Below are 72089 nucleotides of genomic sequence, written 5' to 3'. Positions count from 1 at the left end.
ATTAATCACCAACCTTTGATGATCTTCATCAGATGACACTCATAGGTCTTCATGTTACACAATTGTCACGTTCCTGACCTGTTTTTCCTTGTTTTTGTATTTGTTTAGTATGGTCAGGGCGTGAGTTGGGTTGGGCATTCTATGTTATGTGTTTCTATGTTTAGGTTCATTGTCTATTAGCCTGATATGGTTCTTAATCAGGGACAGGTGTTTTACGTTTCCTCTGATTGAGAACCATATTTAGGTAGGTTGTTCACACTGTTTGTTTGTGGGTGATTGTCTTCCGTGTCTGTATGTATGTTCGTACCACACGGGACTGTAGCGTTTGTTTGTAGTCTGTACCTGTTCGTGCGTTCTTCGTGTATTTGTAAGTTCTCATGTTTTAGGTCAGTCTACGTCGTTTATTTGTTTTGTAGTTTGTTTAAGAGTTTTCGTGTTTCGTTGTTCTGTTAATAAATATTCATTATGTCTTCATCACCCGCTGCGCCTTGGTCCGCTCATTCACCACAAGACGACCGTTACAGAATCACCCACCAACAAAGGATCAAGCAGCGGTGTAACGGGAGAAAGCAACAGCGCACGAAGGAGGAATGGACATGGGAGGATGTTTTGGACGGCAAGGGTTGCTACACATGGGAGGAGATCCTGGCTGGAAAGGATGGCCTCCCATGGGAACAGCTGGAGGCGATTAGGAGAGCAGAGGCAACCGGAGAGAGGAACCGGCGTTATGAGGGTACGCGACTAGCACGGAAGCCTGTGAGTCAAGCCCAAAAAATTCTTGGGGGGGGGGGCTACAAGGGAGTGTGGCGAAGTCAGGTAGGAGACCTGCGCCAACTCCCCGAGCTTACCGTGGAGAGCGAGAGTACGGGCAGACACCGTGTTACGCAGTAGAGCGCATGGTGTCTCCTGTACGTGTGCATAGCCCGGTGCGGGTTATTCCACCTCCCCGCACTGGCAGGGCTAGATTGGGCATTGAGCCAGGTGCCATGAAGCCGGCTCAACGCGTCTGGTCTCCAGTGCGTCTCCTCGGGCCGGCATACATGGCACCAGCCTTACGCATGGTGTCCCCGGTTCGCCTACACAGCCCAGTGCGGGTTATTCCACCTCCCCGCACTGGTCGGGCTACGGGGAGCATACAACCAGGTAAGGTTGGGCAGGCTCAGTGCTCAAGGGACCCAGTACGCCTGCACGGTCCGGTATTTCCGGCGCCACCTCCCCGCCCCAGCCCAGTACCACCAGTGCCTACACCATGCACCAGGCTTCCTGTGCGTCTCCAGAGCCCTGTTCCTCCTCCACGCACTAGCCCTGTGGTGCGTGTCTCCAGCCCATTACCACCAGTGCCTACACCACGCACCAAGCCTCCTGTGCGCCTCCAGAGTCCTGTGCGTCCTGTTGCTGCTCCCCGCACTAGCCTGAAGGTGCGTGTCCTTAGCCCGGTACCTCCAATTCCGGCACCACGCACCAGGCCTACAGTGCGTCTCAGCCGGCCAGAGTCTGCCGTCTGCCCAGCGGCGCTTGAACTGCCCGTCTGCCCAGCGGCGCCTGAACTGTCCGTCTGCCCAACGCCGTCTGAACTGCCCGTCTGCCCAACGGCGCCTGAACTGCCCGTCTGCCCAATGCCGTCTGAACTGTCCGTCTGCCAAGCGCCGCATGAACTGCCCGTCTGTACTGAGCCTTCAAAGCCGCCCGTCTGTACTGAGCCTTCAAAGCCGCCCATCTGTACTGAGCCTGCAAAGCCGCCCGTCTGCCATGAGCCTTCAGAGCTGTCCGCCAGACAGGAGCCGCTAGAGCCGTCCGCCAGACAGGAGCCGCTAGAGCCGTCCGCCAGACAGGAGCCGCTAGAGCCTTCCGCCAGACAGGAGCAGCCAGAGCCTTCCGCCAGACAGGAGCAGCCAGAGCCTTCTGCCAGACAGGAGCAGCCAGAGCCTTCCGCCGGACAGGAGCAGCCAGAGCCTTCCGCCAGACAGGAGCAGCCAGAGCCTTCCGCCAGACAGGAGCAGCCAGAGCCGTCATCCAGCCATGACCAGCCAGAGCCGTCAGCCAGCCATGACCAGCCAGAGCCGTCAGCCAGCCATGACCAGCCAGAGCCGTCAGCCAGCCATGACCAGCCAGAGCCGTCAGCCAGCCATGACCAGCCAGAGCCGTCAGCCAGCCATGACCAGCCAGAGCCGTCAGCCAGCCATGACCACCAGAGCCGTCAGCCAGCCATGACCAGCCAGAGCCGTCAGCCAGCCATGACCAGCCAGAGCCGTCAGCCAGCCATGACCAGCCAGAGCCGTCAGCCAGCCATGACCAGCCAGAGCTGCCCCTCAGTCCGGAGCTGCCCCTCAGTCCGGTGTTGCCCCTCAGTCCGGTGTTGCCCCTCATTCCGGTGTTGCCCCTCATTCCGGTATTGCCCCTTAGTCCGGTGCTGCCCCTTAATCCAGTGGGGTTAATTTGGAGGGTGGTCATTAGGAGGAGGTTACGAAAGCGGGGATGGACTATGGTGGGGTGGGGACCACGTCCTGAGCCAGAGCCGCCACCGTGGACAGATGCCCACCCAGACCCTCCCCTAGACTTTAGGTGGTGCGCCCGGAGTCCGCTCATTCACCACAAGACGACCGTTACAACAATACATATATGTTTTGTTTGATAAAGTTAATATTTATATCCAAAAACCTCAGTTTACAATGTTCAGAAATGCCTCCAAAATATCCGGAGCCACGTCAAATAACATAAATACTCATCATAAACTTTGATGAAAGATACATGTTTTACATAGAATTAAATATCCACTTGTCCTTAATGCAACCGCTGTGTCAGATTTCAAAAAAACTTTACGGAAAAAGCAAACCATGCAATAATCTGAGACGGCGCTCAGAAAATAAATAAAAAATTCCGCCATGTTGGAGTCAACAGAAATCAGAAATTACATTATAAATATTCCCTTATCTTTGATGATCTTCATAAGAATGCACTCCCAGGAATCCTAGTTCCACAATAAATTGTTGTTTTGTTCGATAATGTCCATTATTTATGTCCAAGTAGCTACTTTTGTTAGCACGTTTAGTACACATATCCAAACGCTCGTGCAGGTCCAGGCGAACGTCGGACAAAAACTTCAAAAAGTTATATTACAGGTCGAAGAAACTTGTCACACTAAGTATAGAATCAATCTTTAGGATGTTGTTATCATAAATATTCAATAATGTTCCAACCGGAGAATTCCTTTGTCTGTAGAGATGCAATGGAACGCAGGCCGCTATCATGTGAAATGCGCATGACCAGGACCTGGCTCTCTGCCAGACCACTGACTCAAACAGCTCCCATCCGGCTCCACATCACAGTAGAAGCATCATTGAAGGTTCTACAGACTGTTGACATCTAGTGGAAACCGTAGGAAGTGCAAACAGATCCATATCCTACTGTGCATTCAATATGGACTGAGTTGAAAATCGACCAACCTCAGATATCCCACTCCCTGGTTGGATTCTTCTCAGGTTTTCGCCTGCCATATGAGTTCTGTTATACTCACAGACATCATTCAAACAGTTTTAGAAACTTCAGAGGGTTTTCTATCCAATAGTAATAATAATATGCATATATTAGCATCTGGGACAGAGTAGGAGGCAGTTCACTCTGGGCACGCTATTCATCCAAAGGTGAAAATGCTGCCCCCTATCCCAAAAAAGTTAAGTTAGCATTAGCCTAGCTAGCTAACATCCCCGACCATGAGTTCACTAAGCTACTCTCCTCCTGATAAAGAAGATGAGGACTGCTGGACAGAGAAAGAAGCTTTCGTTAAAGAGGAGGAGGAAGAGGATGCTGTTTCAATACAAAAACAAGTTGAGGTTGAGGTTGTTACCATGAAAGAAGAAGAGAAAGACGTTACAGTGAAAGAAGAGGAAGACGTGTTCAGAAAGAGGAGGATGCAGTTTTTGGAGTGAAAGAGAAGGATGCAGTTTATGGAGTGAAAGAGGAGGAGGGGGAGATGACTGTCACATCCAAAAAGGAGGAGGAAGAAGAGGAGGAAACTGGATATCTGGGCCCGGTTTCCCAAACGCATCTTAAGGCATCCAATGGTTCTAATGATGAACTTAGCCATAAGATGGTTTTGAGAAACCGGGCCCTTATTAACACTAGTAGGTACTGTCTTAAAATCAGAGGCACAAACTCTGCAGTTGTTGAACTGATGTTTGGTGTTAAAGCGGAAATCTGCAATTGCTACATCCATATTTAGACTTTTAAAATATGTATTATTTATGATTCTTGAAGAATATAACACATGCCTCATGAGCTTAGTTCAACTGTTGTACCCCATCAGAACCCCAAATAAGCTTTTTTTACTCTAATGTTTAGAAACAATGTAAACCAACACTGTATAGCCTCAACATGGTTAAATCTATCATGTTGATATCATGGATAGTCAGTCCTTGCATCCATAGGTCTGTCTATGAATTTGAGACTAGTTACATTTCTCCAGCCCCATCCATCATCTTTAAACAATGCCACTTAATATAATGTATATGTATATACTGTACTCTATATCATCTACTGCATCTTGCCATCTTTATGTAATACATGTATCACTAGCCACTTTAAACTATGCACTTTTATGTTTACATACCCTACATTACTCATCTCATATGTATATACTGTACTCGATACCATCTACTGCATCTTGCCTATGCCGTTCTGTACCATCCCTCATTCATATATCTTTATGTACATATTCTTTATCCCTTTACACTTGTGTGTATAAGGTAGTAGTTGTGGAATTGTTAGGTTAGATTACTCATTGGTTATTACTGCATTGTCGGAACTAGAAGCACAAGCATTTCGCTACACTCGTATTAACATCTGCTAACCATATGTATGTGACAAATAACATTTGATTTGATTTGATTTATTAGCAAAACAGTGGTGGAATTACAGCTTTGTTATTGTTTCAACTGCAGATTGGTTGATTGATTGTTGTGTGGCCTTTTTAAAGGGACAACCTAGGATTTAAACAGAAACAAAATGGCTGCCCAGAGACTTGGACTTGGACCCCCTGAATTGACTACACTATAAATACAAGGACTGGCATTTAGCTAAGATTGACGGTAAGGTCAAAATTATAGTTTTAAACAAGATTTCAAGGCTATACAGTGCTTGTTTACAAACAGTGGCGTTATACAAGCTTATGTTTTGGTTTCTGGTGGGGTAATACAGTTGAAACATTTGAGGCATTTATAAGTTTATATTCTTCAAGAATCAATGGTTATATAGTAAATGGGTCTTTCTATAACTGCCAGTGTAGATTTCCTGTGGGGGTCAAATTGTTAGAGCTGTTGATAAGTCATTAGCTGTGTTAGAATACTCAGACTAACCGTACTATTTGTTACGTGTATTGAGTATATAGTATGCTTATTGGTCATAGTATGATGTAGTTAGTATGCCAAAAGTTCCCGGATGTAATACTAAATTCACCAAAATATGACGTAAACACGCAGTACTTTAGGGCCCATAATGCAATTCTTCAGGAAATGGGCGTGGCTTCACAATGTTTTTCAGATTTGAAGAAAATGGCGGAAAATATTCAGCCGAAGTCCAACGAGAGCCGATACAAATTCATTACTTTATCTGATTATGACAAATGTTAAGAAAATGTTGAGCAATGTAATAAAGTAATGACTTTTCAAATAAGTTACCTTACATGTCATTTTGGCTGACAATTTGTTAGCATGTTATTACAGCAGTATGTACCGGTATGTTAACTAGCTACCTAACGTTAGTTGGCTACTTGTACATCAAACTTGCCAGTATATGAACTATATTCTATCTAACTAACTACCCAACGTTTATTGACTTGATTATTCCCGTCAATCTTAGCTAAATGGTATAGTCGTTCTCAATGGACATTCGGGTGCTTTCATAAATCCTCTCTGGCTATCTATTCCAATTTCAGAGCACTCTCGTCTGAGTACCATCAGAGCAAAATAATGAATTTACTAGCGCTCAACACCCATTGAATATGTCCAGGTGTCAGTAAACGGAGGCAAAAAAAACCCGTCATTAAATGTTTTTACAGCAGCACAGTTACAGTCACTCTGGATAACATGAAAACTGCCTAACCAGCTCTGCTAGGGCGAGTAAAATGGTAAGAGTCTCATTTGTGTCTGGAAGTAGCTAGCAAGCGGAGGTCAGAACGGTCAAATCAACCCAACTCCTCGGCCGGAGCGGCCAGTGGCTCCGAGAGAAACGGGATGAATTTACAAACGGACAATCTGACAACGCTCTGAATTTATGAAGCACTCTGGTATTCAAGATTGGATTTAAAAACACAACCTGAAGTCGTAAAATGTCTAACTAGTAATGTGTTACTAGTTAGGTTGCATAGCAACAGCATGAACTTCCGGTAGACAGGAGAAGAGCGCTCAACTGAAAGGAAAAGGTTCGGTTACAGTATACTACAATTAACTAATAGTATTGTAGCGACCCGCACAGACAGCTGTGTGTTATGTGTTAGGCTAGTAGGTGGTTGTGTTGTACTTACCAGTACCTGGTGTTCGCGGGGTCCGACATGCCAATCAACCTGCTATCTGCCAATCACGGGAATGCCTGGAATGTTCTGATGCCGGGCATCCTGGCGGTTGGCGGATTGTCGTGGAGGGGGGTTGGGCAGGGGGATGGAGCATTGGAAGTTAAGACCAGGTTTAGCCTTTGTTCTCTCTCTTATGTCTGGCCTTCACAAGAGAAGGTCACGGTTGGCTTGTGGTTATCTTTAATTTATTTGGCCTAGGCTACGGCCAAACAGTAGCCGTGTAAAGTTGGGTTAATAAACCGTCAATTCGTAAACTCAATCCTCTGTCTGGACAATTGCTCCTTTATGATCTAGTCAGGTCATTACATTGGTGTCAGAAGTAAAAACGTTGATAAAAGTTAGCCAGCTAGCTAGCTGACTTCTGTGGCTAGCTACCGTAGGTGAGAACGGGGTTGAAAATGCTTCGAGGGAATCCGAAGGTGGAGGTAGGGGACGATTATGGCCAAGGAGGTGCGTGTGCATGGACGTCGGAGGATCTGGCTGAGAAGATCGCCAGGGCGTCGGAGCCCAGAGGCCGCTTGAGGGAGGACGTTAGAGTGATGGCTGCTGAAGCGGGCATGAGTGCTTCGTCGACTGTGCTTCGCGCGGAATCTGGTGGGCGAGCCGAAGGGGTGAAGTCGACGCGGCGGGAGGAGGAATCTGGGGCTCGGGATGTAAACAAACAAGGCGGCGCCCAGTTCCCGGCTGCGTCCGTATCTGTTAAGAACCCGAAGTATTCCGGTAAGGCGGATTGGGAAGCTTTTCATGCTCAGTTTGAACTGTTAGCTCATTTTAGGGGGTGGTCGAATGAAGATAGGGCACTGCAGTTGGCTTTATGCCTCACGGATGAAGCTCTGGCCTGTTTGATATTGATTAGCCCCGAGGACAGACGTGATTATGGTGCTTTAGTGGGAGCACTGAGGAGGCGCTATGGACTGTGTGTACAGCCCGGGCTACTGCGCTCCGAACTGAGTAATAGACGCAGGCAGCCTGGAGAGCCTCTACGGGTGCTAGCTAATGACATTGAGAGCCTCTCTCGGCGGGCATATGCTCACATGCCCCCCTCCGTGCAGAGCGAGCTAGCACGGGACCAGTTCATACGGGCGCTCTCCTACGGAGCTGCGCATACAGACCCAGCTGGCTCATCCTGAGTCATTGCAGATAGCCTTGGAGAGGGAGCTGGTGTGGGCTGGCGCTTTGGTGGGGGTGCAGGGAGACAGACCCTCTGTGGGAGCCGGGGGGCAGAGCAGCCCGGAGCTGGAAAAGCCTGCATGGGTGGCTGAAATGACAGAACTCATTCGTGCTGTGTCGCTACAGGCGGCACGAAACACACGCCCTGGTCCCAGGGTCTGCTGAGGTTGTGGCCAGCCAGGCCATCTGCGCCGGGTTTGCCCCTTGTCCCCCAGAGCTCAGGGAAACGGCTCGGGGTCCACATAGACCGGGTAGTGCGGACCCCTGGTTTTCTATCCCAACCACCATCTTCTTCAGGAGGAGCCCACCGGCACAAATGGGGAAGCAAGGCTCCACTTCCCCCAGAAGCAGACGAGGGCAAGCGGATCGAGCCTGTTGTTGTGGTGGGCCGGACCTGTGTTGGGGACTTTTGTCATGTCCCTGTCACTGTGGAGGGGGTGCCCTGCTCCGCCCTGGTGGACACTGGGTCCACAGTAACCCTGGTGAGGCCAGATATTGTGCCAGGTTGGACTCAGTGTGAGCCTACAACTGTGCAGCTCCGCACAGTCACAGGTGAGCTGGCACCCATGAAAAGGAAGGGAATAATGACTCTGACAGTAGGGGGCAGGACTGTGCGTCATCCTGTGTGGGTGGCGGCTGTGCAGGACCCTTGTATCCTGGGGTTGGACTTTCTTAGGAGCACAGGCTGCCAGTTAGACCTTAATAGGGGCACACTGAGCTTCCAGGGAGGGCCGGAAGTCACCATGGCCCCCCCTAATGTCACATTCACTCAACCCAACAAGCCCTTTACTCCAACAGTTAAAGCAGCAGAGACTCATGGCTCCCCCCCCCCCCCCCCCCCCCCACATCTGCGTGTGACTTTTCCCCAGCCCCCCTGTCACCTACAGCGGCGTGTTACATTCCCCCAGCTACCTCCACAACACAGCCCTCTGTGAGCCCGGGCCGCGCCCCCCCAGCCCAGCTACCCCAGATGGGAGAGGAGAGGACACTGTCTGCAGTGAGGGAGTTATGGGGGAGGAACTGTGTTGGTCTTGACCCCGAGCAGCAGGAACGGTTGTGGCAGTTGCTGTTTGAATTCAGAGACAGCTTTGCGCTGAGTGAGGAAGAGGTGAGTCAGACTCATCTGGTGCATCATGAGATCGACACAGGTGATGCTCGACCCATCAAGATGGGTCCCCGCCGTATCCCGCTGGCACGCCAGGAGGCGGCAGACAAGGCTGTGTTGGAGATGCAGCGGGCAGACTTCATTGAGCCCTCAGACAGCCCCTGGGCGGCAGCAGTCGTCATGGTTCCGAAGAAGGGGGACTGGAGGGCTCATGACTGGAGGGCGGCTCATGACTGGAGGGCGGCTCATGACTGGAGGGCGGCTCATGACTGGCGGGCGGCTCATGACTGGCGGGCGGCTCATGACTGGCGGGCGGCTCATGACTGGCGGGTGGCTCATGACTGGCGGGCGGCTCATGACTGGCGGGCGGCTCTGGCGGCTCCTGACTGGCGGGCGGCTCTGGCGGCTCCTGACTGGCGGGCGGCTCTGGCGGCTCCTGACTGGCGGGCGGCTCCTGACTGGCGGGCGGCTCTCGCGGCTCCTGACTGGCGGGCGGCTCTGGCGGCTCCTGACTGGCGGGCGGCTCTGGCGGCTCCTGACTGGCGGGAGCGGCTCTGGCGGCTCCTGACTGGCTGGAGCGGTTCTGGCGGCTCCTGACTGGCGGGCGGCTCTGGCGGCTCTTGACTGACGGACGGCTCTAGCGGCTCGGGACAGACGGGCGGCTCTGACGGCGCTGGGCAGACGGGCGGCTCAGATGGCGCTGGGCAGACGGGCGGCTCAGACGGCGCTGGGCAGACGGGCGGCTCAGACGGCGCTGGGCAGACGGGCGGCTCAGACGGCGCTGGGCAGACGGATGGCTCAGACGGCGCTGGGCAGACGGGCGGCTCAGACGGCGCTGGGCAGACGGACGGCTCAGACGGCGCTGGGCAGGCGGACAGCTCAGACGGCGCTGGGCAGGCAGACAGCTCAGATGGCGCTGGGCAGGCAGGCAGCTCAGGCGGCGCTGGGCAGGCAGGCAGCTCAGACGGCGCTGGGCAGGCAGGCAGCTCAGGCGGCGCTGGGCAGGCAGGCAGCTCAGGCGGCGCTGGGCAGGCAGGCAGCTCAGGCGGCGCTGGGCAGGCAGGCAGCTCAGACGGCGCTGGGCAGGCAGGCAGCTCAGACGGCGCTGGGCAGGCAGGCAGCTCAGACGGCGCTGGGCAGGCAGGCAGCTCAGGCGGCGCTGGGCAGACGAGCAGTGCAGGCAGCGTTGGGCAGACGGCCGACTCTGACCTGCTGAGGCGCACAGTAGCCCTGGTGCGTGGTGCCGGAACTGGTGGTACTGGACTGGAGACACGCACCTCAAGGCTAGTGCGGGGAGCAGGAACAGGGCACACTGGACTTTTGAGGCGCACTATAGGCCTGGTGCGTGGTACCGGCACTGGTGGTACCGGGCTGAGGGCACGCACCTCAGGGCGAGTGCGGGGAGAAGGAACAGTGCGTACAGGGCTCTGGAGACGCACAGGAGGCTTGGTGCGTGGTGCCGGAACTGGAGGTACTGGGCTGGAGACACGCACCACAGGGAGAGTGCGTGGAGAAGGAACAGGGCTCTGGAGACACACAGGAAACCTGGTGCGTGGTGTAGGCACTGGTGGTACTGGACTGGGGTGGGAAGGTGGCGCCGGATATACCGGACCGTGCAGGCGTACTGGCTCCCTTGAGCACCGAGCCTGCCCAACCTTACCTGGTTGAATGCTCCCCGTAGCCCGACCAGTGCGGGGAGGTGGAATAACCCGCACTGGGCTGTGTTGGCGAACCGGGGACACCATGCGTAAGGCTGGTGCCATGTATGCCGGCCCGAGGAGACGCACTGGAGACCAGACGCGTTGAGCCGGCTTCATGGCACCTGGCTCAATGCTCAATCTAGCCCGGCCGATACGTGGAGCTGGAATGTACCGCACCGGGCTAAGCACACGTACAGGAGACACCCTGCGCTCTTCCGCATAACACGGTGTCTGCCCGTACTCCCGCTCTCCACGGTAAGCCTGTGAAGTGGGCGCAGGTTTCCTACCTGACTTCGCCACACTACCCTTTAGCCCCCCCCCCCCCAAGAAATGTTTGGGGTTTCTTCACGGGCTTCTTACCGCGTCGTCGTGCTAACCTCATTCGCCGGTATCCCTCTACACATTGCTCCATGGAATCCCAGGCGGGCTCCGGCACTCTCCCTGGGTCAACCGACCACCTGTTTGTTTATTTCCTCCCAAGTGGTGTAACCCAGATCCGGCTCCTGCTGCCGAGCTAGCTCCTCGAAACGCCGCCTCTCCGCTTTTGCTGCCTCCAGCTCTGCTTTGGGGCGGCGATACTCCTCTGGCTCTGCCCAGGGTCCTTTACCGTCCAGCTCGTCCTCCCATGTCCATTTCTCCTGGTCCCGCTGCTGCTGCTGCTGCTGCTGCTGCCCGTTGCTACGCTGCTTGGTCCGAAATTGGTGGGTGGTTCTGTACCGGCAGCCTTCCCTCTCTTCACGAGAAGAGAGAATGTAGCAGGGATCGGACCAACACGCAGCGTAACCAGTGCTCAACATGTTTAATTACGACAAATAAACGTGAACACTTACAAAACAAAATAACAAATGTGGCAAACCGATACAGTCCTTTCTGGTGCAGACAAAACACAAAGACAGGAAACAACCACCCACAAAATCCCAACACAAAACAAGCCACCTATATATGATTCTCAATCAGGGACAACGATTGACAGCTGCCTCTGATTGAGAACCATATTAGGCCGAACACAGAAACAGACAAACTAGACACACAACATAGAATGCCCACCCAGCTCACGTCCTGACCAACACTAAAACATGCAAAACACATAAGAACTATGGTCAGTACGTGACACTGGGACTACTGCATCTATCTGTTTTTCAATGTAAGTCATATCTTTAATAATACTTCCTGTATAATATAAACTGACCTTGGATCATTAACTCTGGGACTACTGCATCTATCTGTATTTCAATGTAAAGCATCTCTTTAATAATACTTCCTGTATAATATAAACTGACCATGGATCATTAACTCTGGGACTACTGCATCTATCTGTATTTCAATGTAAAGCATCTCTTTAATAATACTTCCTGTATAATATAAACTGACCTGGGATCATTAACTCTGGGACTACTGCATCTCTGTCTGTATTTCAATGTAAAGCATCTCTTTAATAATACTTCCTGTATAATATAAACTGACCTTGGATCATTAACTCTGGGACTACTGCATCTATCTGTATTTCAATGTAAAGCATCTCTTTAATAATACTTCCTGTATAATATAAACTGACCTTGGATCATTAACTCTGGGACTACTGCATCTATCTGTATTTCAATGTAAAGCATCTCTTTAATAATACTTCCTGTATAATATAAACTGACCTTGGATCATTAACTCTGGGACTACTGCATCTATCTGTATTTCAATGTAAAGCATCTCTTTAATAATACTTCCTGTATAATATAAACTGACCTGGGATCATTAACTCTGGGACTACTGCATCTCTGTCTGTATTTCAATGTAAAGCATCTCTTTAATAATACTTCCTGTATAATATAAACTGACCTTGGATCATTAACTCTGGGACTACTGCATCTCTATCTGTATTTCAATGTAAAGCATCTCTTTAATAATACTTCCTGTTGACCTGACCAAGTGACCTCTCACATCTGATCATGCTGTGCCCTCTATGTAGCCAGTCCAGATGTGGGAGGGGTTCACCAACACAGCTGATATAACCTAGAGGATTTAGGGAGAAGGGGAGAAAGGGATGAAGTGAAGGAGAGAGACTGTTATTGAGAAAATAAGGTAGTTAAAGTGACAGTGTTCAACAGGAATCTGTGTGTGGCCTCACCTGGTGTCCACACTAAGTGGCTGCAGAGTACTTTATGCTGAAAAACATTAACGGACACACAAGGACAAACAATATTGCATAGTTATAGAAATAATGAAGTGTCTTACTATTCTCCATGGTTGGCCCTCGTGCCTATTCTTTGAAGGTGGAAGAAGCCACAGTTATACACAGTTATACACCTGACCCTGCTTACTGCACAACACAAACCATCAATCAGATTGATACATGAGTGTGTAGGTTATAGGGTGTCTAATTGTTCTAACAAAATTTTAATATGGGTGATTTTAAAATAGCCTGTTTTATTTTTGTACAGACATCACACCCTTACCTAAACAGCACCCTCACCTGAGAAGTAGAAATCAAAGAGAGAGAAACTAAGAATTGAATAACTGCAGTTGACATAGCTAAGTAAATGGAAGAATACTCTTACTGCAATGTGAATGGCTCTTAAAAGAGCCTTTGGTTGTGCATAGTGTAGTATATGGTGTTGCCAGGGAACAGCACCCTCTTTGAAGAAGTAGGAGGTGAAAATCTCCTGCACACGGATTGCCTCTCTTGCTCCGTTGTTGGACCCCATCCTTGAAACATCCTGCAGAGCAGCAGACTCCTCCTCTGGCACACGGCGGCGAGCTGCAGATCCTCTCCTGGTCCTCGTGTCCATCCTCATGAAGTTACGCAGGACAGTTAGCCTTCACACACCTGAATTCCTCCAGGAGGCAGTCCCAGATGGCCCTGGTCACCCAACCTTGCAGTGCCCTACACGTTAACTGTAGGCAATCGTTTTGAAGGAATCTCCAGTTACAAGGTATCTGTAGGAATATGGAAGACAATGTAATTATTAGACTGTTACATCACCAGGTCATTGTAGATTACTAAAGTATAATATCCCTGATAACAAATCATGATAACATTGGATTGATAAATGCATGGGCACACATATGTGCATGTGACAATAACAGGATCATATCAAGGATAGCATCACAAATGAATACATAAATACCACTTGAAGCTTGATTGATGAGTTGATAATTTGAATCAGTTGTGCAGTGCTAAGGAAAAAACAAAATGTGCACCTCTTTGAGTCCCCAGGACTGAGAACCACTGCTCTTCATTGGGACCTCTTCATATGTAGACTGGCTTTCATAGCGCTCTTTATCTGAGGACAGAAAACCTCACAAGAAACAGACTTCATTGTAGTCAAATTACACCACACTGAATATTATGTTACTATTATCTCCGTCCTCACTACTAGGGACAGGAACTACACAAAAGTACCTGCCCTATCCAGAATAGCCTCCTCTCTCACTGACAGTTGGGGCTGCTATCCTTTCACCCTCCTCCATGGCTGTTAGCTAGCTACCTACAAATGCATTTGGAGTTTGTTTTTTACAGTGATAAATACATCACGATAGCTAATATGAAGTTAGGTAGTTGCTGATATTTAATTCACTTAGCTATCTATCTACCTATACAGTATTTGAAGTTGCGTCCCTTGCGTCATGCAGCCATTCCTCTGGGTAACCCCGCTGTCTGAAACGCTCATCCAGACAGTGGCTTGTTTGTCATAGTCACTCTGTGTAGTACAAATCCTGTGTATGCGACTTTATTGGCTGATGGGGAGGATATTTTTTAGGGGTGTAGGGTGGAAGTTGTCTCCGCGTGACAGGGAATTCCTGTCAATCGGCTTCCTGTATAGGTCTGTGCTAAAACCACCCTCCCTCCCTCCCTCCCTCTTAGTCAAAATGTCCAGATAACTTGTTTCATGCCATCAAAGGTGAGGGTGAATTTCAGATGTTCACTGCTTGTATTGATGAAGGAGTGGAATCGATGAAGTTCCTCTGCTGTGCCCTGGAATAGATGGAACACGTCATCAATTAAGTATTTTCAGAGCCTGATAATCACGTTCTTCTCTAACAACCCCACATACAGATAGGGATAATTAGATGCTATTTTAAAACTACAATGACCATAATGACCTGCATGTTTACTTGTCTTGTCTATTTATTTTACACCTGCTATGTAAAAGAGACAGAAGAATACATGATGGTCAATGCTATCCGGGACCCTTGGGACATCCCTACCCTAACCCCTACCATAACCATTTTAAATGTCAACTTCAATGGGCTAGGGACATCCCAAGGATGTATCTCTACCTGAAAATACATGATCTAAGTGATTGATAATTGGTATTCAGCAGTCATAAAGCCTTATTTACTTTAAAGAACTACTAAAATAGTGATTTTGTCAGACAGCATAGACAACAGCTCAACACTTTATTGACTGACTGATCCATTCATCCTTCCATCCCTCCTCAGCCTTCCTCTCCTCTGAAGACCCAGTGAGGGTGGAGCTCAGTCAGAGAGCTGTTGAGGGACTGGTTAGGAAGAACACTTCTACAGCCAGAGGTCACACAAGGTTTAGATGGTAAATATTTATATTCCCTTCGCGGTTCATCACGTCAGCAAAAGGGAATATGTTCCATAATCTATGTTTATTTACATTAGTGCAAGTTGTCCACTGATATTGGTGTAATTTCTCACCCCCTTTTGGCTGTATGAAAGTTAATTTCCCCTCAGGCACACATATTTGTTATTTGATATTATGAAGGTAATTTGTGTCAAATGTACTTTTCCCCACTCATTCACCCCATCTCTTTACATTGCTTATGCATATTCGGAGGCCTGACTGAAATTCCGAACACAGTGCCCATCCTGGCAGAGCTAAACCTAATGCAGCACTTTGTGACTTTTGTGCATCCAGACCTAATGCAGTTTGGAGTGATCAGAAGTTACATTTAGGTGCCAGGTGTAACTGAGGCCATAGATGCTCCATATCCATTCCTTTGAGTGTTTTATTTAATATGACTAAATGTGTTTCTTTCTGTGTTGCAGGGGCAGTCAAGAAATGGAACAGCAAGGCCACAGAACATGACATAATCAGAGCTGTGGGAGACCACCTCAAGCCCGTGGTAGAGCCGGACGTGGTGTTTACCACTCCACTACGCCTTCAGCAGGCTTGAAAAGTGGGGTTGATACTGTTTTTCATACTAAGATGGACCAAGAGTCTGTTGATTGATCGGTCATTGGGTTAATTTGTTTTGCAATATGTTCAAATCAAATCAAGCTTTTTTTATACAGCACATGTCAGACATGGATGCAACACAATGGCTTCACAGGAAACAAAGAATAAAAAAAAGATTACAGAAATATTTAGTACACAACACAAGACTAACAACTGAAAGACTAAGGAGCACCCTCAGGAAATGCCATTGATTAAAATATTAATTGGATGCAATATCCAACCCAAAAATTGAAGCTTGTTTTTTTAGCAGTTCTGAAAGACACTATGGGGTAGTCCACTGAAAATTGACTAGTAACAACAACTGGGACCTAAAAGACACCCACCATGAGACCCACTAAATCTGCCCAAGAAGAGGCAAACAAAAGAAAAACCCACACCAAACTTAAAGACAGGAAGTAAACCAAAAAAGGTGGCGCAACGAAAGGTGTTGACTCTCCACATCTATCAAGACAACTGGAGCACTGGGCCAGACACTCTTAAATAGAACCTGGACCAGCTCAGGTGAAACACCTTCCCACTAACGAGATGGACAAGCCAGCACAGGTGTAACACATACTGACTAACGAGGTGACACCAATCAGTGAGCCCTACGTGCTAATGAGCTATACGTGCTAAAGTCCAACCTAAAAACATAAATGGAAAAACCAAAGACAACAAATATATCCTTCCCCCCCCCCCCCACTAGCTTCTAGAATTCCCGTCTTCCTAAAACTCACTAGCTTCTAGGACTCTTGTCCCTTTGAAACGAGCCCAAACAAAACTAATCTCCAATACAGAAAAACGTGCAGTCAAACTAAATTGGGATCAATGGCAACGCACTGGCTAAACGCAAAACGTGTTGACTGCCCACCCTTGAGACAATCAGCAACCAACTCCTGCAATATCCATAGTAACGTTCCACCTCACTGCGGAGCTTCTCTCCCTTTTCAGGGTTCACTCGATAGGCATGTTGTTGGATCTGGGCCCAGTCCCCAATGTCATGCTCTAGTACATTTGGGTTGGCACATCTGAGAATGAACCCTGATATTCTAAAAGCAGGGCAACAACGTCAATATAATAGTACCCCAAAATTGTCAGTTGGTTGCATAAATAATTATGATTACTAAATGTTACATGACATGTAAATATGAAATATCAAAACCAAATGTACACCCCTTTGTTAAAATGTATTGGCAATAATTAACTTAATGGTGATGCATGGAATAATAAAACGTGTATCTTTTGTCATGCTGGATGTTTGAAATATGAGATGATTTGAGTCCTGCTTCTTCAGTAATGGAATAAAGACAATTAGCACTTGGATGTTGTAAAGAAATAATGGACTGATGTAAGATTGTTAATAAAATTGATTATAGACCAATTTATTATACTGCGTCCATGTGTATAGGCTGCAAGTACGTTGAAATGAAATCACTGATATCGATTAGGGGGGAAATCAGGTTGTACGTGCTGTTGAAACTAACACATGGAAAAGGGAGATATCTTTTACCTCACTGGTTAGAGGACAACCTGCAGAAGACAGTCAGCTACATTTTGAGTTTATGGGTCCCCAAAACTAAGAGAAACGCAACACTTATTTGTCATCACTCATATCAATTGTAACATCCTGTTAAAAGTAACAGCTCAAAAACCACACGGAATCTGGGAGTAATGTGTACATCCCTGGTTAGAAGACAATTTGTAGAAAACAGCTCGCTACATTTTGAAGTGTTGCATTTTTATTCAAGTGGGTCACCAACGTGGTAAGTGTAACAACTCTTTTTGTTTCTCACTTTGTTTAATCATATAAATAGACCTCTTTCAATTCAGAGCCTGGATTTCCCCTGAGGCTAATATCCATATCATGCTGAAATCAATAGAACAGGGGACAAACGTTTAGGGTTCTACATTGTGACATCATTAAAATACTCCTACTACAATGTTAAAACATTCTACATTGTGACATCATTAAAATACTCCTACTACAATGTTAAAACATTCTACATTGTGACATAAATTCATTGATATCATGAAATAACTCCATGTATTTTCTGATGTTTAATCAGAGATCTTTTATCAGAGTATCTCTTCCCACATTGACTACAGCTATATCGTTTCACTCCTGTGTGTGTTCTCTGGTGGAAAGTCAGAGAGCCAGATTGAACAAAACTCTTCCCACATTGAGTACAACTATAAGATTTCTCTCCTGTGTGTGTTCTCTGGTGTAGAGTCAGATTTCTAGATGCAGCAAAACATTTCCCACATTGATCACAGATATAGGGTTTCTCTCCTGTGTGTATTCTCTGGTGTAAAGTCAGAGAGCCAGATTGAACAAAACTCTTCCCACATTGAGTACAACTATAAGATTTCTCTCCTGTGTGTACTCTCTGGTGTACTATCAGGCTGCTTGACCGATTAAAACTCTTCCCACATTGACCACAGCTATAAGATTTCTCTCCTGTGTGTGTTCTCTGGTGCACTATCAAGGAGCTTGACACAGTAAAACTCTTCCCACATTGATCACAGCTATAAGGCTTCTCTCCTGTGTGTGTTCTCTGGTGTATTTTAAGTTCTGATGAATATTTGCAATGTTTCCCACAGTCAGAGCAGCAGTTAGATTTCTTCCCTGTGGGTCTCTGCTGGTGTTTCTTGAGGTGTTCTGATCTGGAGAAACTTTTCTCTGCCTGTCAGCTTCATGATGTTGTTGAGGCTCCCCAGAGGATCCACTATAGTCACGTCTCTCTCCTGTGTGAATGACAAAGTCATACAGATGGTTAAAGTCCCACAACAGCAGAAATCCACTGTTTTTTTGAGGTAAAATGTGATGTCCAGAGCGTACCCATGAAGTTGTACAACAATTGACATGTGTTAAATTATTTGTAACATAACATCAATGAAACTCTAAACAGTGTGCCAGATGACTTTTGGTCTCCAAAATAGGCCCCTTTCTATGTTTGCTAAAATTGGGCAATGCACACGCAATTTGATGGAAGAAACACCTCCCTGCTAATGAGGAAACCTCTAGTTATGGATGTAGTATATCTGCATGGAGCAAAAATGGTGAGCAAAGATTTTAGTTTTTCACAATGTATTCTGAATATTACAGCACAAGTTCGGGAGTGCTACTCAAGGAAACTCACATTAAGCTCTGTCGCTATATACACTGCTCAAAAAAATAAAGGGAACACTTAAACAACACAATGTAACTCCAAGTCAATCACACTTCTGTGAAATCAAACTGTCCACTTAGGAAGCAACACTGATTGACAATAAATTTGGCATGCTGTTGTGCAAATGGAATAGATAAAAGGTGGAAATTATAGGCAATTAGCAAGACACCCCCAATAAAGGAGTGATTCTGCAGGTGGTGACCACAGACCACTTCTCAGTTCCTATGCTTCCTGGCTGATGTTTTGGTCACTTTTGAATGCTGGCGGTGCTCTCACTCTAGTGGTAACATGAGACGGAGTCTACAACCCACACAAGTGGCTCAGGTAGTGCAGCTCATCCAGGATGGCACATCAATGCGAGCTGTGGCAAGAAGGTTTGCTGTGTCTGTCAGCATAGTGTCCAGAGCATGGAGGCGCTACCAGGAGACAGGCCAGTACATCAGGAGACGTGGAGGAGGCTGTAGGAGGGCAACAACCCAGCATCAGGACCGCTACCTCCGCCTTTGTGCAAGGAGGAGCACTGCCAGAGCCCTGCAAAATGACCTCCAGCAGGCCACAGCTGGAGCGCCTCCATGCTCTGGACACTATGCTGACAGACACAGCAAACCTTCTTGCCACAGCTCGCATTGATGTGCCATCCTGGATGAGCTGCACTACCTGAGCCACTTGTGTGGGTTGTAGACTCCGTCTCATGCTACCACTAGAGTGAGAGCACCGCCAGCATTCAAAAGTGACCAAAACATCAGCCAGGAAGCATAGGAACTGAGAAGTGGTCTGTGGTCACCACCTGCAGAATCACTCCTTTATTGGGGGTGTCTTGCTAATTGCCTATAATTTCCACCTTTTGTCTATTCCATTTGCACAACAGCATGTGAAATTTATTGTCAATCAGTGTTGCTTCCTAAGTGGACAGTTTGATTTCACAGAAGTATGATTGACTTGGAGTTACATTGTGTTGTTTAAGTGTTCCCTTTATTTTTTTGAGCAGTGTACTAATTCACCACTGTGGGGGAAAACTCGGGGGAGTTCTCATAGGCTGACAGCAAAAATAGCCTCCATTTACAGGTTGCTTATGAGTGCATTTCACACTACTTTTGGATTATAATTGTAAGGCTCGGTTGAATGTCCTGTTTGTGTTATTGTCGCAAATCAACTGCTTTATACTTATGTGGTACAAAAGTTGAACTAAGCTCATGAGGCATGTGTTATATTCTTCAAGAAACAATGGCTATAAATAAATTATTTAAAAGTCCAAATATGGATGTAGCAATTGCATATTTCCCCTTTAACTCCAAACATCAGTTCAACAACTATAGAGTTTGTGCCTCTGTTTTTAAGGCAGTACTTACTAGTGTTAATCAGGGCCCGTTCATCGTTAGAATCATTGGATGCCTTAAGATGCGTTTGGGAAACCGGGCCCAGAAATCCAGTGTCCTCCTCTTCAGCCTCCTCCTTTTTGGATGTGACAGTCACCTCCCCCTCTTTCACCCCAAAAGCTGCATCTTCCTCTTCTTTTACTGTAACATCCTCCTCTTTCACTCTGAACGCGTCTTTCTCTTCTTTCACTTTAACAGCCTCAACCTCTACTTGTTTTTGTATTGTAACAGCCTCCTCTTCCACGACTTCCTCTTCTTTAGCAGGAGGAGAGTAACTTAGTGAACTCATGGTCGGAGATGTTAGCTAGCTAGGCTAATGCTAACTTAACCAGCCCGCTAGCTGACTAATAACAACACCGTAAATATGAAATTAAATCGGATAACTAACTAGACAACAGAAGTGAGTTTAAAACAAGGTGGCTAATAAACACGAACGCGTCTAAAGAGCTTAATTGGTTCGGCTAGCAAACTACGGAGGTGTCTGACTTACTGTTGCTGCTGTTAAAGAAACGTTCCGTCACACTAGCAGCATAACCTTAAATTCCCATACCGCCTTATGTTGACTGGAGTGGGTAACGCAGTTGAGTAAAGTGTATATTATAATGTTCAGACAAAAAGTTAGACGGTAGGAACTTCCTGAATTGGAATTATCCCTCTACACACGTACTGCACTGGAATTATCCCTCTACACATGTAGTGCACTGGAATTATCCCATTGGCTGGCAGAAACGTGCAGTTTAATTTTTATTGGGCCATCAACGCTGGCTCAGTGATTTTTGTGATTGGTTACATTTCAGTCACATGTGCATACGGGGAGAGGGGTGTCTGATGTCTGCAGGTCAATGCAACTGAGAAATATGATTCTTGTAATTATTCTCTGTGAATATCAGCAGTGGGAATGATTGTGAAATATTTTGTTCATTTCATGAGAGCAACATAATAATTAATCATTTCTGAACAACCATTTTTTATTTAATGTCGATTAAGAATATCTTATCAACTTTATTTAACTTGGTGATGTTTCATTATAGAGAACATAACATGACAATACATGACATCTACAGTGGCAAGAAAAAATATGTGAACCCTTTGGAATGACCTGGATTTCTGCATAAATTGGTCATCAAATTTGATAATAAATAATAACACTCAAATTATTGTATTTTTCTTGTCTGTATTGAATACATAATTTAAACATTCACAGTGTAGGTTGGAAAAAGTATGTGAACCCCTAGGCTAATGACTTCTCCAAAAGCTAATTGGAGTCAGGAGTCAGCTAACCTGGAGACCAATGAGACGAGATTGGAGATGTTGGTTAGAGCTGCCCTGCCCTATATTAAAGACTCACAAAATGTGTGTTTGCTATTCACAAGAAGCATTGCCTGATGTGAACCATGCCTCGAACAAAATAGATCTCAGAAGACCTAAGATTAAGAATTGTTGACTTGCATAAAGCTGGAAAGGGTTACAAAAGTATCTCTAAAAGCCTTGATTTTCATCAGTCCACGGTAAGACAAATTGTCTATAAATGGAGAAAGTTCAGCACTGTTGCTACTCTCCCTAGGAGTGGCCGTCCTGCAAAGATGACAGCAAGAGCACAATGCAGAATACTCAATGAGGTTAAGAAGAATCCTAGAGTGTCAGCTAAAGACTTACAGAAATCTCTGGAACATGCTAACATCTCTGTTGACGAGTCTACAATACGTAAAACACTAAACAAGAATGGTGTTCATGGGAGGACATCATGGAAGAAGCCACTGCTGTTCCCAAAAAGCATTGCTGCACGTCTGAAGTTTGCAAAAGTGCACCTGGAAGTTCCACAGCTCTACTGGAAAAATATTTTGTGGACAGATTAAACTACAGTTGAGTTTTTGGGAAGGAACACAGAACATCATGTGTGGAGAACAAAATTCACAGTATACCAACATCAAAACCTCATCCCAACTGTAAAGTTTGGTGGAGGGAGCATCATGGTTTGGGGCTGCTTTGCTGCCTCAGGGCCTGGACAGCTTGCTATCATTGACGGAAAAAGGAATTCCCAAGTTTATCAACACATTTTGCAGGAGAATGTTAGGCTGTCTGTCTGCCAATTGAAGCTCAACAGAAGTTGTGTGATGCAACAGGATAACAACTCAAAACACAGAAGTAAATCAACAACAGAATGGATCTAGTCTATCATTGTTGGTATTGAAAAAGCCTACTGCACATTGTGGTGGAAATTCTAACCAATAAGAAGAGACTTTGACATTTCTTCAAACAATCAACCTTTATTTGATAACAATTGCAATAATGTAGCTGGTCAGCCCTACACTCTGAGGTGGAAGGCCAAGAGCTCGATGACACAAGGAGTTCAGAAGCCTTATATAGTCAAACTATCTTGTGCATATAGAAAAGATGTGATCTTGGTATGTGTACGTGTGTGTGGAGAATAAGACACAGACTAACTGTGAATTGGTCGTCTCGTTCTGTAGCAACAGCTAGTTATTCTATTCTTCTAGTGAGGTGTCAAAACAACAGGAAATCACTCTAGACACTGAAGTAGATCAATGCTTCCCTGAATTGGGCCAAGCAAGCGAGTGTCTAGAGATAAATTCGATCCAGCCTGAACTGTGTGATGTAGTAGGGAGTTGTAGTTTCTCTAGAGATAAATCAGACCCAGACTGATCTGTGTGATGTAGTAGGGAGTTGTAGTTTCTCTAGGGATAAATCAGACCCAGACTGAATTGTGTGATGTTGTAGGGAGTTGTAGTTTCTCTAGAGATAAATCAGACCCAGACTGAATTGTGTGATGTTGTAGGGAGTTGTAGTTTCTCTAGAGATAAATCAGACCCAGACTGATCTGTGTGATGTAGTAGGGAGTTGTAGTTTCTCTAGAGATAAATCAGACCCAGCCTGACCTGTGTGATGTAGTAGGGAGTTGTAGTTTCTCTAGAGATAAATCAGACCCAGACTGATCTGTGTGATGTAGTAGGGAGTTGTAGTTTCTCTAGAAATAAATCAGACCCAGACTGAACTGTGTGATGTAGTAGGGAGTTGTAGTTTCTCTAGAGATAAATCAGACCCAGACTGAACTGTGTGATGTAGTAGGGAGTTGTAGTTTCTCGAGAGATAAATCAGACCCAGACTGATCTGTGTGATGTAGTACAAGCCAATATTCTACATAGTTTAGCGCATAAAACGTTGTAATTAACTACAATGACCATAATTGACTGCGCACTTACTTGTCTTGTCTGTGTTTCTTTTACACCTGTTAAGTTCTAAATAAAGAGTAAAAACTCAAGACGATAAGTAAAGCTCAAACCAAGTTTATTCACCCACTGAGTCACAGCTGCATAAGACCAAGACATATTCACACAAGCGCTGGTATTTAACCCTTTATGCTGAGTCTCCTGTTACACCTCTGTTGCTAGGCAGAACATTAGTCACATCAGTTCTTCCTCACTTCATCTGACCTCGGCCTAAATTCCTCCCTCCTCCCTCACCTCACGGCTGTCCTGTTGACTTGTACCAGACTGTGGCCCTTCTCCTCCCATAGGATCCCTGACGTCTAACAATAACACATTCTGACAATGTAAACGTTCTACATTCCCCTCTCAAACAGTGACATGAATAAGGATATTTCATTTTCAAGTTCAGAAGTCAGAACCCATCACCTGCTATGTGAAAGAGACAGAAGAATGCACAATGGTCAATGCTATCCGGGATCCTTGGGACATCCCTACCCTAAACCCTAACCATTTTAAATGTCAACTTCAAAGGTCTTTGGACATCCCAAGGATGTATCTCTACCTGAAAATACATGATCTAAGTGATTGATAGTTGGTATTCAGCAGTCATAAAGCCTTATTTCCTTTAATGAACTACTAAAATTGTGATTTTGTCAGACAGCATAGACAGCAGCTCTACACTTTATTGACTAACTGATCCATTCATCTTTCCTCAGCCTTCCTCTCCTCTGAAGACCCAGTGAGGGTGGAGCTCAGTCAGAGAGCTGTTGAGGGACTGGTTAGGAAGAACACTTCTACAGCCAGAGGTGAGAGGTCACACAAGGTTTAGATGGTAAATATTTATATTCCCTTCGCGGTTCATCACGTCAGCAAAAAAATAAAAAAATAAAAATGTTCCATCTGTGTTTATTTACATTAGTGCAAATTGTCCACTGATATTGGTGTAATTTTCTAACCCTTTTGGCTGTATGAATGTTAATTTCCCCTCAGACACACACATTTGATATTATGAAGGTAATTTGTGTAAAATGTACTTTCCCCCACCCATTCACCCCATCTCTTTACATTGCTTATGCATATTCAGTGGCCTGACTGTGTCCAGACTATGTCAAAGGCCCATCCTGGTAGATCTAAACCTAATGCAGTTTGGCGTGATCGTTTGACAGAAGTCACATTTAGGTGCCAGGTGGAAAAGTGGGATTGATCTGGTTGATCCATTTGTTTGTTTCTGTTTTCAGTAGTTTATCCTTTGACATGGGATTGATACTGATTTTCATACTAAGAGGGACTAAGAGTATTTCGATTGGTCGGTCATTGGGTTCATATATATATCTCCCTCACTAACTTTAAGCATCAGCTGTCAGAGCAGCTTACCGATCATTGCACCTCTACACAGCCCATCTGTAAACAGCCACACGCAACTACCTCATCCCCATATTATTTTTGCTCCTTTGCATCCCAGTATCTCGACTTGCACATTCATCTTCTGCACATCTATCACTCGTGTTTAATTGCTAAATTGTAATTATTTCGCCACTATGGCCCATTTATTGCCTAACCTCCTTACTCCATTTGCACACACTGTATATAGATTTTTCTGTTGTGTTATTGACTGTACTTTTGTTTATTCCATGTGTAACTCTGTTGTTTTTGTCGCACTGCTTTGCTTTATCTTGGCCAGGTCACAGTTGTAAATTAGAACTTGTTCTCAACTGGCCTACCTGGTTAAATAAAGGTGAAATAAAAATAACATTTTGTTGTTGAAATCAAATCAAGCTTTATTTATACAGCACAGGAAAAAAACTAATAAAAGACAATGAAAATAAACAAATATTTAGTACACAACAAACAGAAAACTAACAACTGAAAGACTAATGAGCACCCTAAGGAAATTCCATTGATTAAAATATTAATCGGATGCAATATCCAACCCAACATATAAGCTTGTTTTTAGGAGGGGTTCTGAAAGACACTGAGGGTGTCCGCTGAAAATTGACTAGCAAGAACAACTGGGACCTAAAAGAGACCCACTAAATCTACCCAAGAAGAAGCAAACAAAAGAAAAACCCACACCAAACTTAAAGACAGGAAGCAAACCAAAAAGGTGGAGCAACTAAAGGTGTTGACTCTCCACATCTATCAAGACAACTGGAGCACTGGGCCAGACACTCTTAAATAGAACCTGGACCAGCTCCGGTGAACCATCTTCCCACTAACGAGATGGACAAGCCAGCACAGGTGTAACACATACTGACTAACGAGGTGACACCAATCAGTGCGCCCTACATACTAACGAGCTATACGTGCTAAAGTCCAACCTCAAAACATAAATGGAAAAACCAAAGCCTGTAAAACCTTCCCCTTTAAGACAACAAATACATCCTATATTTTTGATGGATGAGTTCTCACCACCAACAGAAAACAACTTCCATTTCACATTATAAACAACTACAATGCTTCACCTTCACCAATATAAACATGGTGTCTACTGGCTGTCAACAATTAAAAACACGTATTTCTAATTAATAATATACAATAGTATTATTTTTTTCAAATTTTCCTTTATAGAATCCGAAAACTCACTAGCTTCAAGAGCTCTAGTCCACTTTTTATTTAACCTTTATTTAACTAGGCAAGTCAGTTAAGAACAAATTCTTATCGACAATGACGGCCTAGGAACAGTGGCTTAACTGCCCTGTTCAGGGGCAGAACAACATAATTTTACCTTGTCAGCTCGGGGATTCGATCCAGCAACCTTTCGGTTACTGCTCTAACCACTCGGCTACTGAAAGTACGTTTTAAAGTAATTTTAAAAAATGACCCGAAAATACATATTTTCAACTACAACCGAACAAATATTGGACCTTGGCATAGTCTTCTTTTCAATTACATTTTGCTCCGTGGAATAGCCCCAATGTAAAAACACACTTTTAACGTGTCCAAATCAATAACCAATATGCAGAAACAGTTTGTGATATATTGAAAACCTAAACATAAAATGTGCTATGTACACAAACATCTGCCACAATAATCATATTACTTGTATTTTTTTTAAACAAGCACCTTATAAACTGCACAAGCAGCAATAAATCACTGATATCGATTAGGGAGGAAAACAGGTTGTACGTGATGTTGAAAACAATACAACTAAAAAAACACATGGAAAAGGAGATATCTTTCACCTCACTGGTTAGAAGACAGTCAGCTACATTTTGGAGTGATGCATTTAAATGTAGGGGTCGCTAAAAAAAGGAACGCAACACATGTCATAACTAATCGATATCATGTTGAAATCAATTGTGCGAGAGGAGGGAGATGAGGTTGCATGTCCTGTTAAAACTAACAGCTCAAAAACCACATGGAATCTGGGAATAATGTGTACATCCCTGGTTAGAGGACAATTTGTAGAAAACAGATCGCTACATTTTGAAGTGCTGCATTTTGATTCAAGTGGGTCACCAACGTGGTAAGTGTAACGACTCTATTTTTGTCAGTCACTTTTTGTTAAAAGGCTAATATCCATATCATGCTGAAATCAATTGATAAGGGGGCAAATGTTTAGGCTTCTACATTGTGACATTATTAATATACTCCTACAACAATGTGTTAATATTCTACATTGTGACATTAATTCATTGATATCATGAAACAACTATATGTACTTTCTGATGTTTAATCAAATATCTTTTATCAGAGTATCTCTTCCCACATTGATTACAGCTATAAGGTTTCTCTCCTGTGTGTGTTCTCTGGTGTCGTGTCAGATTGCTAGACTTAGTAAAACTCTTCCCACATTGAGCACAGCTATACGGTTTCTCTCCTGTGTGTGTTCTCCGGTGTGCTGTCAGGCTGCCAGATGAAACAAAACTCTTCCCACATTGATTACAGCTAAAATATTTCTCTCCTGTGTGTGTTCTCTGGTGTACAGTCAGAACTCTAGATGAAGCAAAACTCTTCCCACATTGGTTACAGCTATAAGGTTTCTCTCCTGTGTGTGTTCTTTGGTGTCTAGTCCGCTTGCTAGAGGTAGTAAAACTCATCCCACATTGAGCACAGCTATACGGTTTCTCTCCTGTGTGTGTTCTCTGGTGTGCTGTCAGGCTGCCAGATGAAACAAAACTCTTCTCACATTGATTACAGCTAAAATATTTCTCTCCTGTGTGTGTTCTCTGGTGTGCTGTCAGGCCGCCAGATGAAACAAAACTCTTCAAACATTGATTACAGCTATAAGGTTTCTCTCCTGTGTGTGTTCTCTGGTGTGATATCAGGCTGGTTGACCGAGTAAAACTCTTCCCACAGTCAGAGCAACAGTGAGATTTATCACTTGTGTGAATTCTCTGGTGTACCTTTAGTGAACCTGATCTTGAGTAACTCTTCCCACAGTCAAAGCAGCGGTGAGATCTCTTCCCGGTGGATCTCTCCGGGTGTTTCTTGAGGTGTTCTAATGTGGAGAGACTCTTCTCTGCCTCGTCAGCATCATGAGGTTGTTGAGGATCCCCAGAGGACCCACGATAGTCCCGTCTCTCTCCTGTGTGAACAACAAAGTCAGACAGATGGTTAAAGGCCCACAACAGTGGAAATCCACTGTTAAAACAGCGTAGCCAAGTCTGTAATGAATGTAATGATTATTTGACATTTGTCTTAAAATTAGCAAGAATAGTCATATTTTGTCTTGTTTTCACATTAGTAGTAACATCTAAGATTGTAGACTAGAAATAAGTTATTACTGTTGTTGAAACTCTAAGCAGTGTGCCAGACGACTTTTGGTCTCCAACATAGGCCCCATTTTGTGTTTGCTAAAATTGCGGCATGAGGGCGATGCACATGCAATTTGGTTGTAGAAACTCCTCCCCGCTAATGAGGAAACCGATAGTTATGGATGTAGTATAGCTGCCTGGAGCAAAAATGGTGAGCAAAGATTTTAGTTTTCACAATGTATTCTGAATGTGAACAGGGGAAAACTCAGGGGAGTAACCTCCATTTCCAGGTTGCTTATGAGTGCATTTCACACTACTTTGGATTATAATTTTAAGGCTTGTTTGAACGTCCTGCTTAATATAATGTTTGTGTCATCATCGCAAATCAACTGCTTTATACTTTAAAAAACACTTCAACCAGTAAAATGCTCTTTGGCTAGCTTTTCCATCAGCCTGACAATGAGGGTTTGTACACGGTTTGCTAAATTGGCTCATAACTTCACCTAACAATAAATCTACCTATGTAATGAACGAAGAAGGACTTTGGTTGTTGTTGCATGACATACATAGTGTACTCTAGGACCCATAACAATAACATAGACCTACCGTAGGACCCATAACTTTACCTAACAATAGCATAGACCTACTGTATGACCCATAACTTTACCTAACAATAGCATAGACCTACTGTAGGACCCATAACTTACACTAACAATAACATAGACCTACTGTAGGACCCATAACTTCACCTAACAACAAATATAGGAAAATAGCTCTGTGTGTTGTACAATAGCCCATCCATCATGGAACAGTTCTCTACACATTATGACCAAAGTAGGGATGTTGGATCCAACGTGGAGCACGGCATAACTGTCTTTACCAGAGTAATGAATGAAGAAGCACTTTGGTTGTTGCATGTCGTGATGTTTGTCATTTGACTGGCATTCAGAAAATGATTTCCTGGATCAGCTGATGATAGTTGAACATGTGACTAACAAAACAGCTACAGTATTAAGAATTCTGTGTAATTATTGAAGAACCGCGTTAATGACAGTATCTATTTAGGTGTTGTCAATAAAGTTACGATATTTGTATATTTACTTTTTATTTCACCCTTATTTAACCAGGTAGGCCAGTTGAGAACAAGTTCTCATTTACAACTGTGACCTGGCCAAGATAAAGCAAAGCAGTGCGACAAAAACAACACAGAGTTACACATGGAATAAACAAGAGTACAATCAATAACACAATTGAAAAAAAGAGTCTATATACAGTGTGTGCAAATGGCGTGAGGAGGTAGGCAATAAATAGGCCATAGTAGCGAAGTAATTACAATTTAGCAAATTAACACCGGAGTGATAGATGTGCAGATGATGATGTGCAAGTGGAAATACTGGTGTTCAAAAGAGCAAAAAAAGTAAATAAAAACATGGGGATGAGGTAGGTAGTTGGATGGGCTATTTACTGATGGGCTGTGTACAGCTGCAGCGATCGGTAAGCTGCTCAGATAGCTGATTCTTAAAGTTAGTGAGGGAGATATAAGTCTCCAACTTCAGCGATTTTTGCAATTCGTTCCAGTCATTGGCAGCAGAGAACTGGAAGGAAAGGCGGCCAAAGGAGGTGTTGGCTTTGGGGATGACCAGTGAGAGATACCTGCTGGAGCGCATGCTACGGGTGGGTGTTGCTATGGTGACCAGTGAGCTGAGTTAAGGCGGAGCTTTACTTAGCAAAGACTTATAGATGACCTGGAGCCAATGGGTTTGGCGACGAATATGTAGCAAGGACCAGCCGACAAGAGCATACAGGTCGCAGTGGTGGGTGGTATATGGGGCTTTAGTGATGGAACTGTGATAGACTGCTTCCAATTTGCTGAGTAGAGTGTTGGAGGCTATTTTGTAAATTACATCGCCGAAGTCAAGGATCGGTAGGATAGTCAGTTTTACGAGGGTATGTTTTGCAGCGTAAGTAAAGGAGGCTTTGTTGCGAAATAGGAAGCCGGTTTTAGATTTAATTTTGGATTGGAGATGCTATATATTAGTATGGAAGGAGAGTTTACAGTCTAACCAGACACCTAGGTATTGTAGTTGTCCACATAGAAAAACTAACAGGTCTGTGAAAGCCGGAATTCTTACTGGTTGGTAGGTGATCAAATACTTATGTCATGCAATAAAATGCAATGTGATTTTCTGGATTTTTGTTTTAGATTCCGTCTCTCACAGTTGAAGTGTACCTATGATAAAAATTACAGACCTCTACATGCTTTATAAGTAGGAAAACCTGCAAAATCGGCAGTGTATCAAATACTTCTTCTCCCCACTGTATTCTAAGTCAGAACCGTCCAGAGTAGTGATGCTAGTCGGGCAGGTGCGGGCAGCGATCGGTTGTTGATTGATCGGTTGTTCTTATCGACTGTTGAGTCTGCCGATAAGAATATGGTGATTGACAGAGTTGAAAGCCTTGGCTAGGTCAATGAAGACGGCTGCACAGTACTGTCTTTTATCGATGGCGGTTATGATATCGTTTAGAACCTTGAGTGTGGCTGAGGTGCACCCGTGACCAGCTCAGAAACCGGATTGCACAGCGGAGAAGGTACGGTGGGATTCAAAATGCTCAGTGATCTGTTTGTTAACTTGGCTTTCGAAGACTTTAGAAAGGCAGGGCAGGATGGATATAGGTCTGTAACAGTTTGGGTCTAGAGTGTCACCCCCTTTGAAGAGGGGGATGACCGCGGCAGCTTCCAAATCTTTAGGAATCTCGGACGATACGAAAGAGAGTTTGAACAGACTAGTAATAGGGGTTGCCACAATGGAGGCAGATCATTTTAGAAAGAGAGGGTCCAGATTGTCTAGCCCAGCTGATTTGTACGTGTCCAGGTTTTGCAGCTCTTTCAGAACATCAGCTATCTGGATTTGGGTGAAGGAGAAGCTGGGGAGGCTTGGGCAAGTAGCTGCAGGGGGTGTGGAGCTGTTGGCCGGGGTTGGGGTAGCCAGGAGGAAAGCATGGCCAGCTGTAGAAAAATGCTTATTGAAATTCTCGATTATCGTGGCGTTATCGGTGGTGACAGTGTTTCCTGGGATGAGGTGCTCTTATTCTCCATGGACTTTACAGTGTCACAAAACCTTTTGGTGTTAGAGCTACAGGATGCAAATTTCTGTTTGAAAAAGCTAGCCTTTGCTTTCCTAACTGACTGTGTGTATTGGTTCCTGACTCTGAAAAGTTGCATATCACGAGGACTAATTGATGCTAGTGCAGTACGCCACAGGATGTTTTTGTGCTGGTCGAGGGCAGTCAGGTCTGGAGTGAACGAAGGGCTATATCTGTTCTTAGTTCTACATTTTTTAAAGGGGCATGCTTATTTAAGGTGGTGAGGAAATGACTTTTAAAGAACAACCAGGCATCCTCTACTGACGGAATGAGGTCAAAATCCTTCCAGGATACCCGGGCCAGGTCGATTAGAAAAGCCTGCTTAAAGAAGTGTTTTAGGGAGCGTTTGACAGTGATGAGGGGTGGTCGTTTGACCGCAGACCCATTACGGATGCAGGCAATGATCGCTGAGATCCTGAATGAAAACAACAGAGGTGTATTTGGAGGGCAAGTTGGTCAGGATAATATCTATGAGGGTGCCCATGTTTACGGATTTAGGATTGTACCTGGTGCGTTCTTTGATAATTTGTGTGAGATTGAGGGCATCTAGCTTGGATTGTAGGACGGCCGGGGTGTTAAGCATATCCCAGTTTAGGTCACCTAATAGAACGAACTGAAGATAGAAAGGGGGCAATCAATTCACATATGGTGTCCAGGGCACAGCTGGGAGCTGAGGGGCGTCTATAACAGGCGGCAACAGTGAGAGACTTATTTCTGGAGAGATGAATTTTTCAAATTAGAAGCTAGAACTGTTTGATCATGGACCTGGAAAGTATGACAGAACTCTGCAGGCCATCTCTGCAGTAGATTGCAACTCCTCTCTTTTTGACAGTTCTATCTTGACGGAAAATGTTGTGGTTGGGGATGGAAATTTCAGAATTTTTGGTTGCCTTCCTAAGCCAGGATTCAGACACAGCAAGGACATTAAGGTTGGCGGAGTTAGCTAAAGCAGTGAGTAAAACAAACTTAGGGAGGAGGCTTCTAATGTTAACATGCATGAAACCAAGGCTTTTTCGATCACAGAAGTCAACAAATGAGGGTGCCTGGGGACACGCAGGGCATGGGTTATCCTCTACATCACCCGAGGAACAGAGGAGTAGGATGAGGGTATGGCTAAAGGCTATCAGAACTGGTCGAATAGTGCGTTGGGAACAGAGAATAAAAGGAGCAGATTTCTGGGCGTGGTAGGATAGATTCAATGCATAATGTACAGACAGGGTTTGGTAGGGTGCGGGTACAGTGGAGGTAAACCTAGGCATTGAGTGACGATAAGAGAGGTTGCATCTCTGGAGGCACTAGTTATGCTAGGTGAGATCCCCGCATGTGTGGGGGGTGGGACAAAAGAGCTCTCTGAGCCATGTTGAGTGGGACTAGGGTCTCCGCAGTAAAATAAAACAATGACAACTACCCTAAACAACAGTATACAAGGCATATTGACATTAGAGAGAGACAAAGTGAGGCATAAAGCAACCACAGGTGTTGATTGGGAGAGCTAGCTAAGACAACAACAGGTAAAATGGCGATGAATGGGCAGAGAGGGTCAGTTAACTACACACAGGGCCTGAGTTCGAGGCTGTGGCTGACAGATAAACAAAATAAACAAAATGGAGACCCGTGATTAATGAACAAACCAGCAGGCATCAGCTATGTAGCCAAGTGATCATAGGGTCCAGTGGACAGCAATATATTAAACAGGGAAGCCGTTAGGTAGTCGTTACTATGCTAGCCGGGAGATGCGCCTGGCTCGAGGCTAACTGGTGCTAGCTTCGGGACATGGGCGTCACCGACGTCCTGCAAAGGCCGGTTGAGGGCACATAGGACAGAATTACGTCGGCAGACCAGTCGTGATGGATCGGCGGGGCTCGGTGTTGACAAAGGGTCCAGGCCAATTGGCAAAAGAGGTATTGTAGCTGGAGAAATTTTCTTTGCTAGCCGGGAGAAGCATCTGGCTCGAGGCTAACTGGTGCTAGATTCGGGACAAGGGCGTTAGCCACTATAGCCAATCCGGTGCAAAGGTCCAGAGCTTACGGCAGGAATCCGGTGATGTAGTGGCTTCTAGTCGTCTTAGTGAAGAGTCTGGGAGACATCAGCTGTGTAGCCGAGTGATCATAGGGTCCACTGAGCAGGCTGGGTGATGGGCCTGGCTCAAGGCTAGCTTCGAGGCTGGGCCACTCGGTAGCAGCTAGCTAGCTAGCTGCGATTATCTGGTGTAATGGTCCAGAGCTTACGGCAGGAATACGGTGATGTAATGGAGTAAAACAGTCCGATATGCTCAGGGTTGATATCGCGCTGTGCAGACTGGCAGGTATTATCCAGGCTAAAAGCAGCTGGTGTCCGAGCTAAAAAGGTAAAGACCGCTAGCAGTGGCTAACAATGACTAAATAGCTAGTAGCTAATTAGCTGGATAGCTTCTGATGGCTAGCTGCTGATGGAGGTTCTTACTATAAGGTCAAAAAAATAGCAGATCCGTATCACACTGGGTCAGGCGGGTTGCCGGAAGGTATATTTAATTTTAAAATGGAAAAAAATATTGAAATATATTGCAAAATATACAAAAGAAGATGAAAAAAACATAACAACAAACACGATTTACTGCTACGCTATCTTGGATTACAAGATGACTCTCAGTTAAAAACCATTGGATTTAGCAAACTCTGAAATTATTTAGTATTTCTGTGCCCACGAAAACCGTTTTCCCAGCATAACATAAGGAGCCACTAAATGATACGTAGTTTGAGTGCATTTCAGAATACAAAACAACTGTCCGACAGCAAGATCCATTATTTAAGTTGAAGTTCATCATATGACAAGCTTAACGTTATGACTATAACTACTGTTCCCCGAAGGAGGGAAACTAGGTACAACATACTATTAAATCCACACGTTAAACTATTACTACTGTTCCCTGAAGGAGGGAAACTAGGTACAACATACTATTCTACAGGTGATGAGTGTGAGGCTCGGATTTCTTCCTTAAATTTATAACGGCTCTTCACCGACCCAGGAAGGGGTGGGGCCAAACTGGTGTTGTACCTCGTTTCCCTCCTTCAGGGAAGTGTAATTATAATCAAAGTTACACTCCCTTTCAGTCGGTCAACTTCGGTACAACATACTATGGGGAAATAGAATCATTCCCCAACCGACCCAAACGGACACTAAATGAAACGGGCCCTGGCAGACCATCCAGACCTGACCCAGCAAAAGATGCGGCAGTTTTGTCAATTTATTCATTGTCTTTCGTTTGAAACACTCCTGCCAATGTTGAGAAAGGTCACACACCTGATTACGCATATAGAAGTAGGATTAGTCTACCTGGCCTGCGCGCAAATTTAGGCCTATGAATGTGCCCATTTGGAGATGTCTGATAGTATTTCTGATTGTCTTAACGCACCACCACTAATGAGTTGTGGAGCTTCTGAAAGTAATTTTTTCTTCACCTCAAACAGCAAGTAAACAAAGTCTAATTAAAATCAATTGCGAATGACAATAGTTCCTCAAAGTATTTTCGTAAAATATTTCCAGCTCTCGCCCTTTCGATAACCACTCAGCATAAAAGGGAAAAATGTAACGCTCTGATCCAGTGGAAATGTCATAAATTACCTGATTACTTCTTATTCTTTGCACAAATAGCCGACAGCTGTGTCTGTCCCAAACTCACTGGCGCGGGAATATTTTATATTATACAATATTTTATACAATGTTGCAAGCTTGCTATCTCCAGTTTTGGGCCGACCCAGTTGATAGTTGATACAATGTTTCCAGTTAGTTGTAGACAGGCGATGTGCAGCCAATGTGATTTATAGGATATTTTCTACCTGCAGGCTGCAATATTTTAATTTGTTGGCTTTATGTAGGATATTTTTACATAGTTGGCAATGGCAATAAAAGTTACTTTTAAATTTGTATAATTTTCATTTAGATTTAGATAGAATGTAGATTAATCTACATTCTATGATTTTGAGATACTATTATGAATTATTTTAAACTGTTCCAGTAAAATGTGCAGATGAAAATCCTAACTGGCACGCAGATAGGTAGAAATGGTAAGATAACTTGGCACTCCAAATGGAAAAGGTTGCTGACCTCTGGTGTAGCCCATTACCGGAAACTTCAAGAGCATAACGGCAGTATTTTTCTCCTTCTGGTTAGGTTATCTTGATCTCTGGCTCCCTCGAGTCATTTGCATGTCTTAATTATTTAATCAAACGCATGCTTAAAGCATCAGACCAGTTCAGTACATATAGTTGATCTTATTAAAACACATGGGGTGTGTATATATATGGAAAAATACATACATTTCAACCAATCGATTGGTAGAATGAACAGACGACTCTTGGTTGACTAAGATTTATTTTAGGTGGGGCCAGCACTAGAACATGATTTTGGGGCTCCTGAGTGGTGCAGCAGTCTAAGACACTGCATCTCAGTGCTTGAGGCGTCACTACAGACCCCCCTGTTCGAGTCCAGGCTGTGTCACAACCGGCCGTGATTGTGAATTAAATAAAGGTTACATTTTAAATTAAATAAACATAGTTCATGCAGGAAGTTCAGACCCCTCCCCTTTTTACACATTTTGTTATGTTACAGCTTTATTTTAAAATGGATTTAAAAAAAAATAGAATCCTCATTAATCTACACACGATAAAGAAAAAGTGGAAACAGGTAAAAAACAGAAATACCTTATTTACATACATTTTCAGACCCTTTGCTATGAGACTCAAAATTGCATTCATGTGCATCCTGTTTCCATTAATCATCCTTGAGATGTATCTACAACTTGTTCAGAGTCCACCTGTGATAAATTCAATTGATTGGACATGATTTGGAAGGCACACACCTGTCTATATAAGGTCCCAGAGTTGACAGTGCATGTCAGAGCAAAAACCAAGCAATGAGGTCGAAGCAATTGTCTGTAGAGCTCCAAGACAGGATTGTGTCGAGGCACAGATCTGGAGAAGGGTACCAAAAAAAATTCTGCAGCATTGAAGGTCCCCAAGAACACAGTGGCCTCCATCATTCTTAAATTAAATACTCTTCCTAGCGCTGGTCACTGAGCGATTGGGGGAGAAGGGCCTTGGTCAGGGAGGTGACCAAAAACCTGATGGTCACTCTGACAGAGCTCCAAAGTTCCTCTATGGAGATGGGAGAACCTTCCAGAAGGACAACCATCTCTGCAGCACTCCACCAATCAGACCAACCAGACGGAAACCACGCCTCAGTAAAAGGCACACGACAGCCCACTTGGAGTTTGACAAAAGGCACCTTAAGACTCTAAGACCATGAGAAACAAGATTCTCTGGCTTGTTGAAACCAAGATTGAACTCTTTGGCCTGAATGCCAAGCTTCACGTCTGGAGGAAACCTGGCACCATCCCTACGGTGAAGCATGGTGGTGGCAGGATGATGCTGTGGGGATATTTTTCAGCAGCAGGGACTGGGAGACTAGTCAGGATCGAGGGAAATATTAACAGAGCAAAGTGCAGAGAGATCCTTGATGAAAGACCTGCTCCAGAGTGCTCAGTACCTCAGACTAGGGCAAAGGTTCACCGTCCAACAGGACAACGACCTTAAGCACACAGCCAAGACAACGCAGGAGTGGCTTCGGTAGAAGTCTCTGAATGTTCTTGAGTGACATAGCCAGAGCCCGGACTTGAGCCCGAGCTAACATCTCTGGAGAGACCTGAAAATAGCTGTGCAGTGATGTTCCCCATCCAACTTTACAGAGCTAGAGAGGATCTGCAGAGAAGGATGGGAGAAACTCCCCAAATGCAGGTGTGCCAAATAAATTAGCTAAATGAAAGGGAAAAAAACAAATTTAATAAAATTTAGAATAAGGCTTTAAAACTTCTTGTCAATAGGGGGGCACTGTTTTCACTTTGGAAAAAATTGTGCCCAATTTAAACGGCCTCGTACTCTATTCTAGATCATACAATATGCATATTATTATTACTATTGGATAGAAAACACTCTCAAGTTTCTAAAACAGTTTGAATTATATCTGTGAGTAAAACAGAACTCATTTTGCAGCAAACTTCCATATAGGAAGTGAAAAATCTGAAAACGAGGCTCTGTTTCAGGGCCTGCCTATTCAATTGCCTTATATTTATCGATATGCATGCACTTCATACGCCTTCCACTAGATGTCAACAGGCAGTGGAAGGTGGAATGGGGTGTCTAGCTTGATCTGAGGTCGAACAAGAGCTTTTGGAGTGACAGGTCAGCCATTTTGTCAGTTTTCCAAGGCGCGCGAAGGAACTCCACATTGTCTTCTGAAAAGCGGTCGGTATACACGGCGAATATCTCCGGCTCTGATTTTATTTGATACATTTGATAATAACATCATAAAGTAGGTTTTTTCAACCGAGTTTTATCAGTTTATTCAACGTTTATTGGGACTTTTGGAGTTTTCCGTTCTTTGCGCCAAGAGAGGATGGGAATGTTAGTAACCTTGGCTAGCATTGTGGCGCAAATTCGACAGAAGAAATGGACATTCTAAAACCAAACAACGATTTATTCTGGACCAAGGACTCCTTGTACAACATTCTGATGGAAGCTCAGCAAAAGTAAGAAAAAATGTATGATGTTATTTCGTATTTCTGTGTAAAATATTGACTCCTATTCTCCGCCGTGTTGGTGAGTGCTGTCTCACAATAACGCAAGCTGTATGTTATGGTAAAGTTATTTTAAAAAATCTAACACAGCGGTTGCATTAAGAACCAGTGTATCTTTCATTTGCCATACCACAAGTATTTTTATGTAAAGTTTATGATGAGTTCTTTGGTCAGATTAGGTGAGTGTCCAAAATATCTCCGGACATTCTGGGAAAATGTTGCTACATATTCACAATGTATAACCACGATTGCAGCGCTAAATATGCACATTTTCGAACAAAACATAAGTGTATTGTATAACATGATGTTATAAGACTGTCATCTGATGAAGTTGTCCAAAGGTTAGTGATTAATTTTATATCTTTTGCTGGTTTTTGCGAAAGCTACCTTTGCGGTGAATAAATGCATTTGTGTGTTTGGCTATTGTGGTAAGCTAATATAATTCTACATTGTGTTTTTGCTGTAAAACACTTTAAAAAAAATATTGGCTGGATTCACAAGATGTTTATCTTTCATTTGCTGTACACCATGTATTTTTCATAAATGTTTTAGGATGAGTATTTATGTATTTCACGTTGCTCTCTGTAATTATTCTGGCTGCTTCGGTGCTATTTGTGATGGTAGCTGCAATGTAAAACTATGATTTATACCTCAAATATTCACATTTTTCGAACAAAACATAAATGTATTGTATAACATGTTATAAGACTGTCATCTGATGAAGTTGTTTCTTGGTTAGTGACTAATTATATCTCTATTTTGTCGGTTTTGTGAAAGCTACATATGCGGTGGAAACATGGTGAAAATATGTGGTTGTGTGTTTGGCTATTGTGGTTAGCTAATAGAAATACATAGTGTTTTCGCTGTAAAACATTTTAAAAATCGGAAATGATGGCTGGATTCACAAGATGTTTATCTTTCATTTGCTGTATTGGACTTGTGATTTCGTGAAAATTATATTATATGATATCCCTGTCCCGTTAGGCTAGGCTAGGCTATGCTAGTCAGCTTTTTTGATGAGGAGGATCCCGGATCCGGGACGGATATTAAGTAAAGGTTAAAGTAACAAAAACGTGGAAAAAGTCAAGGGGTCTGAATACTTTCCAAATGGACTGTATACAGCAACAGCTCCCCCATAAGCATTCCTGTCTTTCCTGTAGATGTTATATCCCTGTATTGCTACTGCTGTATCAAATGAATTATCTCAGAGAGTTTCAGATGAACAGTACAATGCATTCCAAATTCAATAGGCAGGCAAGTAAACAAAAACGTTTTCAAATAAAAACTATTCCAGAAAATGTCAACGCGTATATAAAGCCTGTCCAAGAGACTGTCAACCAATCGTGTTCACATTGTCATGCTGTGACACACAGTTCCTAAGCTAATTCTCACAAAATCCCTTTTTAAAGTCAGGGTATGAGTCGAGAAACATACGTACTTTCAAGGAAAATAGGGAATGTTACGATTGCAAAGCTATACGATATTACAGAGAACAAGTGAATTATCTCACATCTCTGAAAATATTTGTATTGTTGTGCTTCTTGTTTAGAGAGGGTAATTCATGCCAATATTATTTTCTTTAAGGTGTTAATACGAATCAAAAGGAGTTTCCAATATCCTCATTTCTTAAAGTATTTCTGGTGATAGCAAGTGATAGTGAAGGATGGCTAGGTCTATTTGACACATTGCCCTCCCATGGCAGCATTTACCAGCCACCAGGTCCAGAAGCTTTAAAACCACATAAAAAATATTTTGGGATTCTGGGATTCTCTGCCTCTAACCCTATTACAGGGGCTGAGTCACTGTCTTTCTGGTGCTCTTTCATGAGGCCCTAGGAGGGGTGCGTCACTTGAGTGGGTTGAGTTACTGACGTGATCTTCCTGTCTGGGTTGGCGCCTGACCATTGTAAGTTGGTGGTTGAAGATATCCCTCTAGTGGTGCGGGGGCTGTGCTTTGGCAAAGTGGGTGGGGTTATATCCTTCCTGTTTGGCCCTGTCCGGGGATATCATCGGATGGGGCCACAGTGTCTCCTGACCCCTCCTGTCTCAAGCCTCCAGTATTTTTGCTGCAGTAGTTTATGTGTCGGGGGGCTAGGGTCAGTTGGTTATATCTGGAGTACTTCTCCTGTCTTATCCAGTGTCCTGTGTGAATTTAAGTACGCTCTCTCTAATTCTCTCCTTCTCTCTTTCTTTCTCTCTCTCGGAGGACCTGAGCCCTAGGACCATGCGTCAGGACGACCGGGCATGATGACTCCTTGCTGTCCCCAGTCCACCTGGCCTTGCTGCTGTTCCAGTTTCAACTGTTCTGCCTGCGGTTATGGAACCCTGACCTGTCCACCGGACGTGCTACCTGTCCCAGACCTGCTGTTTTCAACTCTTAATGATCGGCTATGAAAAGCCAACTGACATTTATTCCTGATTATTATTTGACCATGCTGGTCATTTATGAACATTTTGAACATCTTGGCCATGTTCTGTTATAATCTCCACCCGGCACAGCCAGAAGAGGACTGGCCACCCCTCATAGCCTGGTTCCTCTCTAGGTTTCTTCCTAGGTTTTGGCCTTTCTGGGGAGTTTTTCCCAGCCACCGTGCTTCTACACCTGCATTGCTTGCTGTTTGAGGTTTTAGGCTGGGTTTCTGTACAGCACTTCGAGATATTAGCTGATGTACGAAGGGCTATATAAAATAAACTTGATTTAAAACTCAATTATATTTTTGCCCGAAGTTAAGATATAAATTATTCAAACTGAACATAATTCATGCTGGTTATTTTTTTAGGCTATTTTAGTTTTGGAGTCAAATATAGTTTTGGAATAGTTTTCATTTTTCAAACAGGTTTGTTGTTCTATTTCAGTTTACTAAATAGTTTCCCCCTAATTACTTTTTCTATAATAAGCATGGAGGTTTCCCCTATCAACCAGTCATAGGTACTGGTGACAAAGCTCCTCGTAACCTAGCTGGGAATGGGACAGACGGAACCCTTCTGTGGTAACAGACAGGGGCAATTTGTAATCAAATCTAATTCCCAGGAATGGGGTTCATATGAACCACAGAGACTGTGTGTGGGATAATAACATGGCCCTGTCCAACCCTGCTTGTTCCCTCGACTCCACTACCAACCACCAATCTCCAACAGGGCCCTTAACCTGTATCACTAGACACCTCATAGTGAACTACAAGAAGGAATCAGCAATGAATCCCAATAATGACACACCTCTAGGGAGGGGTGTCAGCAACATTTAAAAAAATATATATAGTGTTTTATGACAAACCGTTTTTTACAAATCCATCAAGACACCAACTTAGACTTTACCGTGAAAATGCTTTACCGAGCAGTTATTATTAAATTATTCAATTATTTTGATGTGAAATGAAAGTATTGTGTGAAATTATTTTGATGTAATATGAAAGTACAGCGATTTATGTTTCTAGAAACGTAACGCAATTGAGAATCGATTCACATTTAGGTGGAATATTTGACTATTTTAGCTGCCATAGCCAGTCTACCTCTAAAAATAACATACAGTCCTTGGACCTTGAGGAGTAATGGGGGCAGCAATCAGCAGTAGAAACAATAACAAAGCGTACTCCCTGCCCGTTTCGGTAAAAAGTTGAGGGATGGGGCTGGAGAAATGTAACCATCCATGATATCAACATTCTAGTTTTAACCATGTTTTGAGGATACACAATGTTTGTTTATATTTACTGACAAACATTGGAGTAAAAAAAAAAAGCTTATATTTGGGTTCTGATGGGGTACGACAGTTGAACTAAGCTCATGAGGCATTTATAAGTGATTTCTTCAAGAAACAAATGGGTACATATCATTAATGTATGATTCCCAAAATGGATGAAACAACTGCTGATTGCCCCTTTAAGACTACCTATTGGGCTAATCTAATAGGAAATATTGAGGACTACAGTATTTCAGGAATTGTCATTGGACGCATTTGATCAATTGTTAACGTTTGGTTGATGGTCCACACTTGATGTTCTACACATTACAGTGTAGCTTCAGCCAGTCCTACAGAACAACATTAAAGTGTAGAACCCCTAAACTGCATATTGATTCAATGACTGCAGAGACGGTACTTACTGGTGTTTAACAGATCTCCAACCTCCTCTTCTTCCTCCAATGTGACAGTAATCTCCCCCTCCTCATCTTTCACTCCAAAAACTGCATCCTCCTCTTTCTCCTCTTCTTTTACTGTAACATCCTCCCTCTCTTTCACTCTGAACGCATCTTCCTCTTCTTTCACTCTGAACGCATCTTCCTCTTCTTTCACTGAAACGTCTTTCTCTTCTTCTTTCACGGTAACAGCCTCACCCTCTACTTGTTTTTGTATTGAAACAGCCTCCTCTTCCTCCTCCTCTTTGACGAGAGCTTCTTTCTCCGTCCAGCAGACCGCCTCTTCTTTAGCAGGAGGAGAGAAACTTAGTGAACTCATGGTCGGGGATGTTAGCTAGCTAGCATTTGCGACTAGCCTAGTTCTAAGCTAACTTAGCTAACTAAGCTAACTTAGCAAACCAGCTAGCTGACAAACAACGTAAATATATAATTAAATGAGCCAACAAGTACATACGACAGAAGTGTGTAATAGCGACTAATATACGCCAAAACAGTGTAAAGAGCGTGAATGTTGTAGCTATGTTTGCTAGAAAGCTACCGAGGTGTCTGACTAGCTGTTGTTGTTGAAGGAGCGTCCCGTCCACTAGATTATACGTCACACTGGCAGCATCGCCTGAACCTAAAAGACGCACGTCGCCATCTGCTGACTGGAGTGGGCAACGCAGTTGAGGAACCAAAATTGTATTTTTCATTTATTTCATATAAGTTGACTATTACATTAAGTCGTTCAAAGAGAAGCATGTGTTGTTTGATTCGTGTTTAATGAGTGAGAATTTAAAACAAACTTTACACCCACTACATATTTGCATTGAACCATACTTCTGACATGGATCATTTTGACCCAAGATGCATATCTTTTATCAGAGCCAAAATGTGGTTTATTCAAATCTTCCAATTTTTCATGACTTTGTCAATTAAATTGTTCTTAATAAATCTAAGTCATGGTTTAGTGTTCCTGTATCAAAATTGACTTTTAACAAATTAAAATCCTTTGGAGTCATTTTGACCCCAGCCAAAATGCACCTTTGATAAATAGGACATTTATATCAAATCAAAATCAAATCACATTTTATTGGTCACATACACATGTTTAGCAGATGTTATTGCGTGTGTAGCAACATTCTTGTGGTTCTAGCTCCGACAGTGCAGTAATATCTAACAAGTAATATCTAACAATTTCCCAACATATACCCAATACACACACATCTAAGTATTTGAATCTAGGTTTCTCTGTAGACATGATCCATCCCACCAGAGGGTGGAGGGGCACCTGTATCAGTGGTTTTGACCAGATAGACACCTGCAGACACACAGTATAGTGCCTCCCATGTACTCGCCTAAGATTGGAAATTTCTATACCACGTATCATGTGACTGTGTACAAAACTGCCAATGGTAGAAAACTCGGCCAGCGGTATACAGTGAATTCGTAAAGTATTCAGACACCTTCACCTTTTCCACATTTTGTTACGTTACAGCCTTACTCTAAAATTGATTAAATAGAAAAAATTTGAATAATTTTTCAACCTCATCAACCTTCACAATGACATCACCATACCCCATAATGACATCACAATACCCCACAATACCCCACAATGACAAACCCAAAACAGGTTTTTAGACATTTTTACAAATGTATTTACTTAAGTATTCAGAACCTTTGCTATGAGACTCGAAATTGAGCTCAGGTGCATCCTGATTCCACTAATCATCCTTGAGATGTTTCTACAACTTGATTGGAGTCCACCTGTGATAAATTCAATTGATTGGACATGATTTGGAAAGGCACACACTTTTCTATATAAGGTCCCACAGGTAACAGTGCATGTCAGAGCAAAAACCAAGCCACGAGGTCAAAGGAATTGTCCATAGAGCTCTGCGACATGATTGTGTTGAGGCACAGGTACCAAAAAGGTACCAAAAAATGTCTGCGGCATTGAAGGTCCCCAAGAACACAGTAGCCTCCATCATTCTTAAATGGAAGACGTTTGGAACCACCAAGACTCATCTTAGAGCTGACCGCCCTGCCAAACTGAGCAATCAGGGGAGAAGGGCCTTGGTCAGAGAGGTGACCAAGAACCCGGTGGTCACTCTGACAGAGCTCCAGAGTTCCCCTGTGGAGATGGGAGGACCTTCCAGAAGGACAACCATCTCTGCAGCACTCCACCAAAGAGGCCTTTATGGTAGAGAGGCCAGACGGAAGCCACTCCTCAGTAAAAAGGTACATGGCAGCCCGCTTGGAGTTTGCCAAAAGGCACCTGAAGGACTCTCAGACAATGAGAAACAGGATTCTCTGGTCTGATTAAACCAAGATTGAACTCTTTGGTCTGAATGCCAAGTGTCATGTCTGGAGGAAAATTGGCACCGTCCCTACGGTAAAGCATGGTGGTGGTAGCATCATACTGTGGAGATGTTTTTCAGCAGCAGTGCAAATTGTCCACTGGTATTGGTGTAATTTCTCACCCATTTTGTCAGTAGGAAAGTTAATTTCCCCTCAGGAACACACATTAAGTCTTTGTTATTATGAAGGTAATTTGTGTAGAATGTACTTTTCCCCACTACTCTTTACATTGCTTATTTATATTCGGTGGCCTGACTGACTATGTCAAAGGCCCATCCTGGTAGATCTGAACCTAATGCAGCTAGGAGTGATCAGATGACAGAAGTCACATTTAGGTGCCAGGTGTAACTGAGGCCATAGATGCTCCATATCCATTACTTTGAGTGTTTTATATAATATGACTAAATGTGTTTCTGTGTTGCAGGGGCATTTATAATTTTCAGCAAACGTACTGGGTTGGTTGAAAAGTGAAACAAAATTTACATACCATGCACTATTTTGACACAGTGTAAGATATACTGAATGTATACTATTTTTCATACTAAAATGGACAAAGATACATGTTGCTTTTGCACAGATATGTTCATTGGTTTTGCAAGAGTCTATTGATTAATCAGTCATTGGTTTCATTTGTTTTGCAATATGTTCAAATCAAATCAAGCTTTATTTACACAGCACATTTCATACATGGATGCAACGCCTTTATGTCATCTACTAAACCACTGGCCGTGATCGAGAGCATCAAATCCATGCTGCATTGTGGGTACATGGTGACTGGCTGACTGATTTATAAGTAATAATGAGTAGTTATTTATGATGCAAGGTGATTTGAAGATCAGTCAGTCGCCAGTCGCCTGCAGTGTCGGCTGCAATATCGAACAAGCCCAATACCAATACTATGAAATTCATTTCCAGACATCATTGATCACATGCTGCTGATAAAGTGATACAGGCATCGGCACAATGCTTTGAAGTTTACTGCTTAGCGATTTTGACGCATGCCTCGTAGCTCTGGTATCAAACGTAACCCCCCTAATGAAAAGTTGACAAAACAAAAAGCAAGCAGGTTGATTTCCTCTGTCCTTTTGAACCCACGGAAAGAAGGCACCAGAGCCTACCATGCTAACGGGTTCCCAGTAGAAAACATAAGCACAAGGTGGTTAACGATGGCAAGCTTGAGCTAGATATCGAGTTAGTTCCTAGTCCCTGAAGTCAGTGAGTCAACACAGGAAGGAGCAATGGATGGATAGTTCATTTATTTCCAAAGTTGCAAAGATGGGATACACACAGTATGGATGAAATACATTTTATGATGTAATGTCAACTTTATACATTTATACGCCGGGACCATTCAATTTTCAACTCACCCACAGCAATTCTCCATAAATCTGCTGTGGATTAATCCCGAAATAAATTAATACATAAATAAATACATAGGTAAAGCCCCGCCTTATTTCAGCTCACTGGTCACCATAGCAGCACCCACCCGTAGCACGCACTCCAGCAGGTATATTTCACTGGTCATCCCCAAAGCCAACACCTCCTTTGGCTGCCTTTCCTTCCAGTTCTCTGCTGCCAATGACTGGAACAAATTGCAAAAATCACTGAAGCTGGAGACTCATATCTCCCTCACTAACTTTAATGAAGCACCAGCTGTCAAAGCAACTTACAAATCATTGCACCTGTACATAGCCCATCTGTAAATAGCCTATCCAACTACAGTTATTGATCACGTACAGTTGAAGTCGGAAGTTTACATACACTTAGGTTTGAATCATTAAAACTCATTTTTCAAGCAGTCCATACATTTCTTGTTAACAAACTATAGTTTTGGCAAGTCGGTTAGGACATCTGCTTTGTGCATGACACTTCAGTCAGGAAGTTAAAGCTTGGTTGCAAATGGGTCTTCCAAATGGACAATGACCCCAAGCATACTTCCAAAATTGTGGCAAAATGGCTTAAGGACAACAAAGTCAAGGTATTAGAGTGGCCATTACAAAGCTCTGATCTCAATCCTATAGAACATTTGTGGGCAGAACTGAAAAAGTGTGTGCGAGCAAGGAGGTCTACAAACCTGACTCAGTTACACCAGCTATGTCAGGAGGAATGGGCCAAAATTCACCCAACTTATTGTGGGAAACTTGTGGAAGGCTAACTGAAACATTTGACCCAAGTTAAACAATTTATAGACAATGCTATCAAATACTAATTGAGTGTAAACTTCTGACCCAATGGGAATGTGATGAAAGAAATAAAAGCTGAAATATATAATTCTCTCTACTATTATTCTGACATTTCACATTCTTAAAATGAAGTGTTGATCCTAACTGACCCGAGACAGAGAATTTTTACTAGGATTAAATGTCAGGAATTGTGAAAACTGAGTTTATATGTATTTGGCTAAGGTGTATGCAAACTTCCGACTTCAACTGTACCTCATCCCCATATTGTTCTTAATTTTTTGCTCCCTTGCACCCCAGTATCTCTACTTGCATATCCATCTTCTGCACAAATATCACTCCATTGTTTAATTGCTAAATTGTAATTACTTCGTCATTACGGCCTATTTATTGCCTTACCTTCCTAATCTCACCTCATTTGCACACACTGTATATAGACTTTTCTCTTGTTTTATTGACTGTACGTTTGTTTATTCCATGTGTAACTCTGTGTTGTTGTTTGTGTCACACTGCTTTGCTTTATCTTGGCCAGGTAGCAGTTGTAAATGAGAACTTGTTCTAAACTAGCCTACCTGGTTAAATAAAGGTGAAATAAAACATTTAAGATATGTGATAATTCAAATACTTATAGGTAACCAGATCGTGAATACAACTAGGTTACTAAGTCTTTAACCACACTGTGTTGTTACACTGGTGAGTAAAAACTCATGCTTCCTACACTTTAACTTGTTGTCTGAAAATAAAATGTACATTTACTCAACTGCGTTACCCACTCCAGTCAGCAGATGTGCGACTTTAAGACAATGCTGCTTGTGTGACGTATAATCTAGTGGACGGAACGCTTCTTTCAACAGCAACAACAGTTAATCAGACACCTCGGTAGCTTGCTAGCCTAAATAGCCGAACTAACAAAGCTCTTTAGACGCTTTAGTGTATATTAGCCACTGTGTTTTAAACCCACTTCTGTTGTCTAGTTAGTTATCCGATTTTATTTCATATTTACGGCGTTGTTGTAATTAGTCAGTTAGCATTAGCCTAGCTAGCTAACATCTCCGACCATGAGCTCACTAAGCTACTCTCCTCCTGCTAAAGAAGAGGGGGTCTGCTGGACGGAGAAAGAAGCTCTCGTGAAAGAGGAGGTGGAAGAGGAGGCTGTTACAATACAAAAACAAGTAGAGGGTGAGGCTGTTACCGTGAAAGAAGAAGATAAAGACGTTTCAGTGAAAGAAGAGGAAGACGCGTTTAGAGTGAAAGAGGGTGAGGCTGTTACCGTGAAAGAAGAGGAGATTTACGTTTCCGTTAAAGAAGAGAAAGAGGTTTCAGTGAAAGAAGAGGAAGACGCATTGAGAGTGAAAAAGGAGGAGGATGCTGTTTTTGAAGTGAAAGAGGAGGAGGGGGAGATTACTGTCACATTGGAAGAAGAAGAGGATGAAGAGGAGGAAACTGGATATCTAGGCCCGGTTTCCCAAACGCATCTTAAGGCATCCAATGGTTCTAATGATGAACTTAGCCATAAGATGCTATTGGGACACCGGGCCCTGATTAATACTAGTAAGTACTGTCTTAAAAACAGAGGCACAAACTCTGCAGGTGTTGAACTGATGTTTGGTGTTAAAGCGGAAATCTGCAATTGCTGTATCCATATTGGGACTTTTGAATTATTTATTTATAGCCATTGATTCTTGAAGAATATAACACATGCCTCATGAGTTAGTTCAACTGTTGTAGCCCATCAGAACCACAAAAAAGCTTTTTTTACTCCAATGTTTAGAAACAATGTAAATGATAAACAAACACTGTATAGCCTCAACATGGTTAAAACTATAATGTTGATATCATGGATGGTCAGTCCTTCCATCATAGGTCTGTCTATGAATTTGAGAGTAGTTACATTTCTCCAGCCCCATCATCATCTTATTACTGAAACAGTGGTGGAATTACAGCTTTGTTATGGTTTCAACTGCCGATTGGTTGATTGTTGTGTGGATTTTTTAAAGGGACAACCTAGTATTTAAACAGAAACAAAATGGCTGCCCAGAGACTTGGGGCTGGAGAAATGTAACCACTCTCAAATTCATAGAGAAAGCTATTGTAGCAACCTTAACCCAACACCTAGCGACCTCGTCAAGAAGTTCAGACATCTTGGCGTAACAGTTATAAGGTGTTGGCTTGACAGTCACTGGACCCAGGTTGGAGTCCAGCTCAGGGCTGAATTCACTGACCATGATGTCATAATGACAGTTTAACCAGGTTTCTAGGCTATATAGTATATTCTAGAATTCATCCATGAGGTCATAATGATAGTTTAACCAGGTTTCTAGGCTATATAGTATATTCTAGAATTCATCCATGAGGTCATAATGATAGTTTAACCAGGTTTATAGAATATATATACTATATTTTAGAATTCATCCATGAGGTCATAATGATAGTTTAACCAGGTTTATAGGCTATATAGTATATTCTAGAATTGCCAGTGTAGATTTCCTGTGGAGGTGAAATTGTTAGAGCTGTTTATAAGTCATTGTATAATATTCAGCCATTTATTTTTTCATGCCATTACATTAAAGGTGAAACATACCTAGATTCAATTACATTAAAGGTGAAACATACCTAGATTCCATTACATTAAAGGTGAAACATACCTAGATTCAATTACATTCATGAATTGGTTTGAAACCTTTGTTTTAGAACCTTCTCAAAGTTGGTGCCTTGACGGATTTGTAGAAAACGGTTTATCATAAAACACTATTTCAATTGTTTATTTTTATTTACCTTTATTTAACTAGAACAAATTCTTAACAGCTTAAAAAATTACATTAGCATGAATTACCCTCCGTGAACAAGCACAACATTACATTATCTCACAAATATTTTCAAAGGTGTGAGATAATTTACTTCTCTGTAATATAGCTTTTCAATCGTGACATTTCGTACTTTTGGGGAAAATAGGCATGTTTATCGACTCATACCCTGACTTTAAAAAGGGATTTTTGTGAGAATTTGCTTAGGAACTGCTCGTCACAGCATGACAATGTGAACGCGATTGGTCAACAGTCTCTTGGACAGGCATTAAACATTTCAATAAGGCTGTAACTTAACAAAATGTGTAAAAAGGGAAGGGGTCTGAACTTTCTGAATGCTCTGTATGTTTTATAAAAAGTTTTCAAATGTAACCTTTATTTAAATAGTGGTTTCCTCATTAGCATGGAAGAGTTTCTACAACCAGATTGCGTGTGCATCGCCCTCGTGCCACAATTTTAGCAAACACAGAAAGGTCCTATATTGGAGACTAAAAGTTGTCTGGCACACTGCTTAGAGTTTCAACAACATGAATAGCTTATTTCTAGTCTACAATCTTAGATGTTACTACTAATGTGAAAACAAGACAAAATATGACTGTTCTTGCTCATTTTAAGACAAATTTCAAATAAATGTAACATTCATTACACACGTCAATTGTTGTACAACATCATGGCTATGCTGTTGGCATCACCTTTTATAGTGGATTTCCGCTGTTGTGGGCCTTTAACTATCTGTCTGACTTTGTTGCTCACACAGGAGAGAGACATGACTATCATGGATCCTCTGGGGAACCTCAACATCATGAAGCAGAAAAAAGCCTCTCCAGATCAGAACACCTCAAGAAACACCAGCAGAGACCCACAGGGAAGAGAACTCACTGCTGCTCTGACTGTGGAAAGAGTTTTGTTTCTTCAGGATGTTTAGAATCACACCAGAGAACACACACAGGAGAGAAACCTTATAGCTGTGATCAATGTGGGAAGAGATATGTAACATCTAGCGGTCTGACTAAACACAAGAGAACGCACACAGGAGAGAAACCGTATAACTGTAACCAATGTGGGAAGAGTTTTACTCAGTCATCCAGTCTGATATTACACCAGAGAACACACACAGGAGAGAAACCTTATAGCTGTATTCAATGTGGGAAGAGTTTTACTCAGTCATTCAGCCTGATATTACACCAGAGAACACACACAGGAGAGAAATCTTATATCTGTGCGCAATGTGGGAAGAGATTCGCCTCCTCAGCAGACATTAAAATTCACCAGAAAATCCACACAGGAGAGAGACCTTTTAGCTGCTCTGACTGTGGAAAGAGTTTTGTTCGCTCAGGACAGTTTAAATCACACCAGAGAACACACACAGGAGAGAAACCTTATAGCTGTGATCAATGTGGGAAAGGTTTTACTCAGTCAGGCAACCTGGTATCACACCAGAGAAGACACACAGGAAATAAACCTTTTAGCTGTGAAGAATGTGTAAAGAGTTTTACTACATCTAGCAATCTGATTGTTCACCAGCAGACACACACAGGAGAGAAATCTCATAGCTGTGATCAATGTGACAAGAGATACTCTAATAAAAGATCTCTGATCAAACATCAGAAAATACATACATGAAGGAGTTGTTTCATGATATCAATGAAATATTGTCACACTGTAGAATGTTTTAAATGTGTAGAAGGAGTATTTTAATGATGTCACAATGTCGTCCCCTGTTCAATTGATTTCAGCATGATATGGATATTAGCCTCAGGGGAAAAATCCAGGCTCTGAATTGAAAGAGTACTATTTATGTGATTTAACACAAAACGTGACTAACAAAAAGTGTTGTTAAACTTAACAGTGTTGCGTTCCTTTGTTTAGCGACCCCTACATTGAAAGGCATCACTCCAAAATGTAGCTGACTGTCTTTTGCAGGTTGTCCTCTAACCAGTGAGGTAAAGGATATCTCCCATTTCCATGTGTTTTTTTAGTTGTGTTCATTTCAACAGCACATACAACCTGATTTCCCCCCTAATCGATATCAGTGATTTATTGCTACTTGTCAAAACATAAGCATTTCTGGTGCAGTTTACAAAGTGCTTGTTTTAAAAAATACAAGTAATATGATTATTGTGGCAGATGTTTGTGTATATAGCCCATTTTATGTTTAGGTTTTCAATTTATCCCAAACTGTTTCTACATATTGGTTATTGATTTGGAAACTTGTAAAAAAATATATATACACTGCTCAAAAAAATAAAGGGAACACTTAAACAACACAATGTAACTCCAAGTCAATCACACTTCTGTGAAATCAAACTGTCCACTTAGGAAGCAACACTGATTGACAATAGATTTTACATGCTGTTGTGCAAATGGAATAGACAAAAGGTGGAAATTATAGGCAATTAGCAAGACACCCCCAATAAAGGAGTGGTTCTGCAGGTGGTGACCACAGACCACTTCTCAGTTCCTATGCTTCCTGGCTGATGTTTTGGTCACTTTTGAATACTGCCGGTGCTTTCACTCTAGTGGTAGCATGAGACGGAGTCTACAACCCACACAAGTGGCTCAGGTAGTGCAGCTCATCCAGGATGGCACATCAATGCGAGCTGTGGCAAAAAGGTTTGCTGTGTCTGTCAGCGTAGTATCCAGAGCATGGAGGCGCTACCAGGAGACAGGCCAGTACATCAGGAGATGTGGAGGAGGTCGTAGGAGGGCAACAACCCAGCAGCAGGACCGCTACCTCCGCCTTTGTGCAAGGAGGTGCACTGCCAGAGCCCTGCAAAATGACCTCCAGCAGGCCACAAACGTGCATAATAAATTGGTCTATAATCAATTTTATTAACAATCTTACATCAGTCCAGTATTTCTTTACAACATCCAAGTGCTAATTGTCTTTATTCCATTACTGAAGAAGCAGGACTGAAATCACCTCATATTTCAAACATTCAGCATGACAAAAGATACACGTTTTATTATTCCATGCATCACCATTAAGTTAATTATTGCCAATACATTTTAACAAAGGGGTGTACATTTGGTTTTGATATTTCATCTTTACAAGTCATGTAACATTTAGTAATCATAATTATTTATGCAACCAACTGACAATTTTTGGGTACTATTATATTGACGTTGTTGCCCTGCTTTTAGAATATCAGGGTTCATTCTCAGATGTGCCAACCCAAATGTACTAGAGCATGACATTGGGGACTGGGCCCCGATCCAACAACATGCCTATCGAGTGAACCCTGAAAAGGGAGAGAAGCTCCGCAGTGAGGTGGAACGTTACTATGGATATTGCAGGAGTTGGTTGCTGATTGTCTCAAGGGTGGGCAGTCAACACGTTTTGCGTTTAGCCAGTGCGTTGCCATTGATCCCAATTTAGTTTGACTGCACGTTTTTCTGCATTGGAGATTAGTTTTGTTTGGGCTCGTTTCAAGGGGACAAGAGTCCTAGAAGCTAGTGAGTTTTAGGAAGACGGGAATTCTAGAAGCTAGTGGGGGGGGGGGGGGGGATACATTTGTTGTCTTTGGTTTTTCCATTTATGTTTTTAGGTTGGTCTTTAGCACGTATAGCTCATTAGCACGTAGGGCTCACTGATTGGTGTCACCTCTTTAGTTAGTATGTGTTACACCTGTACTGGCTTGTCCATCTTGTTAGTGGGAAGGTGTTTCACCTGAGCTGGTCCAGGTTCTATTTAAGAGTGTCTGGCCCAGTGCTCCAGTTGTCTTGATCAATGTGGAGAGTCAACACCTTTAGTTGCTCCACTTTTTTGGTTTGCTTCCTGTCTTTTAGTTTGGTGTGGGTTTTTCTTTTGTTTGCTTCTTCTTGGGCAGATTTAGTGGGTCTCATGGTGGGTGTCTTTTAGGTCCCAGTTGTTGTTACTAGTCAATTTTCAGTGGACACCCCCATAGTGTCTATCAGACCCCCCCCCCCCCCCCCCCCCCCCCCCCCCTAAAAAAACATGGTTCTATTTTGGGTTGGATATTGCATCCAATTATTAATATTTGAATCAAATGGCATTTCCTTAGAATGCTCATTAGTCTCTCAGTTGTTAATCGTTTTTTTATCTTATGTTTGTTGTAAATCGTTTTTTCCTAGGAAGCCATTGTTGCATCCTTGTCTGAAATGTGCTGTATAAATAAAGCTTGATTTGAATTTATATTGCAAAACAAATGAACCCAATGACTGACCAATAACCAGAATCTTGCTAAACCAATGAACAAATATGTGCAAAAGCAACACATATCTTTGTCCATCTTAGTATGAAAAACAGTATATAGTTTATCACTTTTCAACCAACCTAGTGCATTTGTTGAAAATGAATATCTTTGAATTCAACAATATGTCAAAGGATTCAACTATTGAGAACTGAAGTAAAGAAATGGATCAATCCCACTTTTCAAGCCCGCTGAAGGCGTAATGGAGTGGTAAACACCACCCCCGGCTCTACCAGGGGCTTGAGGTGGTCTCCCACAGCTCTGCTTATGTCATGTTCTGTGGCCTTGCTGTTACATTTCTTGACTGCCCCTGCAACACAGAAAGAAACACATTTAGTCATATTATATAAAACACTCAAAATAATGGATATGGAGCATCTATGGCCTCAGTTACACCTGGCACCTAAATGTGACGTCTGCAATAGGTCTGGATGCACAAGGTCTGCATTAGGTCTGAATGCACAAAAGTCACAATGTGCTCGCATTAGGTTTAGATCTGCCAGGATGGGCATTGTGTTTGGAATTTGAGTCTGGCCACCAAATATGCATAAGCAATGTAAAGAGATGTGGGGAAAAGTACATTTGACACAAATGACCTTCATAATATCAAAGAACAAGTGCATGTGCCTGAGGGGAAATTAACTTTCATTCAGCCAAAAGGGGTGAGAAATTACACCAATACAGTGGCGTGCCGTGGGCCTGGGGCCTGGGCCTTCAGTGAGGTATTACACAGTCCCACCCGAATTAATCCACCTCATTATGATGCCATGGCTCTAGACACTATACATTTAGACAGAAACGCAGTATAACCAGGCGTTGCGTCACCTTGAAATTGACAAATTGACATTTGACAAAAACATGACACAATCAATGAGTCTTTTCAATATTTCCCTTCACCTTTTCATTGTGCAGCTCCGTTGCCCTGCGCGCGTGTTCTTTGAGCTGTAGATCCACTCCGGTGTCCCCAAAAGTTTTCAAAAGCACCATTGCTTGTTAGTGCCCAGCCGTACTTTAGTGTCTCGTTGCTGCCTTGGTTAGACAACTCAAGTTTGCAAAGCCAGTGTGGCTCCAAACACCAAATCGATCACTTGCAAATAATAGGCATTCCCAGCAGTACAGTTTGCAGTGCTTCTCGGAGCCAAGGAGCCATTGACAGCGCTCACCCCATTGACAGCGCTCGTAGTTGAAACTTTGAAAGTGGCGAGCGAACGAAGCCCTTTCCCGCCTGTGACAGGCTTTGTGGCGTCGGGCGACCTCTCCTTACAATGTCTAACTTTTCTTGAAAAGTTCGTCTTGAGAATGGCGTTATAATTATATCCTCGACAAAATCGATATCTTCTCCTCCTTCCGCCATTGTGGGTTGAAAAAACAGCTTAGTAGTACGCGAATTAATTCGTTTATCAAATTCAGTTTCCTAGATCTCCATAGGACCTGCCTCTCAATATTGGTAATCCAATCAAAAGACGTGCACGCACTACGCCTGCTAGCTGGCTCCTGTGTAACACTGGAGCCAGCCAGCAGGCGTACAATAGCCAACTCTAAAGCTGATTGGTTGACACTAAATTTTCATTTCCATTCACTATAAGCGACAAGCGCCCGCACTGTTGATTCTGAAGGCCTGAGGGCAGATTTTAGACCCCTGGCAACACATGATGGCTAAATATGATTGGATAAAAGATCTAACATAAAGACAAGCCCTCCAAATCTCAACCTGGGGCTGGAAGCAGTGCAACCAAGAGGAAAGCTATGAAATGAAGAGTATAACTCTTACTCTGGGGAATAATTTAATAGATATTTGTGGGAAAATATATTTAAAAAAAAATTGTATTCTGATGATGTTTAGGCCAGCAGAGAAGGCCTTGCAGGCCCTGACGGCCCACCACTGCACCAATATCAGTGGACAATTTGCAGTAATGTAAATAAAAAATAATAAATGATGGAACATATTCCCTTTTGCTGACGTGATGAACCACTAAGGGGACATAAATATTTACCATCTAAACCATGTGTGACCTCACCTCTCTGGCTGTAGAAGTGTTCTTCCTAACCAGTCCCTCAACAGCTCTCTGACTGAGCTCCACCCTCACTGGGTCTTCAGAGGAGAGGAAAGCTTAGGAGGGATGGAAGGATGAATGGATCAGTCAGTCAATAAAGTGTAGAGCTGCTGTCTATACTGTCTGACAAAATCACTATTTTAGTAGTTCATTAAAGTAATTAAGGCTTTATGACTGCTGAATACCACAGATCATGTATTTTCAGGTAAAGATACATATTTGGGACGTCCCTAGCCCATTGAAGTTGACATTTAAAATGGTTAAGGTAGGGGTTAAGGGTTTAGGGTAGGGATGTCCCAGATAGCATTGACCATCATGCATTCTTCTGTCTCTTTTACATAGAAGGTGTAAAAGAAACACAGATAAGACAAGTAGGCACACAATGGATTATGTTCATTGTAGTTAATTACGTTTTATGCGCTAAACTATGTAGAATATTGGCCTGTTGGAAACTACAACTCTACTACATCACACAGTTCAGTCTGGGTCTGATTTATCTCTAGAGAAACTACAACTCCCTACTACATCACACAGTTCAGTCTGGATCTGATTTATCTCTAGAGAAACTACAACTCCCTACTATATCACACAGTTCAGGCTGGGTCTGATTTATCTCTAGGTAAACTACAACTCCCTACTACATCACACAGTTCAGGCTGGGTTTGATTTATCTCTTGATTTATCTCTAGACTAGCTCTAGACACACCCTCTGGGCAGACAGGCCAAAGGAGCTTGATCTACTGCAGAGGAACTGTGTCTAGAGTGATTTCCTGTTGTTTTGACACCTCACTAGAAGACTAGAATAACTAGCTGTTGCTACAGAACGAGACTACCAATTCACAGTTAGTTTGTGTCTCATTCACGTGTTTTCTATATGCACAAGATAGTTTGACTATATAAGGCTTCTGAACTCCTTGTGTCATCGAGCTCTCGGCCTTCCACCTCAGAGTGCAGGGCTGACCAGCTACATTATTGCAATTCTTATCAAATAAAGGTTGATTGTTTGAAGAAATGACAAAGTCTCTCCTGATTGGTTAGAATTTCCACCACAATGTGCAGTAGGGTTTTTCAGTACTAACAATGTTAGACCAGACTCATAGTACAGAATGAATGACTGACGTTGAACCCGTCAGTTCGCCTTCTCACCTCCTTCTCACAGTTGTAGGACAGCTGCATTTGAAGTGTACATTTAACCTACATAGCAGTCAATACAAACTGAAATCTATTAGCATACAAATGTGTGCAAATGATCTTTTCAGATCTAGCTAGTGTGAACGCTGCGTGTAACACATCCGGTGTCAGGATAAATAAAAAGCAAGGTCTGCTAACTTTCTTTAATTATGTTTAATTACCGCAAACAATGAATGGCAAATGCAATTTTTGTATATACGGGTTCGCTGTATCACCGCGCAGGGTAAACAGAGAACTGGCAGGAAGTACGTAAACAGCTGTTCTTATACCGTGATGACGTAGTTCCAACGCGTCTGTTGGCCTATCACAGTAGAGGCTGGGCGCGGTTTAGACTTTGCCCCGCCTTTGCTGGCCCTCGGACTTGTCCAAGCCCCTTGGCGCGTTCCTTTGTCCACATCTGGTTGCTGGGTAGATTAGCTCCGTCTTGTGTCTCCCTTTGATTCTTCACTCACACAATTCCTAATATGGTACTGAACAGTCTCCCAACCACCCAGGTTGGCCTAGAGTGATGCACCCCTCCCCTCTCCAGACTGACCACAGCTTTTATGGCCTGTGTTTGTCAGTCATTACACACACAATATTCATCTTCAAACAATATGCTAACAGGCTATAGTGCATAAACATAAATCCTAACACTAGCTAAGGTTATGTCCTAACTAGCAAGAACTAGGTTTGGATTATTTCCCTGAACTATATTCTTTCCCATATATTGTATTTCGTTTCCATAAAGCTAATATGGCTTTACACTCATTAACGTAAGTTTCCAATCTAGAGCAGTTCTCACTTTTGTGAGAATGAACTAGCTAATGTTAGCTTCGTTAACCAACTAACTAACTAACTAACTAAGGACGGCGACCTGTCCAGACGAGATGTTACAACGAACTGAATCGTCAATGGAGGTCTTCCTCTTTATATAGCCTGCTACAGCATGCAATACTATTCACTCATAGGGGGCATAACGTTACATGTACAATACTATCCCATTTTGGAAACGTTTCATGTACAATACTATCCCATTTTGGAAACGTTACATGGACAATACTATCCCATTTTGGAAGCGTTACATGTACAATACTATCCCATTTTGGAAACGTTACATGTACGCCCCCTTGTGGAGGGAAATTAATATCTTAGATGGTAGCTGTAGATGGGATTCAAATGCATAATGGTATTAATACAGTGTCTAGACTACCTCTATTGTATAAATGCCCTTCAGAATCCAAACACAGTATTGCCACGCAGCACAATGTTGCGTATAATCTTTCAAGTCAGTCTGCTAAAATATTGAACAATTTGTGTACAAAGATATCTTGAAATGTGATATTAGGCCTGTATGGCAGTACTGCATTGGCTAGTGCTTTCTCCAATATGTTCTTCTATTTTGCATTCAATTGTATGTCGATGCCATTTATTTTTCAATATTTATTTAATATATATATTTTTGTTATGCTTGTAAGACTATTCTTTGACACATTTTCTCTTCCTTTGAAATTCTTATAGGACAGAACATGGACACAATGCAATTGGGATCAAGAAGAAGGTACAGATATGTTGTAGGACAGCTGCATTTGAAGTGTACATTTAACCTACATAGCAGTCAATACAAACTGAAATCCATTAGGATACAGATGTGTGCAAATTATCTTTTCAGATCTTGTCAGAAATGAATCAAGTCCATGGATTGGATATAGACAAAAAGATAATTCAAGGATTATCAGAGGTAGAGAGGCGAGGCAGGGGTGAGGACATCATCCTGCTATTTTGACAGTTCCTGAAGGACAATACAGAAGAGGGATTTGCTCTTATTCCTCCCCTTTCTCTAATGTATTTTGTAATACAATTATCAAGTGTAGTAACATCATTGCTTTGCTTTACTTTACTTGGACTGGAGACCACAGCAGCGATTCTGCTCTTGCCCTACCTCTTCAATGAGGACCTGAGTGGCCTTTATGTCCGTGAAAAAGTATGCCTTTGCACAAATCATCTGTTTCTTCATAAACATAGGTGTGAATGCTTATATAAAACTACAGCTGAACATTTGTTATGTTCTTTGATAATTGTATGTGTATTAATCTTTTCTTGACACAGATTTCACCGCTTTTCACTCCTTTCCTGCACATCGGCGGAAATCCATTTCACCATGAGAGTGAAATCCCGCTGGCCTTTGATGGGGAGAACATCCACGCCCTCGAGGACGTCCCCATGGGACCTGGGGCTCTGCTAGGGCTGTATTTTTATTTTCCCTTCAATTTCCCCAAAATGTCAGAAAGCACTTATGTTACTGTGTTCTGGGGATAAGAGAAGTTGGGGTGAAGTTATTGTTGTCAATATTGTTATTATTATTTAAAAAAAATAATAATAATGGAGGGAGGGTGGACAGGGAGTTTAAAAAATGTACCCCAAAAGATTCTTTGAGGAACCATGATAAGGGGTTCTTCAAATAACTTATAGGGGTTCCCACAAAATGTTCTTTAAATTACTTTAAGGGGTTCCCCCACAGTTTCAATTTCCCCTCAGATTCTCCGGGAACCTTTACTTTTTATAGTGTATATTGATGAAAGCCACCATGTCCGAGAGACATTTACATAGTTATACACAGCCCGATTTGGGATGACTATTTTGGGGCGAAATAGCGGCCACAATAGACAGACCTGATATTTCCCATAATTCGACGTCCTTGAATGTCACGTGCTGAGTGGGTATGACCAAAAGTATTCTATTTAGCTACACTGTGTAGTACATTTTAACACTATAATACATGTTTCTGATGCCACATCGCCCGTTTTCAAAGGGAGTCGTTGGTTTTTAGGAGCAGTCGCTTTTTAGCTTTTTGTCTGAAAGTATTTTATCAACTGCGATACCAACTCCAGTCAGCAGATGGCGATGTGTGTCTTTCAGGTGATTCTGCCAGTGTGACGTATAATCTGGGGGGTGGACACTTCTTATGGCTGCAGGGGCAGTATTGAGGTAGCTTGGATGAAACGTGCTCAGAGGTGCCCAGAGTAAACGGCCTTCTCCTCAGTCATAGTTGCTAATATATGCATATTATTATTAGTATTGTATACAAAACACTCTGAAGTTTCTAAAAGTGTTTGAATTATGTCTGTGAGTATAACAGAACTCATATGGCAGGCAAAAACCTGAGAAAAAATCCAAACAGGAAGTGGAAACTGAAATCACAACGAGATATGGATGAGTTTTCACTTCCTACGGCTTCCACTAGATGTCAACAGTCTGTAGAACTTTGTCTGATGACTCTACTGTGAAGGGGGGTCGGATGAGAGGAGAATTAGTCAGGTCTGCCATGAGGTGACCATTCTTTGACCATGCGCGTTCACATGAGAGGGAGCTCCATTCCATCGCTCATCTGAAGTCAATGTAATTCTCCGGTTGGAACGTTATTCAAGATTTATGTTAAAAACATTCTAAAGATTGATTCAATACATCGTTTGACATGTTTCTACGGACTGTTATGGAACTTTTGGACATTTCGTCAGGTTTTAGTGAACGCGCTTTCCTGACGTTGGATTTGTATACCAAACACGCAACAAAAATAGCTATTTGGACATAAATGATGGACATTACCGAAAAGAAAAAAACATTTATTGTGGAAGTGGGAGTCCTGGGAGTGCATTCCGACGAAGATCAGCAAAGGTAAGTGAAGATTTATAATGCTTTTTATGAGTTTTGTTGACTGCACAATTTGGGCGGGTAACTGTATGGCTTGCTTTTGTGGCTGAACGCTGTTTTCAGATTATTGAATATTGTGTTTTGCCGTAAAGCTTTTTGAAATCTGACACAGCGGTTGCATTAAGAACAAGTGTATCTTTAATTCTATGTAAAACTTGAATCTTTAATCAAAGTTTAGGATGAGACGTGTCTGCTGTGCGTTTTGTTGCTGTGCGTTGCTGTGCGTTTTGCTGCCAACTTTACTTTGCTAGCTGACAACTTTACGTTTTGTTTTTGTTTTTGTTTTTAATTACCGTTTATATTTTTAGTTTTTCCATCGCAACTTTTTTTTCCCCTCATTCAACTTTTTCACTCCGGACGCTTTATCTGGACATGGTTCGTCAGCACCTTCAACAGCCGAAGCTAAGTAGTAACATTAACATGATGTCTTCTAATTGCAGTCACTGTACTCATAATATACAGGAGAACGATCGCCTTACGGCGAGAATAGCTGTGCTGCAAGCCCAGCTTCAGACGCAATCGTTAGGCAAGGGTAATTTCAGTGTAGGAAAGGAAGAAACAGCGTCTGTGCCACCAGTAAGTACAGATAGTAACGTTAGTATAACCCCCCCGCACAGTCCCCGCAGCCGGACAACTTTCTCATGGCTTCTGGAGGGAAATGCTGTAGGAATGCTCAACTGGTGTCGCTCATTCAGCCGACAGAAACTTTCAACCGGTTTTCCCCATTATGTAGCGAGTCGGAGTCTGAGGCTGAGTCTTCTCTTGTCTCTACTCCTCCCGCTACGGGGTCTGAGACGCCGAAGGCTCCAACCATTAGCTCTGACAAATTGAAAACCCTAGTCATTGGCGACTCCATTACCCGCAGTATTAGACTTAAAACGAATCACCAGCGATCATACACTGTTTACCAGGGGGCAGGGCTACCGACGTTAAGGCTAATCTAAAGATGGTGCTGGCTAAAGCTAAATCTGGCGAGTGTAGAGAGTATAGAGATATTGTTATCCACGTCGGCACCAACGATGTTAGGATGAAACAGTCAGAGGTCACCAAGTGCAGCATAGCTTCAGCGTGTAAATCAGCTAGAAAGATGTGTCGGCATCGAGTAATTGTCTCTGGCCCCCTCCCAGTTAGGGGGAGTGACGAGCTCTACAGCAGAGTCTCAGCACTCAATCGCTGGTTGAAAACTGTTTTCTGCCACTCCCAAAAGATAGAATTTGTAGATAACTGGCCCTCTTTCTGGGACTCACCCACAAACAGGACCAAGCCTGACCTGCTGAGGAGTGACGGACTCCATCCTAGCTGGAGGGGTGCTCTCATCTTATCTACCAACATAGATAGGGCTCTAACTCCTTTAGCCCCACAATGAAATAAGGTGCAGGCCAGGCAGCAGGCTGTTAGCCAACCTGCCAGCTTAGTGGAGTCTGCCAATAGCACAGTCAGTGTAGTCAGCTCAGCCATACCCATACCCATTGAGACTGTGTCTGTGCCTCGACCTAGGTTGGGCAAAACTAAACATGGCGGTGTTCGCCTTAGCAATCTTATTAGGATAAAGACCTCCTCCATTCCTGCCATTATTGAAAGAGATCATGATACCTCACATCTCCAAATAGGGTTACTTAATGTTAGATCCCTCACTTCAAAGGCAGTCATAGTCAATGAACTAATCACTGATCATAATCTTGATCTGATTGGCCTGACTGAAACATGGCTTAAGCCTGATGAATTTACTGTGTTAAATGAGGCCTCACCTCCTGGTTACACTAGTGACCATATCCCCCGTGCATCCCGCAAAGGCGGAGGTGTTGTTAACATTTATGTTAGCAAATTTCAATTTACAAAAAAAGAAATGACGTTTTCGTCTTTTGAGCTTCTAGTCATGAAATCTATGCAGCCTACTCAATCACTTTTTATAGCTACTGTTTACAGGCCTCCTGGGCCATATACAGCGTTCCTCTCTGAGTTCCCTGAATTCCTATCAGACCTTGTAGTTATAGCAGATCATATTCTAATTTTTGGTGATTTTAATATTCATATGGAGAAGTCCACAGACCCACTCCAAAAGTCTTTCGGAGCCATCATCGACTCAGTGGGTTTTGTCCAACATGTCTCTGGACCTACTCACTGCCACAGTCATACTCTGGACCTAGTTTTGTCCCATGGAATAAATGTTGTAGATCTTAATGTTTTCCCACATAATCCTGGACTATCGGACCACCATTTTATTACGTTTGCAATCGCAACAAATAATCTGCTCAGACCCCAACCAAGGAGCATCAAAAGTCGTGCTATAAATTCTCAGACAACACGAAAATTCCTTGATGCCCTTCCAGACTCCTTCTGCCTACCCAAGGACGTCGGAGGACAAAAATCAGTTAATCACTTAACTGAGGAACTCAATTTAACCTTGCGCAATACCCTAGATGCAGTTGCACCCCTAAAAACGAAAAACATTTGTCATAAGAAACTAGCTCCCTGGTATACAGCTTTGAAGCAAGCTTCCAGGAAATTGGAACGGAAATGGCGCCACACCAAACTGGAAGTCTTCCGACTAGCTTGGAAAGACAGTACCGTGCAGTAGCGAAGAGCCCTCACTGCTGCTCGATCATCCTACTTTTCCAACTTAATCGAGGAAAATAAGAACAATCCAAAATTTATTTTTGATACTGTTGCAAAGCTAACTAAAAAGCAGCATTCCCCAAGAGAGGATGGCTTTCACTTCAGCAGTAATAAATTCATGAACTTCTTTGAGGAAAAGATCATGACCATTAGAAAGCAAATTACGGACTCCTCTTTGAATCTGCCTATTCCTCCAGGGCTTAGCTGTCCTGGATCTGCACAGCTCTGCCAGGGCCTGGGATCGGGAGAGACACTTAAGTGTTTTAGTACTATATCTCTTGACACAATGATGAATATAATCATGGCCTCTAAACCTTCAAGCTGCATACTGGATCCTATTCCTACTAAACTGCTGAAAGAGCTGCTTCCTGTGCTTGACCCTCCTATGTTGAACATAATAAACAGCTCTCTATCCACCGGATGTGTACCAAACTCACTAAAAGTGGCAGTGATAAAGCCTCTCTTGAAAAAGCCAAACCTTGACCCGGAAAATATAAAAAACTATCGGCCTATATCGAATCTTCCATTTCTCTCAAAAATTTTTGAAAAAGCTGTTGCGCAGCAACTCACTGCCTTTCTGAAGACAAACAATGTATACGAAATGCTTCAGTCTGGTTTTAGACCCCATCATAGCACTGAGACTGCACTTGTGAAGGTGGTAAATGACCTTTTAATGGCGTCAGACCGAGGCTCTGCATCTGTCCTCGTGCTACTAGACCTTAGTGCTGCCTTTGACACCATCGATCACCACATTCTTTTGGAGAGACTGGAAACCCAAATTGGTCTACACGGACCAGTTCTGGCCTGGTTTAGATCTTACCTGTCGGAAAGATATCAGTTTGTCTCTGTGAATGGTTTGTCCTCTGACAAATCAACTGTGCATTTCGGTGTTCCTCAAGGTTCCGTTTTAGGACCACTATTGTTTTCACTATATATTTTACCTCTTGGGGATGTTATTCGAAAACATAATGTTAACTTTCACTGCTATGCGGATTACACACAGCTGTACATTTCAATGAAACATGGTGAAGCCCCAAAATTGCCCTCGCTAGAAGCCTGTGTTTCAGACATAAGGAAGTGGATGGCTGAAAACGTTCTACTTTTAAACTCGGACAAAACAGAGATGCTTGTTCTAGGTCCCAAGAAACAAAGAGATCTTCTGTTAAATCTGACAATTCTCCTTGATGGTTGTAAAGTCGTCTCAAATAAAACTGTGAAGGACCTCGGCGTTACTCTTGACCCTGATCTCTCTTTTGACGAACATATCAAGACTGTTTCAATGACAGCTTTTTTCCATCTACGTAACATTGCAAAAATCAGAAATTTTCTGTCCAAAAATGATGCAGAAAAATTAATCCATGCATTTGTTACTTCTAGGTTAGACTACTGCAATGCTCTACTTTCCGGCTACCCGGATAAAGCACTAAATAAACTTCAGTTAGTGCTAAATACGGCTGCTAGAATCCTGACTAGAACCAAGAAATTTGATCATATTACTCCGGTGCTAGCTTCCCTACACTGGCTTCCTGTTAAGGCAATGGCTGATTTCAAGGTTTCACTGTTAACCTATAAAGCGTTACATGGGCTTGCTCCTACCTATCTTTCCGAGTTGGTCCTGCCGTACATACCAATACGTACGCTACGTTCACAAGACGCAGGCCTCCTAATTGTCCCTATTTCTAAGCAAACAGCGGGAGGCAGGGCTTTCTCCTATAGATCTCCATTTTTATGGAACAGTCTGCCTACCCATGTGAGAGACGTAGACTCGGTCTCAACCTTTAAGTCTTTACTGAAGACTTATCCCTTCAGTAGGTCATATGATTGAGTGTAGTCTGGCCCAGGAGTGTGAAGGTGCACGGAAAGGCTCTGGAGCAACGAACCGCCCTTGCTGTCTCTGCCTGGCCGGTTCCCCTCTCTCCACTGGGATTCTCTGCCTCTAACCCTATTACAGGGGCTGAGTCACTGGCTTACTGGTGCTCTTTCATGCCGTCCCTGGGAGGGGTGCGTCACTTGAGTGGGTTGAGTTACTGACGTGATCTTCCTGTCTGGGTTGGCGCCTCCCCTTGGTTTGTGCTGTGGTGGAGATCTTTGTTGGCTATACTCGGCCTTGTCTCAGGATTATAAGTTGGTGGTTGAAGATATCCCTCCAGTGGTGCGGGGGCTGTGCTTTGGCAAAGTGGGTGGGGTTATATCCTTCCTATTTGGCCCTGTCCGGGGGTATCTTCGGATGGGGCCACAGTGTCTCCTGACCGCTCCTGTCTCAGCCTCCAGTATTTATGCTGCAGTAGTTTGTGTCGGGGGGCTAGGGTCAGTTGGTTATACCTGGAGTACTTCTCCTGTCTTATCCAGTGTCCTGTGTGAATTTAAGTATGCTTTCTCTAATTCTCTCGTTCTCTCTTTCTTTCTCTCTCTCTGAGAACCTGAGCCCTAGGACCATACGTCAGGACTACCGGGCATGACGACTCCCTGCTGTCCCCAGTCCGCCTGGCCTTGCTGCTATTCCAGTTTCAACTGTTCTGCCTGCGGTTACGGAACCCCTACCTGTCCCAGACCTGCTGTTTTCAACTCTTAATGATCGGCTATGAAAAGCCAACAGATTTATTCCTGATTATTATTTGACCATGCTTGTCATTTATGAACATTTTGAAAATCTTGGCTCTCTCTAATTTTCTCCTTCTCTCTTTCTTTCTCTCGGAGGACCTGAGCCCTGGGACCATACGTCGGGACTGCCGGGCGTGGTGGCTCCTTGCTGTCCCCAGTCCGCCTGGCCTTGCTGCTGTTCCGGTTTCAGCTGTTCTGCCTGCGGTTATGGAACCGCCACCTGTCCCAGACCTGTTGTTTTTCAACTCTTAATGATCGGCTATGAAAAGCCAACTGAAAATTATTCATGATTATTATTTGACCATGCTTGTCACTTATGAACATTTTTGAACATCTTGGCATAGTTCTGTTATAATCTCCACCCGGCACAGCCAGAAGAGGACTGGCCACCCCTCATAGCCTGGTTCCTCTCTAGGTTTCTTCCTAGGTTTTGGCCTTTCTAGGGAGTTTTTCCTAGCCACCGTGCTTCTACACCTGCATTCTAGCTGTTTGGGGTTTTAGGCTGGGTCTCTGTACAGCACTTCGAGATATTAGCTGATGTACGAAGGGCTATATAAAATAAACTTGATTGATTGAGTATTTCTGTTATTTGACGTGGCTCTCTGCAATTTCTCCGGATATTTTGGAGGCATTTCTGAACATGGCGCATGTAAACTGAGGTTTTTGGATATAAATATGAACTTACTCGAACAAGACATATACATATTGTGTAATATGAAGTCCTATGAGTGTCATCTGATGAAGATCAAAGGTTAGTGATTAATTTGATCTCTATTTGTGCTTTTTGTGGCTCCTCTCTTTGGCTGGAAAAATGGCAGAATTTTTCTGTGAGTTGGTGGTGACCTAACATAATCGTTTGTGGTGCTTTCGCTGAAAAGCCTATTTGAAATCGGACACTTTGGTGGGATTAACAACAAGATTACCTTTAAAATGGTATGAGATGCATGTAAGTTTGAGGAATTTTAATTATGAGATTTCTGTTGTTTGAATTTGGCACCCTGCACTTTCACTGGCTGTTGTCATATCGATCCCGTTAACGGGATTGCAGCAATAAGAAGTTTAAGTGCAGTTTTATTTCAAATGTAGAACCCGGACGGCGAAAATCCAATAAGCGTTTTGTTAGGGTAACTTACCCTAAAGTGGACACACTCACATCAGTTTCTGAGACAATTGCCCAGACTTTGTAGACAGTTTAATAATGCTTAAACCTCAACTTGATCAAATTATCCATTAAAGATACCAACTCAAAACCTACATTGGTCTACATATGGGTTGTTTAAATTGTATCTAATTATATTCCCAGTATTACTTTATTAAATCTCTAGCAATCGATTATACACACATACAATGTATCATATGTTATGCTGGTGAATGAGGACCCAAAAGCGACTTAATAGAAACAGAGTCTTTATTCCAGTCTTAAACAAAAACCGATACTCCTGGACATTATCTTAGGTAAATCCAAAACAGGAAAACTGAAATCCTCTCGTCAGTAGAGAGGAACGACTGGAGACGCGGCCACAGACTGCAGGTCGCTTCGGGAAGGCACAGGCCGTAGCTGACATAGACACCTGCTCACACGCAGCATCTGAAGAAGGCAAAAACACGACAGGGCGGAACAAGGACACAGAACAGCAAACATCAAACAAGGATCCGACAAGGACAGAAGCGGAAAACAGAGGGAGAAATAGGGACTCTAATCAGAGGGCAAAATAGGGGACAGGTGTGAAAGAGTAAATGAGGTAGTTAGGAGAATGAGGAACAGCTGGGAACAGGAACGGAACGATAGAGAGAGAGAGCGAGAGAGGGAGAGAGGGAGGGGGAGAGAGAGGGATAGAAAGAGGGAAAGAACCTAATAAGACCAGCAGAGGGAAACGAATAGAAGGGAAGCACAGGGACAAGACATGATAATCAATGACAAAACATGACATCATATTTTCATATATTCACAAAATCGATATAAAATGTAAGAAATTCTTAGGTACTCACAACAACCATTCCATTTGCTTTTTCAAGGACTCCATAGCTACGAAGCAGCTCTCCAAACATACTCCCAGCAGAGGGAGTAGCGAGGAGTTATAGATCTCTGTGAGGAACTATAGATCTCTGTGAGGAACTATAGATCTCTGTGAGGAACTATAGATCTCTAGGAGGAGCTATAGATCTCTGTGAGGAACTATAGATCTCTGTGAGGAACTATAGATCTCTGTGAGCAACTATAGATCTCTGTGAGCAACTATAGATCTCTAGGAGAAGCTATAGATCTCTGTGAGGAACTATAGATCTCTGTGAGGAACTATAGATCTCTGTGAGGAACTATAGATCTCTGTGAGGAACTATAGATCTCTGTGAGCAACTATAGATCTCTAGGAGGAGCTATAGATCTCTGTGAGGAACTATAGATCTCTAGGAGGAGCTATAGATCTCTGTGAGCAACTATAGATCTCTAGGAGGAGCTATAGATCTCTGTGAGGAACTATAGATCTCTGTGAGGAACTATAGATCTCTGTGAGGAACAATAGATCTCTGTGAGCAACTATATATCTCTGTGAGCAACAATAGATCTCTGTGAGCAACTATAGATCTCTAGGAGGAGCTATAGATCTCTGTGAGGAACTATAGATCTCTGTGAGGAACTATAGATCTCTGTGAGGAACTATAGATCTCTGTGAGGAGCTATAGATCTCTGTGAGGAACTATAGATCTCTGTGAGGAACTATAGATCTCTGTGAGGAACTATAGATCTCTGTGAGGAACTATAGATCGCTAGGAGGAGCTATAGATCTCTGTGAGGATGTTATGCTGATGAATGAGGACCCAAAAGCGACGTAATAGTAACAGAGTCTTTATTCCAGTAATAAACAAATAATGATTCTCCTGGATATTATCAATGGTCAATCCAAAACAGGAACTGAAATCCTCTCGTCAATAGAGAGGAACGACTGGAGACGCGACCACAGACTGCAGGTCGCTTCAGGAAGGCACTGGCCGTAGCTGACATAGACACCTGCTCACACGCAGCATCTGAAGAAGGCAAAGAACACGACAGGGCGGAACAAGGACACAGGAACAGCAAACATCAAACAAGAATCCGACAAGGACAGAAGCGGAAAACAGAGGGAGAAATAGGGACTCTAATCAGAGGGCAAAATAGGGGACAGGTGTGAAAGAGTAAATGAGGTCGTTAGGAGAATGAGAAACAGCTGGGAGCAGGAACGGAACGATAGAGAGAGAGAAAGAGGGAAAGAACCTAATAAGACCAGCAGAGGGAAGCACAGGGACAAGACATGATGAAAGACAAAACATGACAGTACCCCCCCACTCACCGAGCGCCTCCTGGCGCACTCGAGGAGGAACCCTGGCGGCAACGAAGGAAATCATCAATCAACGAACGGTCCAGCACGTCCCGAGATGGAACCCAACTCCTCTCCTCAGGACCGTAACCCTCCCAATCCACTAAGTACTGGTGACCACGTCCCCGAGAACGCATGTCCATGATCTTACGTACCTTGTAAAAAGGAGCGCCCTCGACAATGACGGGGGGGGGGGGGGGAAGACGAACGGGGGCGCGAAGAAAAGGCTTGACACAAGAGACATGGAAGACAGGGTGGACGCGACGAAGATGTCGCGGAAGAAGCAGTCGCACAGCGACAGGATTGACGACCTGAGAGACACGGAACGGACCAATGAACCGCGGAGTCAACTTGCGAGAAGCTGTCGTAAGGGGAAGGTTACGAGTGGAAAGCCACACTCTCTGACCGCGACAATACCTAGGACTCCTAATCCTACGTCTATTGGCGGCTCTCACAGTCTGCGCCCTGTAACGGCAAAGTGCAGACCTGACCCTCCTCCAGGTGCGCTCACAACGTTGGACAAAAGCCTGAGCGGAGGGAACGCTGGACTCGGCGAGCTGGGACGAGAACAGAGGAGGCTGGTACCCAAGACTACTCTGAAACGGAGATAGCCCGGTAGCAGACGAAGGAAGCGAGTTGTGAGCGTACTCAGCCCAGGGGAGCTGTTCTGCCCAAGACGCAGGGTTTCGAAACGAAAGGCTGCGTAATATGCGACCAATCGACTGATTGGCCCTTTCTGCTTGACCGTTAGACTGGGGATGAAACCCGGAAGAGAGACTGACAGAAGCACCAATCAAACGACAGAACTCCCTCCAAAACTGTGACGTGAATTGCGGACCTCTGTCTGAAACGGCGTCTAACGGGAGGCCATGAATTCTGAACACATTCTCAATGATGATTTGTGCCGTCTCCTTAGCGGAAGGAAGCTTAGCGAGGGGAATGAAATGTGCCGCCTTAGAGAACCTATCGATAACCGTAAGAATCACAGTCTTCCCCGCAGACGAAGGCAGACCGGTAATAAAGTCTAAGGCGATGTGAGACCATGGTCGAGAAGGAATGGGAAGCGGTCTGAGACGACCGGCAGGAGGAGAGTTACCTGACTTAGTCTGCGCGCAGTCCGAACAAGCAGCCACGAAACGGCGCGTGTCCCGCTCCTGAGTAGGCCACCAAAACCGCTGGCGAATAGAAGCAAGCGTACCCCGAACGCCGGGATGGCCAGCTAACTTGGCAGAGTGAGCCCACTGAAGAACAGCCAGACGAGTAGAGACAGGAACGAACAGAAGGTTACTAGGACAAGCGCGCGGCGACGCAGTGTGAGTGAGTGCTTGCTTTACCTGTCTCTCAATTCCCCAGACAGTCAACCCGACAACACGCCCTTCAGGGAGAATCCCCTCGGGGTCGGTAGAAGCCACAGAAGAACTAAAGAGACGGGATAAGGCATCAGGCTTGGTGTTCTTATTTCCCGGACGATAGGAAATCACGAACTCGAAACGAGCGAAAAACAACGCCCAACGAGCCTGACGTGCATTAAGTCGTTTGGCAGAACGGATGTACTCAAGGTTCTTATGGTCAGTCCAAACGACAAAAGGAACGGTCGCCCCCTCCAACCACTGTCGCCATTCGCCTATGGCTAAGCGGATGGCGAGCAGTTCGCGGTTACCCACATCATAGTTGCGTTCCGATGGCGACAGGCGATGAGAAAAGTAAGCGCAAGGATGGACCTTATCGTCAGACTGGAAGCGCTGAGACAGAATGGCTCCCACGCCCACCTCTGAAGCGTCAACCTCGACAATGAATTGTTTAGTGACGTCAGGAGTAACAAGGATAGGGGCGGATGTAAAACGCTTCTTGAGGAGATCAAAAGCTCCCTGGGCGGAACCGGACCACTTAAAGCAAGTCTTGACAGAAGTCAGAGCTGTGAGAGGGGCAGCCACTTGACCGAAATTACGAATGAAACGCCGATAGAAATTAGCGAAACCGAGAAAGCGCTGCAACTCGACACGTGACTTAGGAACGGGCCAATCGCTGACAGCCTGGACCTTAGCGGGATCCATCTGAATGCCTTCAGCGGAAATAACAGAACCGAGAAATGTGACAGAGGAGACATGAAAGGCGCACTTCTCAGCCTTCACGTAGAGACAATTCTCTAAAAGGCGCTGGAGTACACGTCGAACGTGCTGAACATGAATCTCGAGTGACGGTGAAAAAATCAGGATATCGTCAAGGTAAACGAAAACAAAAATGTTCAGCATGTCTCTCAGTACATCATTAACTAATGCCTGAAAGACAGCAGGAGCATTAGCGAGACCGAACGGCAGAACCCGGTATTCAAAATGCCCTAACGGAGTATTAAACGCCGTTTTCCACTCGTCCCCCTCTCTGATGCGTACGAGATGGTAAGCGTTACGAAGGTCCAACTTAGTAAAGAACCTGGCTCCCTGCAAAATCTCGAAGGCCGACGACATAAGGGGAAGCGGATAACGATTCTTAACCGTTATGTCATTCAGCCCTCGATAATCCACGCAGGGGCGCAGAGTACCGTCCTTCTTCTTAACAAAGAAAAATCCCGCTCCGGCGGGAGAGGAAGAAGGCACCACGGTACCGGCGTTGAGAGAAACAGACAGATAATCCTCGAGAGCCTTACGTTCGGGAGCCGACAGAGAGTATAGTCTACCCCGAGGGGGAGTGGTCCCCGGAAGGAGATCAATACAACAATCATACGACCGGTGAGGAGGAAGGGAGCTGGCTCTGGACCGACTGAAGACCGTGCGCAGATCATGATATTCCTCCGGCACTCCTGTCAAATCACCAGGTTCCTCCTGAGTAGAGGGGACAGAAGACACAGGAGGGATAGCAGACATTAAACACTTCACATGACAAGAAACGTTCCAGGATAGGATAGAATTACTAGACCAATCAATAGAAGGATTATGACATACTAGCCAGGGATGACCCAAAACAACAGGTGTAAAA

The sequence above is a fragment of the Salvelinus namaycush genome, unplaced genomic scaffold (assembly GCF_016432855.1).
Source record: "Salvelinus namaycush isolate Seneca unplaced genomic scaffold, SaNama_1.0 Scaffold164, whole genome shotgun sequence".
Classification (NCBI taxonomy): domain Eukaryota; kingdom Metazoa; phylum Chordata; class Actinopteri; order Salmoniformes; family Salmonidae; genus Salvelinus; species Salvelinus namaycush.
The sequence above is the reverse complement of the archived record's forward strand: the minus strand, read 5'-3'. Positions refer to the sequence as shown.